Below are 70,639 nucleotides of genomic sequence, written 5' to 3' on the forward strand. Positions count from 1 at the left end.
GGGAGCTGGGGGAGCCGGCCCTTCTCCCTCACCTCTATCTCCTGCCGAGACACAGTCCGAGCCTCTCCATCCAGCCGCGGACCGCTCACCTGCAGGAGGGGCCACGGCTCAGACGAGGCCGTCCCCACCAGTGACAGCGCGAACGCTGCGCCGGGCCATGGTGACCCACCTGCAGCCAGGCACGGGGGACACTCGGTGGGAAGCCGGTGCTCCCACATTTCAAGTGGGATCCACTTACAAGATGCTGCTGCGAAGGGCGCGGCGGTGTGGGGGCACAAGGCGGGGCGCAGAGGGCGCACAGCACTGGGCACGCAGCCCTGGAAAGCAAACTATGGGGGCGCCTGGGGGGCTCAGTCAGTGAAGCGACTGCCTTCGGCTCAGGTCATGATCCCAGGGTCCTGGATCGAGCCCCACATCGGGCTCTCTGCTCAGCGGGAAGCCTGCTTCTCCCTCTGCCTGCCACTCCCCCTGCTTGTGCTCTCTCTCAAATACATAAACCAAGAAAGAAGGAAAGAAAGAGAGGGAGGGAGGCAGGCAGGCAAACCATGAAAGCTTACTCGGGCAAAAACTGCTAGGAATAACCTCTTATCTGAATAACTTAATTTACAACGAAGAACGTTCCCCACCCCCCCACACACACACGACTCCAGGCTGCGACTTCTGCAGTCAGTTCGTGTAAGGGAGAAATAATAGCAACTTTACAAAAAGTCTTCCAGAATACTGAAAAAGCTTCCAAACTCATCCCATGAGCCCGCATTACACGAATGCCAAAACCAGGCAATGGTCCAGGAACACAAGGTACAGGCTAAGATCTCTCATAAATACAGACACCAAAATCCTCAACAGAGCAATACCAAATCAAGCCCAGCAACATAAAAATTAGTGCACGGACAGAACAGGGTTTATCCCCAAAATGCATGGTTGGTTTAGCGTCCTATAAATCCATCGATAGAAAGCATCGTATCAGCAAACTACGAAAAAAAAATCATAGATTACCGCAGTAAGCACACAAAGACAGCACTGAGAGAAAATCCCCACATCCGTTCCTGACGAAAACCCTTCAACAACCGAAGCGGAATTCCGCCGACGGAGCGAGCGCACGCGTAAGCCCTGCCGCCGCGGCAGCTCGTGGCACAGCCGAGTGTCTTCTCGTCCGCACAACACGCGGCGGGGGGTCCGCCAGCATCTCCGACCCCGCGCTGGGCTCCAGCCGACGCGGCAAGACAAGACGAGGGAGCGACGGGGCCGCTCTGCAGACAATTCAAGGGAATCTATTTTAAAATCTGTTATTTAAAAAAAAACAGGAGAATTCGGAAAACTTCAGGCCGCAGGACGAGTGTACAACCCCCCTTGCACACTTCGGGAGCAGAAAGGCTGTCTTTGTCCGTCAATCCGAGACCGGGCTCCGTCCCCTCCAGCCGTCCCCGCCCCTGCGGTGCGCGTGGCTCCTCTGCCCAGCTGCGCCCGCTTCGGCTCGGCTCTGCTCTTTGTCCTCCGTGTCCTCCAGACTCTGCCTTATTGTAACTTGAGTTCACGAAGCTGGTCTCGGTGCCGCGGTCGGTGACCCGTCGTCACATACAGCACCCGGCACGTCTGCCTCCTCTCTCCGGACCCATATTTAAGTCACCCGTACACCCCGCGGGGGCTGGAGCTCTCACCGGACACCCACCCCAGAGCCGGGCGGGGGCCACGCCCTGCACTTCCACCGCGCGCCAAGGGCTGCACTTCTGGGCACTCGCTCACTTGATCTGGGGCTCGGATTGTGTCATTACTTTGGGAAGATTCTCAACTCTAATTGCAAGCCTTTCCCCTGCTCCCTTCCCCCCGCTCCCACGGCCCCAGCCCGTTCTGCAGCCGCCCCACACTCCGGGGCGCTCTGCTCTGCTTCTTTCACCCTTCCTTCCCTGCGCTTTTCTGCCTGATACGTTTCCACCGACGTACCCGAGAGCTGTCTCGAGGGTTTCATTCCCAGCCAGGTGGAGCCTGTCGAAGCCATTCACACTGTGAGCGTTTTCCTCCAGGATTTCTCTAGACGCTCTGCGCCCGTTTCCCATCTGTCCCTCCAGGGCGTCCACCTTTCCCACAGCACCTCTGGCATGTTACCCACAGCTGCCTCCTGCCACATCCCAGTCTGCTGTGACTCACACTGGCCTGTCCGTGTTCAGGGAGCCGTGCCCTCCAAGGACTTCTCAGGCCCCTTCCCCTTGCTAGGGACAGGGCACGGCTCTGGCGAGGCCCTTCCCTTGGTGAGGAAGTGTCTGTGGTGTCAGACCGCAGGTGGCAGCTATCCTCCCCGCCTCCCCGACCAGACATGAGGGGATCTCATCCATCTCCACCATAGGAACCCAGGAGGGCCCGCGGCCTGCGCTCCGGGGGCTTCAGCCCTCCCGCATGCCCATCCTCAGGTCCCCGACCGGCTCCCGTGCCACACACCTCTGCCTCTCGCGCTGGGTGACCGTTCACCTCTGCCTGAGTCTCTGGCCCTCCCCTCTCTCGAGTGCATCTAAGAAGAGTCACTGACTTCAGTCTGTCCACCTTTGCTCTCGGTGTGAAGGAAGAAGAGAACTTCCGAGGTCTTCCGAGTGTCAGAGCCGAAGCCAGGAGTCTGCAGGAGGATCCCCGTGGGAACTGCACGGCAGTCTCTGACAAAGAAAAACATTCCCTCCACGCGGCCGCGTGAGCCTGCCCGGTGCAGACGACGGAGTCCGTGCAGACGGGACCAGCACGCCAGTGTCCAACCAGCCTCATCCGTGATAGCCAGAAACTGAGAACAAGCAAGTCTCCACCAGCAGGGACGCGGAGAAATGTGACACGTCCACACGCTGAGACACTCGCCATGAAAAGGACTAAGCCACGTAAGAACACGACTCAACCTCAAACAGTTTTGGGGGAAGACCAAAACCAGCACTACTACCGAAGTGAGTTTATGTAAGATTGTAGGAAACACACACTCACCTTAGTGACAGAAAGCAGCCTGGCGGTCAGGGACGGTGGGGCTCACGGGGGCGGGAGGGGACAGCTGCAGAGAGGCCTGGGCCGACGGGTGACCGGCACATTATCCTGACTGTGGTGATGACTTCCTGGACAAATGCGCCAAAACTTACCTCACTTCTCACGGTACACGTTTGGGGTAGATAGTGTCAGTTATAGCACCAGAAAGCTGCCTCTAGTTTCATGTGACATTGAGGGACTGATCACAGAAAATACACAGTTACTTCTGTCACGGCAAGAAAAATGACGTTTACAGCAGGATATTTAATTGTTTTTTTTAAATCATTTATTTATTTATGTAGGCGGTTGGGAGCCTGAGCTGAGTGGGGAGCCCAGGGCTCCATCTCACAACCAACCCCAAGACCACACCCTGAGCTGAAACCAAGAGTCGGCGCTCACTGGACGGAGCCACACAGCTGTCCCGGTGCTATTATTTACTGAGAACTAATTCAGAGCTGGGAAACGTCTGTAATGCACATGCACTGTTAAAGATGATTATATTTTTAAACAAATATACCAAAACTGATCCACCAAATAAATGCTTTCCGCAAAATAGACGGTGGGAGTAAACGTTCTTCCTCTGGTATGTGGCCATTACACAGCACAATTTTTGGACCGTCTCCTGGATCTGAAATTACTTCAGTCCCCGTTTCTGAGCAGCACAAGAAAGCTCCTTTTATTGTTTTATGATCACACCTGGTAAATGAAACCCTTATTACATTTCCCACTTTAAAGCTAGGATTTCCAAGATGTATTTGAAAACAACACAATTTTGACACAGTGTAACACAGCCTTTTTACAATTTCCTTAGCGAGTTATTTTTTCAAGAACATTATCTTGGAACAAAATTGGCTTTGTCTTTCCTCCCATGGCACATACCCACTGAAAAATCGGTCATTGCAGAGTAATAAAACTACATGCTGGCCAGTGGAAAGAGAGCTAATATCTGAAGTGAGTAAGAAGCCTGACCTTGACACGGGCAAAAATATTCATATCCCCTCCGTCATCACCACGCCATCGCCACCTCTGCAACGCACGCACCTTCTCTGTACTGTTCCTTTATTATTATGTAACCAGACAAGGCACACTAACCAAACTGCCGTAAAGCCCCGCGGTTCCGAAGTGCAGATGCTCGAACGGACGGGCACCCACCGCGGCCCTCGGGAGCCGGCCAGCACTCAGTCTGCCCTCGTCCCGGCCCTGCCCTCACCTCCCACCCCGCACTCCGCGCCTGGCCCAGAGACCACCACGTGGAGTTGGGAGCCTTCACTCCCAAGGTCCAAAATACATGACTAACCGTGTACAGGGATGCTTGCCCGTGCTCTGTGCAAGTGGTGTTTCACTCAACACTACGTTCCCAAGATCCACACTCGCACACAGTCCTGTCTGGTGCACTCATTGGCTGTATTTCATGGGACAGGTGCGCCACCATTTAGGCCACAGCCTGTTGGTGTTCAGTGGTTTCTCGTGTGCCCCAGGACACGTCCTGACACCCTGCAGCTCTCAAACTGGGCAGCAGAACCACACACGGGCTGGCTCCAAATGCAGACTCGCGTGTCCCACCCGACCCTCAGTCAGCGGCCGGAAGTCTTCATTGCAACAGACATGCGTGGCCTCCTCACATCGCACTTAGAAAACCATGTTCCACACAGTCCCCTCATGATCGCTGGGACAAGGGGGCACTCGTGCATTCAGATCACAAGGTCGCACTTGCCCATTTGCTGTGTTATTTTAGATCCACACCAACAGCACATGTGAGCTCCACCAGTAAGCGCTTCACAGAGCTTCCCAAATCGAACAGTTGTGAAATGGTATTTCATTTTGGCTTTTTTTTTTTTTTTTTTTTTAATTTCCACTTTTACCTCTTTGTTGACTATTCAAGTTTCCCTTCTGTGACACACCTACTCATGTCTGCTGCTAATTTCCGGCTCTGCTTTGGCAACGCGGACTTCACTTCTGCTATCCCGGACATCAGTGCTCGGGAGGCTGTGCGGGCTGCAACTGTCACCTGTGCCCTGTCACTTTGTCTCTTCAGAGCCGTCCCACACGGCTACAAAGCTTCATCTTTAACCTGGTTGAACGTATCAATCTTTTCTAGTACGGTTAATGCGTTTTCGGAGAGCTGTTTAATAAACAGGAAATCATATAAATATTTTCTTAATTTTTAAGAGTTACCGTTTGTCCTTTCATATATGAGGCTGAATTGTCTCTGGTGTGAGGTAGGGACCAGACTCGTCGTCTTGTTCCATATGAGTAACCAGTAACAGTGGAACCATTAATTACACAGGCCACTTTCTTCCCAGACTCATGGCTCTCTGAGCTGAAATACTTCACGTTTCTACAGATGCTTGAATCAACCTGATCTCTAACCTCAGGGGTCAATTCCTCCAACCTGGTGCCAGTCCCACATTCTACCTGCTACAGCCCTGCCGGGCTTAAGGGAAACCCTGCTTTCTTCTCCCTTCCCTCCTCCTGTTTTCTCAGTGCCTCATCAACCCTGGGCTTTGCCGCAAATAAATTTAAGAATCAGATGTCCAAGTCCACAAAAAACTCTGGGGTGATTTGCACTGGAATAGCAACAAATCTACTTCAATATGGGAAAAACTGACACTCTTACAATACTGCCTCTTCCTATTAACACATGATGGTCTCTCATTTTGTCTTTTTTAATGTCTTTGTTCAAGTTTTAAGTACTTCCATGGATGATTTCAAGTCCCTTTATTTTCGTCAGATTTTCCCCACTATGTGCCTTTTATGTTTCTGTTGTTTGCATAAAGTGGGAATCTTTCAAATACTGGGTGATCTAATTGGATGGTTCTAAAATTTTAAACCTACAGAACAAAACACTAAAAAATTACCTGCTCCAGTTACCACACTTCCCAACTAGCACAGTAACCACTTTTAATCACTTTTTCTATCTTTTCTAAGTTTTTTTTTTTTTCCCCTTTGTGGTCACCCTTGAAATTTTACTCTATTTAATACAGACAAAAAGTTAAAATCGTAATTCCCCGGCCAGACGAAAATATAAATTTAAAACACTACCTCCAGACGTTGCTATACCGGTATTTTGCTATATGCCAGTATTTTGCCCATTTCGAAAGCACTCCTCTGGCTTTTTCTTCCCACAGCATCTCAGGAAGGTAGGTTAGAGAAGGAGTCCTGGTGAAAACCATCCTCCTTTATCATCCTCATCAATATGAGCTCATCAATCTGGTTTCTTCCTCTCAGCACTCAAGCTCAGCAAAGCGATTAGAGAGATACAAACTTTGTTCTGGTTCCAAAACTTTCAAGGGAGGGTTTGGTGGAGCAGGAAAAGGCCGCTGGCCTGCGGGGACGCAGTGCCAGGTGTTGGAGGAGCTCTCTTTGTTTCCTGACACCTCCGTCAACCTTCGGCCTGGTCAAGCCTCCCCTTCCACAGGGCGCCTCCCGGGCCCACAAAGCCCGCATCATCACCTGGGCCTCACAGGGCTCACAGAGCTTGAGAGCTGCCTAATCTTGGCTTCATTCAGACCAAAGGCTGCTTAAAAATGTTTTCATAAAATTAGTTGGTTTTTTTTGTTTGTTTGTTTATTTGACAGAGAGAGATCACAAGTAGGCAGAGAGGCAGGCAGAGAGAGAGGAGGAAGCAGGCTCCCTGCTGAGCAGAGAGCCCGATGCGGGACTCGATCCCAGGACCCTGAGATCACGACCCGAGCCGAAGGCAGAGGCTTAACCCACTGAGCCACCCAGGCACCCCTCATAAAATTAGTTTTAAATACTCAGCACTTCCATGGTTTTCATTCCCAGCTTCTTCCCACCATCACACAGACCACACATCCCACGATGCATGTAACAATGGAGGTGTTCCCAATTACTGAAGTGATCTAACTACTGCTTGATTAAGGGAAACCAGAAAATCTAAGCCATAGTAAGCGAGACACATTTTGGTGGCGTTCTGATGAAATTATACCAAAGTTTTGCCTTTGTGATTTTTTTTTTTTAATATTTACTTAAGAAATCTCTACATCCAACATGGGCTCAAACTCATGACCCTGAGACCAAAAGCCACACGGTCTTCCAACGGAGCCAGCCAGGAGCCCTGCCTCCATGATTCTTTATACTAACAGATGAACTTCTAAATGTAACTGAAAATGTCATTGTGAAATTTGGACAATAATCACGTTTCTAAAGACCAAGGTAAGAAAGATAGTATCAGTGAATGTCTGCCTTCTGGAGACTGAACAAAGCTCTACCAGTCTGCAGCGGGGACTCCGGCAAGCCGTGTGAGAACACCTCCTGAGGTCCCCAGCGCCCGGCACGGCACTCCGCTCACCGTCCCCGGGTGAGAACGAATGAGCAAGCAGCCACCGACTATCCAGATTCTCCCACAGGGGATGGACGGGGCCTACTTGCTGCAACTGTAATTTTTTTAAAACGTTCAGACAAGCTTAACTGTGGTAAGGACAGGACACGCATCTCAGGAAACTCGGAGGAACCTGGACGAGCACTTGCATTCTATCAAATTGCTAACTCCCTCCAGAAACCGTCCGGGCGGAGATGCTGCAACGGAGAAGCATAGTTACATGTTGCCTCACGTCAGCCTAAGAGACGGACAGGAAATAGAACACAACCGATCTGTTAAGTCCAAAGTTATAAGTTTTTCAAGTGGGCGGTACTATGATACGATTTCTACATTCCTATGGTGTTTAGCAGCCGTTAATGTTATTCCATCAAAGCAAAACATTTTAAAAAGTAAGTAAAATAATAAAGAAAACAGAGTCCTAATAAAATAAAACTTTTACAATAGTGATTACAGAATGTGGATTTTTAATGAATTTCATACTGGCAATGAAGACAGTCAACACTTAAAAACAATTACATGAACACAATAAAAAAACACTTGCTTCTACACATCACACTTATAAATGCATACTTTTCCCCCCAAAGAAATTCGGTTTTCACAGATTTAAAAGCAACAAATGATGTACATAGGATTCTTCAAATTCCAAAATATGTACAGAATTTTTGTCTCTCCAGAAACCGATGTGCAGTGGTTGAGAAAGAGTGCTGTTTTGTCCAACAATATAGATCTTACGAAACTCTCTATCAATACACATTTTCCAATAACCACACATTTCCTTCCTTTATTAAATGAAATCCTGGACGTGTGAGCACACAGGACAAAACCACTCTCATTCCCAAACACACTGCAGATGAGATCAGGTGTGGCGACCACACGACTTAGTTCAGCCACACAGGTGCGTACATGCAGACTCACACATTCACACCCACGCACACGCACTCATGCACACACGTGCACTCCCTATCCCAAATCTCCATGACTCCTGAAAGCACCACCACCGAGTCCCCAGCAGCAGCTGAAGGGAACTGCGTCCGAGGACAACACGGCAGGTGGCGGGAGGACGTCCTACTCCGGAGAGCTCACGCCAACAGCAAGGGCCTGTGCCCTCGTGGAGCCTGGTGAGGGGCAGCGACGGCCCCTCCTGCCCGTGAGAAGGTGAGCAGCTCCTGGGCGTGGGGGGCACTCGTCCGTGGAGAACTAAACGGCCACCAGAGATGTTGAATTAAAAGCTCCAAACTTTTTAGTCTGGCAGAGATCTGGTTCTTAAGTTTGATTTCGCTGTGTCTGTACATATTTTTCAATGTTCCTAACAACGATTCTAAAACACCCAGACATTCAAATTAAAATACAACAGGAGCCCAAGAGTGTGGACGCACAGCTTAGCATCCCAAGGTCCACAGCACTCTGCCGCCAGGGGCGTGGCGTGCTCGGGTCGGCAGGGGCTGGATGCGGACGCTCCGGCCCACGTTCTCCGGTGTGGTGCGGGGAGGTGCCAGGCTCTGGGAAGAAAGCCGTCCTGAAGCACCGGTCGTTTGTCCTGCAGTCGGCAGCCTCGGCTCTGACTACGTCCTGACGGGTTTCCCCTGGCCCCTCCTCCCTTCCAGACAGAAGTCACTTCGGAATCGTTCCAGGTCATTAGGGCTGAAGCTCCTAAGATGAGCCACCGCACATGGGACCTGAGCCAAAGGAGCCTCAAGAGAGACGTGTTCACGCAGGACCGAGGGTGGCCCGCACGCTCTGCTGATACCCCTCGCCAAACGGCACTCCACCGTGGTCACCACTGGGAGGCAGGGGACACACGTGATCATTGTCATCGTTACCCTCTGTGCCTCTCCAAGTGGACACATTCAAAGTATCAAAAAGGAGGGCAGTACACGGAGATGGCTCTTATCAGAACTGTAACTGAGCAGGAAACATGAACTCACAGACACGAGACAACAGCAACTCCTAAGAAGGCAAGAGTGACAGGCTCGCCCAGGCGGTGGGAGGACTGGCGCTGAGAGGGGTCCCAGCTGCCGAAACAGGAGCATCTGGTACCCCGTGCAACCTGGTTTCCACTACCACCTTGTCGGCTAATGGGAGAGCTTCCGTCCTCAGGATACATTTGCTGTGACTGTCTTTCTTGCCCTCTGGACTGAATGCGGCGTTCCAGCTGTACGGGAAGAGTGCTGTAGCTGGGCAACAGCGAGACCCCCACGTTTTCCAGATACACGGATTCTGAGGTAGTACTCCTTTATTCGCATTGTCGGCTCTCAAACACCACTGAGGAGTGAACCATTTAGAAATGCGCAAACCAAAGTGTAGAAAATAAATAAGGTCTTGTTTTCAGGCAGCAGGCAGGGCCTTCTTTAGAAGCTCAAGTCACAGTCACTGGATAAGTCATCTGAAACTTCTAAAACTGTTTATAACCATAGGTATAAACTAAAGTGCTTTAAATTTTGCTTAATACCTGAAATCAGTGATTAGAATCATCCTATTTTTGAATCTGCTAATATGAGACCTCAGGAGATTGAAATGATTTTCTATAAAAAGAGCAGAAACTTTTTGTTTTCAAAAAAAAACTTTCCAAATGTTACAAAATCGGCATTCTATTTTTGTTAACTTCTCAATTCCAGGTTAATTTTACACAACTATACCAGAATACAGAGTTGAACTGAGTTACAGCGCAGCACGCTAAACCCTCAGACAGAAGTAAACGGGAAATCCCCCATCACGCCTGCCAATCGCCAGGCGGCGCAGATGTCGCTCCGTGACCTTCACGGTACAAGGTAGATGTGTACGATGACTCCAGCAACGCCACAGACTGCCTACGCCTCACAGTAAGTACACGGGTTCACACTGAACTCACGCAAACGTAATGCCCTCCTGTCATCTGTCAAGCGCCAGGAACTCACAACACACGACGTGCTACAGGGAAGGGGGCTTCATGTCACTGACCAGAGGGTGCCAACACACACACAAGACGAAAATAAGACATGTGACCACACATTTCGCTGTACATTTCATGCAAGCTCGGTACAATGAGAAAAGAACGTACGAACCACCCTTTCCAGGGTGCAACTCTCACAAAAAGGGCTTGATGAGTATGAGAAAAGCGGCACCAGTCCACAGGTCCACGGTGAACGACGCAGCCAAGGACGCCAGCGACCTTATTTCTCTTGCAACAGCGCCGGGATGTTGATGTTCCAGCCGATGGCCTGCCGGTCAAACCCGCAGGTGAACAGATTGCACAGGGGGTGGTCCTCGCTCCACGCCGAGCAGCACACCATTCTTCGGTGGCCCTATTTCCAATCACACAAACCAGAATTAGTGTATTACTCCCGAGGCACACGGGCTATCAACCCTCAGCCAGATTCACCACCGCACCACTCAACGTGACTGAACTGGAAGAAAAAACTCAACAGGCAGCATCAGACAGAATGAGCCAGAAACACTGCGCATGTGCCACTGGGGAACGGGGACAGGGGGTGACGTCAGAACACGACGGAGTCAGAGAGACTCAGACCTAAAGCGTGCTGGGATTCCTTACATGACAGAGACTCCGCTCAGGAGAACAAAGGACAAACGATGCACCTGAAGTGTCTTAACGGGGCCGGAGGAAACCTGGGAGCGCATTAAAGGCCTCAAAGGCCATTTAACAAACAGCTGCTTCAGGTATGAGGGACCCGGGAAGATACACTTGGTACCAATGAAACACACAACGACACAAAGTTCCCTCCGCGAAACCTTCACGTGTGAATAGCGCTACCCACCACGCGAGACACACGACAGGCCCCCGAGTAAAGGCACCGCAGGCGCAAGCGCACACGACAAAGGGCTCCATCCCCCATCTTCGTGAAGAGCCGGAGGAGAAGGGCTCGCTCGCACCCGTTAAGCGGCAGTAACCCCAGAGTCCGCACAGGAGCCAGCGGACGATGCTCCGTCAGCTCGAGGCATTTGCGCAGAAAGCCTGAGAGCAGGTGCTTAGCGAGGGGGCGCGGGGACCAGACCCCGCGGTGCCCAGAACAACGGTGTGCACGAGCCACTCGCCCACAACGGGGTCGGAAGCCAACTCGGGTTTAGAGCCCGGCCTCCCGTCCCCCACAGGACATCTGAGCGCACACGGACACGCGCGGGGCACGCGTCCCCAGAGGGTCTGTGGGCACGTGTGTTCTGGAAACGCCCCGCGCCCGCCCAGCGTCACAGTTCGGTGCTGCACGCCCATTCCAGGACGCCGTGTCCTCACCGTGAGCCCCGCACGCCGCACACGGAGCCCCCGCTTGGGCCGCCCAGCGCTCCTGCACTCGCCTCGCCAGAACCGCTCTTGCGGGAAACGCCCCACACGCTCTGCCGAAAGTAAGACAAGTCTACGCCGCTGGCCACCTTCCCTCTCGCTCCAGGTCCCAGTAAGGGCTGCTGTTTCCTCTTCATAGAATTCATCAGCTGAAGGAGGCCGGGAGTGCGAGCCCGGGGCTCTCCGCTGGGAAAGCGCATTCGGTATCCGAAGAGGCCTGTACGGCTCGGAGTGACCGGAAATGTCACTAGCTAATCTTAAAAAACAGCTCCGTTTAACACACCACTTGAAAAGGGAATAAATCCAAGCACAGACAATTCTACGGCCAAAACCACCTCCACAGAATTAGCGCCCGAGCACCTCCGAGAACTCCTGCTTCCCTGCGAGGACCTCGCCGGACAGTGAAGTCACACGCTCACAGCACCGTGCTGTGTTTCTGGGACAGCCCTCGCGGGCTGCACAGCGACGGGGACACACGGGCACGGCAGGAGGAGAAGCCACCGCGCGAGCGACACTGCGTGGGCAGCACCAGGAACCCTCTGCAGGCACCACACATGAAAGACGCCCTTTGTGAGTGGGTGTGAAGGTCTTATCAGGTCCTCTAATTCCTGAGCACTTTTCGATCACGTGTACTCTGAAGTTCGATAACCCACTTCAACGATCCGCGTCCCAGCCCTGGAGCGGGGAGCAGACCAAACGGTCCTGTCTTCAGGGCACAAGCCTCCCAAGAAGCTGGCGCCACTCAGAGAGAAGGTGCTGCCCCGCTGACAGGAGAGCCCCCCACGGTCGTCCCGAGAGCACCGTCACTCAAGCGCTCCTGAAGCCTCACCCCGCGCACAGCCGGCCTAAGGGTCACAAACCATCCGTGAGGCCGTGCACCGAGAGGAGATGTGCATCTGCTCTAAGGTGGGCAGAGCCGCAGCTGTCGGGCAGCAAGGGTGGCGGGCGCCGGGGGGACAGACACGCCAACTGCAGGCTCAGGGGATGCACGAAGGTCCTGGCTCGCCCACCCAGCCGTGTGTCACAATGACACACAGAAAACATGAGAGGAAGAAAGGAGAGGGGCCGGGGGTGGGGTCACTTAAGCCCTGAGCCTGCAAAGACACTGCTCAGTTGGGGGTTGGGGGGAGTGACCTCCACTCCCCACGGAAGGAGCCCGTCACGTCACACACTCTCAGCCTCTCCCCTCACTTCCAACTGCCCAGGAACTGTCTATGCACAGAGGCCCAGGGGGCCCTCAGAGACCCCCCACCAGCAGGAGCATGCGGGCCGGGGCTACGGGCGCCAGCCAGTTCTCAGCACACGGAGACGCCACTCCGTGCTCCTCGTCTAACACCTTCCTGGCCGCACACGTTCACCTGCCAAGATCCGAGTCTGCTTCCCAACGTGGAAACCACTACCACACGTGCCAGCAGCTCCACGAACCAGAGCGTGAGGCGCGGAGTGCACGACCTCATGGACGTTTGTGGAACACCTGACTCTCTCAGCTGAGGTCTCGGGAAACAGTTTCAACTTCAAATTTCATGAGCTCTAAACACAGACCAAGTATTTCCAGCGAAAACCTAGCACGCGAAGACAACAGGAAAACAAGAATGCAAAACCTCTAATACTGTTATCCTGATTATAATTAAAATTGTATTATCTCGATCACATATGCGTAAATTAAATATACTCTCAGATGAGTTTCTCCTGTTTTAGACAGCTGAACGATGTGGGGCTCACAGCCTATTCCTGTCAGTGGTGACCTGGGACGCAGACTCCAAGTTGTCCCTACAGCTGTGTGTCTGCTGCGGAGCAGGAGCGCGGTTACCTGCCGGCTGCTCCGGGGGAGCCGCGCGAGCCTCACGCCTGACATGTCGAACAGCCTCACTTGCCGGTTGTCATGGGGGAGGGCGATGATTTTCTGGCCGACGCACACATTGATCCTGCAAAGAAGAGATAAAAGTGCGTTACGGGCGAAGCGGTGACAGCACGCGAGTGTGAGTCCACAGGGCATCACACAGTAGGAGCCTCCACACCATTCCCGTTTCCCAGCAAAACACGCGAGCAAACCGCAGGTGTCGGCCGTCAGCAGCGTCAGGCAGCGACCACGTCGCTCACGCATAACGTGCGCACGCTCACAGCGACGCAAACGCTGCCCCGCGGGCGGCCCACTCCTAGCCCATGAGGCTCACTGCACAGCCTGATTTTATACGTAAGTTTCAGCAAAAAGGAGAAACTAAATGTGCAACGGAGGATCGATAAAAAATCTTACCCCCCAAAACTCACTCCCCCAGAAGCCTCCGCTGCTTTTCCAAGATCTACTAAACGCTGACTTTACGTGCACAAGACACCGCACTATAATTCACCCTTTCAGGACACACAAACAGCTCTCTTCACCTGTTGATGGCAGAGTCTGTGCGAATTGTCGCAATGGGAGACCTCATATTCCTCAAATCCCAGACCTTCACGGTGCGGTCATCACTGCCCGAAACGACATTATCTCCCACGGTGAACACGGCAGAGGTCACAGTGCTGCAAGTCAAGAGCACAGGTTCAGAAAATCTCGGGAGGTCCGGAGTACAGACACTAGTCCTCTCCACCTGCGGAATGAGCACAGGTCCCGCTGCCTGAGAGCCCGGCCAGGCAAGAGGGCAGGAGCCTGCACACGCGGAAGCGGACAGTGGTCTCTGCTAACTGCTCCTCCCGCTGAAAGCCCTCGGTTAGTGTGCACGTGCGCACACCCCACTTCTCAGCAGACAAGGAAACTAGTCCGTGGCATTCTGTTCCGCCTTCTCAGGCAATGGAGCGAAGAGAAGCTACCGGAAGACACGGATTACACAGATCCTGCCAGACGTCTATACATGCTCATGCCGATGCCAGAAAATTCAGGAAAAAATTCACGCCAACTTTGTTTAACCAGAACACTGGAGAAAACCCTACTCCTTTAACTCAACCACCACCACCACCGGCTTAAAGGTGAGCCAAGAGGGCCCTTGGTGGCTCAGCTAGTTGAGTGTCCAACTCATGATCTCAGGTCAGGTCGTGATCCTGGGGTGGTGGGATCCGGCCCACATCATGCTCTGTGTGAGAGTCTTTCTCTCCCTCTGCTCCTCCCCCACTTACACACGTGCCCTCTCTCCAAAATGAATAAATAAATCCTCAAAAAAAAAAAATAAGTGTGAAGAACTTAAATAGACCTTTCTCCAAAGAACGTTTATGAATGCCCAAAAAACCCATGAAAAGACACTCAACGTTACTAATCAACAAGCAAATGCAAACCTAAAGCTCTGGATCCCACCGCACACCCATGCGAAGGCCTGTCACCCACGGAAAAACGAGAACCAGGGCGCCCCGGTGGCTCCATCGTTGGACTCCGGCCTTTAGCTGGGGTCAGAATCCCCTCAATCCTGGGATCGAGCCCTGCGCCGGCCCCTGCCTGGCAGGGAGTGTGCTTCTCCTTCTCTCATTCCCTCTGCCTGTGTCCCCTTTCTCACTGTCAAATAAATACATAAAATCTTAAAAAAAATCAAAAACACAAGCATTGGTGAGGTCGTGGAGAAAGGGGAGCCTCCTGCACTGCTGCTGGGAATGCAAGCTGGGGCCGCCCCTCTGGAAACCAGTACGGAGGGTCCTCAGAAGGGTGAAACCAGAGCCGCCCTACGGCCCAGCGATCGCACGATGGGGCGCACATCCCACAGAAGGGACGTCGGCACCTGGAAGGCTCTCTGTGTGCCCGTGCTCACTGCGGCTCTGCTCACAGGAGCCCAGACCAAGGACCACCCCGGCGGCCGTCCGCGGATGCAGACACGACTTATACACAAACAAGGGGATTTTATTTAGCCACAAAAAAGGAAGAAATCCTGCCATTTGTCACAATAGGGACAAATGTGAAGGACGCAGAGACCCGAGGAGGACCCATGGGTGACGCACAGAGAACAGGGAGAGGAGGGGAAGCCGGGTAAACTTCGACGGGACCACCCCCCCGCCAAATCCCCGGCTCCAAAGGCCGAGAGCGGCGTCAGGGCCGGCCTGGAGATGGGCGCAGAGGCCACCACAAGGCCGAGGACTTCAGCTACAGACAGGGCCGTGCGGACGCCCGGGCCTTCCCCGCAGACTCGCGTCCTCAGGGGCTTGTGAACTATCTGCTGAACTAATGAGAAAAGTCTCCACGACAGACCGCCTCACCTTATGTTAACAAAGTGCTGAAAGACATTAGGTTTTCAATAAATCGCGGTCCTGACAGGTATTGTAGGGCATCAAAGGGAGACGCTGGCGAGGGGCAATCGCTCCGAAGGCGCCCTCAGACTCGGGTCCCACGGGGAGGCGGCTGCGCCACGGCCGCTCACCGGAAAGCCTCAGACTCTGCCCGACCGCGGCCGACTCATCCATCTTGTCGCCCAGCGCAGCCGAGCGTGTGCTTCCAGCTGACGGCGCGGCACCTTCTCGCCGCACACCACCGCCCAATCTGGAACATTCCGCTCCCTCCACGGGCCTCCACCAACGGAGAGACGGTAACGCCGGCCTCCTCATTAGGACGAACAGCTGTCTTCCCAGTCATGCAGAGACTCGAAACTGCTTTGCATAACGATCTGCCGGAATCTCACAGCTCAGGAGAAACCGGATGGGGAGATGCCCAAGCAGGGCACTTTCTGGGCCCCGCGGCAGGGACGGCCGCAGAGCTCCCCGGTCCTCAGTTTCCAGATGTCGGTCCCCATGAACAAGCCCTGCGTTCGCACCCGAAGAACAGAGCGGCGGAGCAAGCCCTCCGGACAGAGTCGACCGGGCATCAGCCTCCCCCCACCGCCCCACCGCCACACACACACCCCAGGCCCTCGGAAAACCGCATCCAGGGAGAGGTCAGCGTGGCCCGTCGATCCGGCAAGTACACGGCCACATTCACAGAGAAGGCCACGTTCAGTACGTCTGTGGCCCACCCCTGCCGGCGCAACACGCGGACCGGGGCTCTCGGACCAGCAGGCCAGGCTCGTGCACATGCCTGCACGGAAGACACGGGAGGGGACCGCATCAGGGCACGACGCGGTCACAGGGCCCACTCCTCTCTGGCCACCACTCCCCAGTGCGCGTCATCAGCTACACTAATAACTGGTGAGACGCGTCTCCAGGCAGCCGCACACACACGGAGGGTCCCGGAGCGCACACTCGCCCCGGCCCTGCTGCCCTGTGTGGCTCCCAGGGCGCGGACAGCACACGGGAGCCTGCGTCTTCAGATCCCGGGTGCCGAGAGGAGAAAACAAAAACTTCCCCAAACGAAACACGTTTCTGAATACTGCTCAACGGCTACTCTCACGGAAGCAGGCTGTAAGATGAAAACATTCAAACAAGTCACACAGGGTTCCCGTCCCCTACAACGGGCAGGGCCTGCTCCCTGTGAGCACGCACCACCACGAAGGTGGTCCAGGGCAGACATCCCGGTGGGGCGGCAATGCTCGTGCAGTTCTCAGCAGCAGTGCACGTGACGGGCTGCTAAAACGTGCTGCGGGAAAGACCTGTGCGGAGGCTCCGGAGAACCTTCTGCCATTACCAAGGTCACCACACCCCCGAGACAGCTCCACATGGCTTCAGGAACGTGTCAAACAGCACTTAGTTAACCTGGCTCCATCCTTCTTCTTGGTATTTTATTAACCGAATTAAGAGGGTCATTCAAAAAAGGACAGTTCCACGTGACCTGATTTAAAAGCGAGACAGAAGAGTTAAACTTAGTAAGATTCACAGGGTAACTTCATGCTCATAGTATCAAGGGTCAAAGCTCTGAGTTCCCTTTTGTGAAGTCTGGTCCTGTTTCACTCTTCCTCCTTTTTTTCTTCCCTTTCCCTCAAAGACTTTGTTCATTCATTTGACTGAGAGAGAACAAGCAGGCAGACGCAGAGGGAGAGGGAGAAGCAGGCTCCCCACGGAGCAGAGAGCCCGATGCGGGGCTCCATCCCAGGACCCTGAGATCATGACCTGAGCCGAAGGCAGAGGCTTTAACCCACTGAGCCCCCCCAGGTGCCCCTCTTTCACTCTTCTTAAACAGTGCTAACAGCCAGCCATAAGTAAGTTTCGAATATTTGTAATTATATCAACAACTGTGGCAAAATTTAACTTAGGTAAAGAATGAGTTCCCCCAGGTTTTAAAGGCTGACTGTTCATTCCCTTGGCTTCTGGATGTAACTTCACTGGTCACGTGCTAATCAATTCACAGCCAATGCCCCAATATCACTGTCACGTGACTCTGTGTATAAAAACTAGGAAATGAATAATTTAAAAGGATTCATTTATTTTAAATCTTCCAAAAGGAAAAATTTGGCATTAGCTTTGAAAGTAACAGGATATACAGAAACCCTATTCACCAGAATAATCAGGAAAATTAAAGTCTGAAATGTATTAGGAGCCATAAGATTTTTACTCTCAAACACACGACCTTAGCCAAAAACCGCAACATCAAAGAAAGATCCCCGGTGCTTTCCTGAAGACACCCCAGAGCACAGTGAGCCCAACCGTGGGTCTGCGGCGACCACACGCATGGGAAGGCCCCTCTTCTTCACCAGTTACAGGAGAGGTTGGCCTGATGTCCCTCCCACCAGCATGGGGGTAATGTCCCCTAAACACTGGACTGCCGGTGCCCAAGGGCCCTTGTGGCCCAAGGACTGCACACAAGTGTGCTTCTGATCTGGAGTGTGAGCACGCTGGCCGAAGTGGTGCGGGTTACGTGGAGGGTGACGTGTGGGACATGCAGGTATGTGCACAGGGACGTGCACACGGATGTGCCAGCACTCACGGACGCTGGCTGCACGGGACATGTGTGCCCATGTGTGTGAAACAGCCAGGACCACACTCACGCCAACACAGAAGGGGCTGCTACCCCAGCCTCTCTGACAAACAGGTGTCCTCTAATCAGACTTCTGACTTAGGCACTGAAGGAACCCGAAGGGGCAGGAAACACGGCACCAGGGAGCACCCATAGCTCCCACACCCAAGCACGGACTCCGAGGGGAAACCCCGGCCACGCTAAAAGGCCAGAGTCAGCCACTATCACAAGCTCCCAACTCCCTGCACCTCCTTAGTCACGTGGGAGAGACCAAGCGCCGGCACCTCCCGTACCTGGTCACCTGAGGACTGACTCGCAGGGTCCCAGTGCTACGGGCCCCACAGGACAGACGCTGCCTTGGACCAGGGTCGCAGCCACCTTTCTCTGTGGGACGCGTTGTGGGATGTGACAGTCATGGGGCTGTTACAGTCACGGGGCTGGGGGGCTGCCACACGTGCAACAGGAAAGCATGTCTGTTCTTTCGGTTTACTAGACTCCCTTGAGCAAAGGTTCAGACCTTGTGGGCACAGCCAGGGCTAGCAGCTGTCCAGGACCGCAAGTCCCAGTGCCCTGTCCTGTGCGTAAGGCAAGGAGCCCAGGAGACCAATGGTTGGGGGGGGCAGGGGTGAGGGGGAGGAGATGATCGCCATTGTGGGCACCACTTCCACAGCGCTAGGTCTCACGGCCAGCCTGTCCCCACACACGGAATTCCACGGGCGACCATCACAATAACGCCCCGGATGGTGTTCAATTTATATCCAAGTCTGCGCGCTCCACACTGGCCCCTGGGCAGCTGACCCCGGCCACACTGACAGCAACCCCTCCCCCATGTGGCCTGTGTCAGTCACGCCCACTGGTCCAGGCAGTCGGCATGTGCTGCTCCCCAGCCCTCTACGCAGGGACGCGTCATCAGACAGGGTTGGAAACAGCGCGGAGTCTATACTCTCCGGGTTAAGTACCCGCTCTCCGCTCCACGGGCTCTGCAACGAGAACGGACACGCAGCCCCGTAGTGCCTGGACCGAGCACCAGCGTGCGGCTCGGTGTGGGGCTCTAACAGCGCGCAGGAGGCTGCTGAGAGTATCCAAAGTCCCTCTCGGTACACACATGCCCCAAAAATAGTCTTTTTGAAAAGTTCTGGTCCTTGAGGGATTTTGGAGAGCGCCCTCAGTGGAACCTCTGAGGCCCGACGGCAAATGGAGCGTCCCTCCGCTCCAGCAGCAGCACCTGCCCCCCGTGGCTCCCACAGCACGGCCAGGCGCTGGCAGGTGCAGCTGCTGAGTGGCCGCCGTGAGGCCCACCCAGGCCAGGCGTGTGCAGCCAGGGGGTCGCGCACGGGCCATGAGCACCGCCTCTTCCAGAAGCAAGCTCTGCCTCCCTGCCCAGGCCACTCGCTGCACACCGCACCGGGGCCTTCCGCCGACCCCGGCAGGCGGGTCCGTCTAGCAAGCGGGCACTAGCGCGGGGAAGAGGCGTTCACGCCGTGTGAACAGCCGGACGGTTCTTCAGGTCCCCTCGGTGCGCTCATCTCCTGAAGTCCGTACTTTTATTAGTTCCCGTTAGCCCTTCTGAAATGGGAAAGTTTGAAAGAATAAATATTAAGTCCCCTCTTACTTTTAAAAACTATATGCTGCATCGGAAGCAAGTTTCAAATGTATCACGAGGGGCCTATTAAGTGGACTCCCGAGTCCACAGACCCCGGGCTAGAGGCCGGAGGGGCAGGGGCCGACCCAGGGCAGCCGCGGGATCTCTGCGAGGACTCGGCGACTCCCGGGAGATGGCCGCAGTTCCAGGAAAACCACAGCCTGGGCTGCGAACGGGAGGTGCGGAGCCGCCCCCAGCAAGTCCAGCTGCCAGCCACGCCCAGCTCTCCTCGCGCACTCCCACGGCACCACGACGAAGCAGGCGCTAAAACACAAAGGACACGTCCAAAAACACGACTGAACACGGCCACTGGGTCAGCAAGTACTGGGGGTATCCTTAGTCTCTCCCGAACTCGGCTTCACGTAACCTTACTATCAACCAACCAGGAGTTACAGGACTCGCTCATCTTCTCAAAATCATTTCCAAACCGTCTTAAGTAAAAAAAAGGCAATTCCAGGCTCTCAGGCACCTGGCAGGGAGGGTAAACGTGAAAGGAGGTTAAAGCTCGATGAGCATCTAGCTGCTGTGGGCCACGACAGGCCCCCTTCTTCCTCAACGGTCACTCCTACCCCAGGGGCCCTTCCGAAGCTGTCCCGTCCCGGGAAGAAACCGCGTGGTGCAACACACCTCCTCCTCGTCCTCACAGACAAGGGCTCCCAGGCCATCGCCAAGAAGAACAGACTTACCAACCAAACACAGTCCGCCAAAACCCAGCGCCCCGGTGGCGGCTCCAGCAGCAGACAGCCCCGGACACCCGCACCGAGGGCCTGCACAGCACCTGAGTCTCTGACCGAGCACAGAACTCGACGCTTGCGAGCCAAGCGCGCAGCTAAGGAGTCGTGCTGCTGAAATGCTTTCTCTCCTAAAGCATGAAGACGACTGTTAATCGCACGACGCAAGAGCTGTTTTCACCTCATGCATACGTGGCCTAGAATTTGGTATTCGGTACGAAAGATCTTCCCCGGGATTTGGAAACAAAAGCATCCGAAAATGTTTTAGCTTTAAAGCAATCATTATCATTTTTCATGTGACTTTTTTTTTATTTTGTTTGTTAGATGTGGTATTTTATTTTCTTTAGAAGAAGACACTACAGTTCACATTTGGAGGATAAAGTTATAATCACGTGGGAAGATTAAAGCAAAACAGGAAAAAAACAACTTCGTGTTCTCAGATATTTTGCCCATGTTGAGCCGATTTCCCAGTTTCTTCACTGCCAGAGCTTATCTGCACTTACAGATCCTGTCAGCTGGGCACAGACTGAAGTCATTGGCCACCCACAGAGGAAGCTTAATGACCAGTGACTGCCTCAACTGTCAGTCCCTTTTTATAGCATTTGGAACAAAACAAAACAAAAACTAAGAAGGGGGCCTCCGCCAAGACGCACAGAGCAGCGGTGGTGCCGGGAGGGAGGAGGCCGGGGCCTCTGGTCAGAGGACGCTCCCAACAGGCAGCATCCACGCCCCTTTCAAAGGACAGTTAGCGGCGGAACCTTCAGGTGAGCTCCAGCACCAGCCACGCCGCCTGCAGAACGTCCGTGCGCGCACGGCCCACAGGCCAGAGTCCGGCCGCGGTCGGCAGGACGCCCCACCCCGCAGAGCACACGCCAGCGGACGAGGAGGGGAGGGCCAGCTGGCACTCACGGCGCGAGACTGAATTGTACTGTCGGGGGACACACACAAACATGGAAGGGTTTAGCTGATTTCAGATGAAAAGCCCTGGATTTCAGTTCCAGCTCGTGACAAAGACGACAGAAACACATAAAAACACACGGCCAGGGGTTTAAATTCCTGACATCCCAAAACACTTCAGTTAACCATTTCTGTTCTTTCCAAGAGCAGTGCACGCAACAATGTCTCGTTCCTGCTATTGGGAAGACCACCTGTGACATAAAAAGCATCTAAAATCCACCGTCGCGGGACTCGGAGCACCCTCCAGCGGCGAGGCCCCGAGTCCCAGCCACGGCCGCCCCAAGCAGATCCCATCCCGGTGACCTCCGCACTGTGACGAAGAGCTTTCCCAGTACAGAGTGAACCCTAATGGCACACATCAAGGAGGAAAAAACAATTATTTGTGCTCCCGAGTGTTTCCAACGAGAACTTTAAACAGAGCTTATGTCAAGCAGAAATCACAGCCGCACAAACTTCAAGGGGCCCCCCACGGCTACAGGCGCTACCCCACCGGGAGGCGCTACATCCCAAACCCCCTCTTGCTAGAAAGCACAGAATCCACAGGGCAGCAAGGGCGTAACAGACAAGAGGAACAGGAGAAAGTCTCCCTCCCAGAGCCCGGAGAGATCAAATTATAAAGCTAAGCCAATAATCTTGAAACCTGTAACATCACATCCCGCCTTGAGAACCCAACACACCAGCGCACCTCGGCTCAGCCGGTGAAGCATCTGCCCTCGGCTACGTCGCGGTACCAGGGTCCCGGACGGAGCCCTGCATCCGGCTCCCTGCTCAGCCCCTCCCCTCTCCTGCACTCTCTTCTTTCAAATAAATCTTTAAAAAAAAAAAAAAGAAAACAAAAGAAAACCCAACATACAGAAATTCAAAACTGGACAAATAAGTGAATTACATTATAAAACAACAGACTCTAACGGAACTTTACTTAAGAATACGCGATGAGTTCCTATAGCCCAAAACATGCCCTAAGATAGTAAGTTCTGCACAGTGTGTCCCACATCACATCAAAACCAAACAAACATGTGGTCACGTAGTTTGAAGAAACGCTGCCTCAGCTACAGCCATGACCCACGAAAGGACCACTGCGCCTACAACTCTTCAGGTGACACCAGGTAAGGAGCAGAAACGCCCTCATCGGAGCTGTGCTTCTCATGTTCGGGAAAGAAACGGGCCAAAACAATTCAAGAAAAGCAGCCTGGAAAACCAAGAGTTACCTCCCAGACCAGGAGACTGCTCCGGAGAGAACCGTGTGACTTATTTCCTAGGGTGGTGGGCACTGCCGGATGCCAGGAAGGCGGCCTTGGGTCCATGACGGCAGCTGTGGCCAGTGGGAAGGAACGGGAGCAGCGGGGACATCCGTCAGAGGGACCGAAGGTTTGAGGGGAGGCAGGAGACCCCCAGTGTGTTCGAGAAGCTGTACTCAGAACATCCCAGGTGAGCGGCTACACTGAACACACAGTCAAAATCAGCCGCTCCTATGCGCGTAGCCGGGACCCGGGCTCCCGTGTTCAGGTGACAGCACGCCCCTGTGTGGGCACACGCTGGTATCCCCTGCACCGGTACCGTATTCCATAGGATTTATGGGCTCAAACCAAGAGAACCCACGCCAGAGACAAGAAAGCCACAGGTACTAAGAAGAGGCTCACCTAGAAACCCCATCCATGTCTCACCTCCTGCTTTTCCAAACTGCGACAATCTGCAGACACTGAGGGCATCGAACACAGGAAGGCGTCCAGCGGGGCTCACCCGGGCTGCAGCCCCGCCTGCTGACTGCGCAGTGTGGGGTCTCACCAGGCAGGGGCCTCTCCACACCGCAGTAGCAGACGCTCCCACCTGCACGTGCTCACGACCGAGGGAACAGAGCAGAGGCTCAGCCGCACGCACGGCCCATGAGCCCCCCAAGCCAGGCCAATTCCCAAAGGCTTAAGAGAAGGTAAAACCTCCCCTTCTCCGACCCTTACCACAGGAAATCACCAAAGGGAGAACGTTTTCTTATCCCTGTAACTCCAAGTCAACGATGTGTTCGTTCGTGCTCACTCGGGTAGAAGGGCGAGAGCAGCACTCGTATCCATCTTCTCTGCTGCTCAAGAGCCCACATGTCCTCAGCTACGCGGAATGGAAGCACCAACTCCTAACCTGGGGGACGCGGGTGCGAGGCCCAGGGACAGACACAGGTCCACCCCGATCCCGTGAGAAGAACAAGCCTTCACAACCAACTACGTTCCTTGCAAGTACCCCTCTCCAAAACAGCCACTACTTCACAGACCCACCAGCTGCAAAACCACACCCCAAATCACACAGACATGCCAAGCAGGACACCTGCTGCCCTACTCCCTTCAATCTCACGCTTGAAACTCTTCCAGATAAAGCCCCAGGGAAAAGAGAAGCCCAGGCTCAGAACAGGGCCGTGCGTGCAGGGGGCCCGGCTCACCGTGCACACTAGTGCCAGCACAGGGCTCCTCCTGTCCCCCAGGCCCAGAGCAACCACATCCTACATGCAGGCGAAGGGCAGCTGCTCCTGGCACCCCCGATCCCACTGCTGCCCACTCCATGTCATCCCGGCGAGGCTGACTGGAAGCTGTCCCCTCCATGGTCCAGAGCAGAGCCCACGGGACCAAGACCCGCGACAGCAGGGGCACGGCAAGAGCTGGCCTGCGCCCAGGCGGCAGCACCACCCTAGATAAACCAGGGAGAGCCAGCCACCTTCCGTCCCAGGGCTACGGTAACTCCAGCTGGTGGCCACAACTCCCACTCCATTACCTGCGGCAGCTCTCAGAACACAGGCGTGTCACCCACCGACACTGCCACGCACCTCAGGTGCAAGACACCACTTCCTCTCCAGTCTCGAGCTTCTTAAAAATCTCTGTCCACATTTCCTTGTGAACATTTCAGAAATTCTGAACATTAAACCGTAGTATTCTAATGTTAACACGTAAAACACACTTATTTACTGCATCGTACGAAAGAATGAAGAAAATCCGTATTCTCAAGCAGCCAAATAAGCAAGTGTTCGTTAAAAAGTGTTCACGGAGCACGCGGGAGCTTTTCTGGACATGCAGAAGCTCCAGCTGGACACACACGGCCAGAGAGGAACAGGCACGGTCCGTCCAGGGGACAGCGTGCAGGGGCCGCGGTGGCATGGGGCGCAGGTGACAAGACACAGTCAGGAGTCCTGCTCGTGGAGTGGATGGGGCACAGCGGGGAACTGGGGACATCTGAGGGACGAGTAACTGGAAGGAGTTCACATAATTTACCAGGGATGGTCAGACCAGGAGAAAGGTTTCTGGAAGGAAGGAAGAACTCTGTTAACACATGGTTACGCCTGAGCTGCCCGACAGATGCCAAGCAGGGGGGGCACTGCAAGAGGAGGGCCAGCACGTGGGCATGCGTGTGAGAGTGAGTGTGGGGGGGTGCGTGTGTGTGCGTGTGAGAGTGAATGTGTGAGAGCATATGCACGTGAGTGTGTGTGTGTGAGAGGTTACTGTGTGAGTGGGTGTGCACGTGTGTGCTGTGAGTGTGCATGTGTGAGTTAAAGTATGTGAGAGCCGTGTGGGTGTGAGTTAGTGTGTGGTGTGTGTGCATGTGTTCCTGTGAGTGTGTGTGTGTGTGAGCGTGTGCATTTGTGTCTATGGCTGTGTGTGTGTGTGTGTGTGTACATGCACACGCGTGCATGTCTCTTCCCTAGCTCTGGTCGGGCCCTCTCCGCAGAGGATGTGAGTGCCACCAACCCTAGAGTATTTCCCGATCTCCCCCCTGCCCCATTCTACCCGCATCCAATTCTTTGTGGGAATTCCAGTGACTCTGTCTTCTAAATTCTTACAAATATACAAATGGAGCTAAGTGTTTAGGGAAAGGGTAGCCATTTTGGAAGACAGTGGAGCTGTAAATTAAGATAAGAATTAAGTTTTAACATCCACCCCCAAAACCTTTTCCACGAATAAAGAAAGATCTCTGAATGACTGTGACTCACTCCGTATGGCCCTGGAAGACATTCACGGAGTGGATTGAAGGGTCCCTGAAATCCCAAAGACGGAAAGTCGTGTCCCGGGAGGAGGTCACCACAAGCCGCTGGGTGGGGTGTGTGCAACAGTGCGTTAGCTCCTGGTCATGCCCTACAACCAAAGACGACAAAAATGCAAGATCATCCACCTGCAGGCACAGTTAGAGTGACGCTGTCTTAACACAAGAATCAAGTCTTTACGGTCTCTACTGCTAATGCTCACTATAAAAGTGAATACAGGAAGCAAAAGTAAGAAATCATTTAAAAATAGCACAAAAGCTCATGATGGGACTGGTTTTCCCTCAGGCGCTGCAAGTCCTCTCCTTCATGCGTTTACAGGGATCAGGAAAAGGAGTGTGAGTGTAACCCGTGTCCTGATCCTGACGGTTAGACGGTCTGGCAAATCTCCTCAGCAGGCTGAGGACGTGAACAGATGGTCTTAATTCTTCACTTCCAGAGTAACTTCTAATAATATGGTATGGGGAGCCCTTAGTAAAATACAATCTTTAACACTCAATGAGGAAATTCATTTACTGACAAATTTGCAAAAACATCTGAGGTGGGCATAATTCTAAGATGTCCTGGTGACCCCCATCCCTGGTGTACACACCCTGCATACCTTCCCTTGAGTTTGGGCAGAACCTGCAAATGTGACAAGATATCACTCGGGTGAGCTCGGTACATCGAGAGGCAAAACAGATTTTGCAGATGTAACCTAGACCTCCAAATCAGGTGCCTCTAAGTTCATCAAAAGAAACTGTCCTGGTGGCCTGACATAATCAGGCAGGCCCTTTAGAAGAGATGCTCTCCAGTAAGCTGGAGAGAGAGCAAACAGCTGTGTTGGGAAATACCTCTAGAGGGGCAGTGAGGGACCTGAGGGCACCCCCTGCATGCTAAGAGCGGTCCCCAGCTGACAGGTAGCAAGAAAATAAGGACCTCAGCCATATGGGGACCTCAGCCATGGGCCACACCAAAATGAATCCTTCCAACAACAGTAAGTAAGAGAACAGACCCTGACCCTCAGATGAGATCACAGCCCCAGGCAACAAACACCACTTCACCCACAAGGGCCAGAGAGCACACGCCCAGAACTCCTATGTAGGAAAACCATGAAATTATAAGTTCCTGTTATGTCAAGACACGAATTTTCTGGAAATCTGCTACAAAGCAATAGTGAGCTAACAGGCCAACTTTTTTTCAAATATCTGGATATCATGTGCTACAATTAAATCCCCTACAGATAAGATGAACTTAACAAACAGTTCTATGATTCAGAAAGGATCCCTGAAAAATCATAACCTGAGCACCATGAGAACTACAAAGCATTCTGGACAAGAAGTCATTCGCAAGGTAAGACACAAACGCAGGCACGTCGTTCAAACACACGTGGCTGGAAGCGCTGGCGCCGGAAGTACCTGTCAGAGCGTGAACGAGCTCCGCCGTCTCCACGTCGAACAGGTTCGCCGTTCTGTCCCAGGAGGCCGTCACCGCCTGCTTCCCCCCAACCAGCCAGTCAGCGGCTATGACCACTCCCTGGTGGCTCTTAAGAGACGTCAGCGGCACTCGGATGGTAGGACAGTCACTGGACACGTCCGCGTCCACGTCTGGCTCGTCTTTATCAGAGCACTCCACTTCGTCTTCGCCACAGACCTGCTGCTGATGGTGAGAGCAGAGAAGAACTCCCTGGGAATCTTGTCTTTTCTGACACGGCTACATAATCACACTGCTGTCATTCGTCCTTCTGGACTCGGCCCTCACCATGACTAGGACCGGCACATACCTGGTGTGTAACTGGAGCTCACTCCTTATCAACTGTACAATTAATTATCTCCTTGGCTAAAACCCTTGACCAAGTATAAGAAGAAAAAACTAAGGTCACTATGACATCAAAAGAGCTACAGTTCATTCCACTAACCAATAAAATGGCAAATAAAATGATTTTAAGTTTTCACCGTGTATTAGTAGGAATGTAATATAATGTAATTGAAAGTCAATAACTTACTGCAATCAGAAAAGAAACACTTGAATTCTTAGGGGCTACAAAGAATTCTGTTGCAATAGGAAGAGATACAAGAGTTCGCTTTATTTTCCTACAACGTCAGTGAGTTCTTTTGTCAAAAGCTAATGAAAGTATGAAAGGCTTGAGCTCTTTAAGAAAAGATTTACTCATTAAGTATTTATCCGGCACGTACACACTGCCAGGCCACACGCCGGGCTCCCAGCAGAGGACAGAGAGGACCACTGTCTGACACGGACATCCAGAACAACGGACACGCTGGGTGCGGAGAGCACCGGAGCCACAGAGACCGGCAATGTCCTCCTATCACAGAGCTTACACACTAGCGAGGAAGACCGACCACACACACGGGCATGCACGTGCGCGTACACACACACTAGTATAGCAGTAGATACCATGTAATCACACACACTAGTGTGCTCATGTACGTCACAGGAAAGACACAGAGCATAGGTAACTATGTCCCATGTACACACACACAGTACAGAGATACACATCACATGTACACATCATACAGGAACATAGGTCACGTGTATGTACACACAGTGTAAGGATATGTCATGCACACATAATAGGGACAGAGGTCACAAACACACACACACAAGTTCAGGCAGGAATAAGCATTAACAAGGAAAACAAAACAGAAGATGGGACAGACAGGCATAAAGGCTGCTACTTTACACGAAATTATCAGAGGACTGCTAAAGTGAAATCTGAGTTGGGACATGAAAAAAGCAAGGGAGCAAGGTACACCAACATCGAGGGAACAGCATCCCCAGACGAGGGGACAGCAGGTGCAAAAGCCGTAAGAGGGAGCAGACAGGGGTCTCCACAAACAACAAGGTCATGGCGGCAGAGGCGCGAGAGGTGAGTTACAGACGTTCGCACGGGTCATGTGGGGTCAGAGGTGACCCAGCCAGTAAGACTCAAGAGAAAGCAAGTGAGAGAAACACAGAGGTTGACAGAGGGTCACACTGTCAGACATGAGTAAGGAGTCCAAGGACTGATTGCGTTGGGCAGCGTGGAGGGGACGCCAACGAGCAGCAGGGACACCCCGCTGAGCCCACAGGAATGTGCCGAGAACAGGTAGTGTGCAAGGTGTGTGCAGGAAAACCAGGGCTAAGGGCGGACGCCTCTGCACCACGTCTGAGTACTGCCCGGAAGGATCTAGATGAGAGGCCGGCAGGGAGGTGGAAATCCTGGAGGAGTGTGGCCATGGCCAACTCGGGCAGCGGGCTGGGGGTGCCCCGCTCAAGGCACTCACAGGTCAGGAGCAGCGACCGAGAAAAGCCTTGCGGAGCCACAGGTGGGATTTCTCCAGGGAGACAGGGACCCACAGTCTCGCAGGAAAGTCAGACGTATGTCATCACGCAGAGTTACCGATTTCAAAGCGCACCACAGGCTAGGAAGCAAAAGGGGAGGCCGCCGAAGCAGGCGGGTGGGGAGCGCAGCAGGAGCTACGGCGCGGAGAGCACGGGGGTAAGCCGAGAGCACCCAGGAGAAGGGCGGAGCGGACCCGCAGAGGCAGGCCCAGCAAGAGCATCCAGTCAGGGCTGGAGCCAGGCAGAGTCACAAACCAAGGCCAGGGACTGGCAAAGGACTCATCCAGGTGACAAGGGCCAGTCCCGACAGATTGCTCCTGACATCGCGCAGAGAGAAGACAACGGGAGCAGCCAGGCCTGAGACAGGATGGGGACCAGAGATGAAGACCGATGGGGGCTCAGAGCACCCGGCCCTCAGCGTGCAGACAGGTCCCAGGAGTGTAACCTGCTGAAGGTGAAAGGACCCGGACTGGCAACCGCACCAAGACAGGAGGAGCAACACGGTCACTACAAACCCTGCATGGGGACGCCCCGACTCGGGGCTTCCCATCAGGCAACACCAGCTCCTGGGCCACGAGGCTTCTGAGCTCCCGCGGCCACTCTGGAGGAGCTTTCCGACCCTCCCTGCCCCCAGCAGGCAGGGGTGGCCTGGGCGGCGCCTCGCGCAGGTGCAGAAGAGGGGTCCTGGGTAGGGCCCCGGCTCCAGAGAGATCTTCGGGCCGGTGTTACGGAAGGGGTAGCCTGCAGACGGAGGGAGTGCATCCAAGACCCGTGTGAGAAACAGAAGCAGTAGGATGTCACAGGTTCAGGGAAACCACGGAAGAGGAAGACAGGGAGGGAAGAAGAGACGCGTCAAAGACAACCCCAAATGTCCTGACGGTTTGGTGCAGTTACCCAGACCTGCAGCGGTGCACCCACTGGGCTATTCCCCGAGTATCTGGAAGGAAAAGCGACCAGTAAGCGTGAACACAGGGATGTCCTCAGCACAAGTCCAGGGAAGAGACTGCAGATCTCAGAAGAGTGGCCTAGAGGTCCCGCTTCAGAAAGCTCTAGCCAGCAAGATCCATGCTGGAAAAATCATGGTCAGAACCTCGACAGAAGTCATTTTCCCAAACTACACAAAGAACTAAGAGATTTTAAAATGCAAATGTGCTAAACCCTATTCATGAGTAATCGTAAGATCTTTAACACTAACGTGGCCAGAGGCAGGGATGGAAGCTGAGAACTATGTGATTTCTGCCGATGTCTTGGGGATGACGTGTAACTCACTGAGCCGCTTTCACGGCCAGCAGCCTTGGGACAGGATGTCCGGCACTGTCACAGCACACAAAATCATCTCCTGAGCACCAGCAGCTCCAGAACCAAGAGATCCCTGACTCACTCACTAAATCAGGGCTTCTGGGCAGGAACGGCTCCTGGAAGCCACTTACATAACGTGCCTCAATTTTCACTCCCGAAGAGGAAAATTAAGCCACTCACCAGGTTAAATCAGCATCACACAACCAGTGCCACACAGTGATTAAAAGGTCATCTAAAACCGCTTCCACTACACCACCCCAATATCTCTCTATCAATGTGGTGGATGCCAAGCGAAACTCGCCAGTCCAAATTAAAAAGAGAAAACATATGGGGCACCTGGCAGTGGGGGGGCTCAGTGGGATAAGCATCTGCCTTTGGCTCAAGTCATGATCCCAGAGTCCTGGGACTGAATCCCACATCAGCCTCCACACTCGGCAGGGAGTCTGCTTCTCCCTCTCCCTCAGCCCTTCCCCGCTCCCGTGCACACACGTGCACGCTCTCTCAAATCAGTAAAGGAATATTTAAAAAACAAAATAAGACTAGAAAGGAGTGTTCAATGGTGGAAGCGCCCCAAGCGCAGGGTGCCCGCCATCCCCCCGACAGCTACAGCTCTGCTGCGCTCGGTGGCCCAACGCAACTCCACCCGCGTGCGCGCCCCCGGGACAGGCTAACGACGCGTGAAGACCGGACGGCAGAGCCCTGCCCTGCAGAGGAAACTAGGGAGGTGGTCTCCGCGGGACGACACACACAGGGTGCTGGGCTGAGGGGAACGGCTGCACCCGACTGGACAAAGGTCATCGAAGGCTTCATGGTTTAAACCCACTCATCCTTCCTCTCCCTGCCACCTCTCGTTACCTGCGTTAAAACCCCACGCACGGGATGATGACACGCACTGTTCACCTTACACGAAAGACAAGCGAGTTGTCCAAGATACATGACGTATTTAGAAACAGGATGTAACCCTACAAATCTTAAACATTTATGGCCAGGGAAAGGGCAGCGAGTACAACACACACATAAAGGCGGGCACGTCATGTTCGACCCTGTCTCAGTCTGTCCCGCCTGCAGAGCAAAACACAGAGACGGGGCGGCCACGCCCAAAGAGCGGCCAATCCGGTTTCGGGCCAGGACTTCCCAGCTCGTCACGCCACCCCCCACGGCCTCTCCTGGGCACGTGCAGGGAGAGGAAACACACAGAGCTCGGTGGTGTCTGTAAGGACACCAATCCTCTGGGATCAGAGCCCGGCCTCAGGACCTTATTACTTCTGTAGAGGCCCATCTCCAAATACAGCCACGCTGGGGGATGAGGGCTTCAAACTACGGGAGGGGGGGAAAAGGGGAAGGACCACACACATCCAGTTTGTAAGACATTATAAATTTATCCTAAACTTCGCACATGTCCAGAACCCTACTGACATACCCCATGTCCTGCTTTCAGGGTAAGTAAAGGTGCTGCTTACAGTAGTGTCGGCAACGGGCTGGGGTGTCGGCAGCTGGACAGCGTAACTCCAGATGTGGGCAGTCTGGTCTCCAGAGGCTGAAGACAGAAATTAGAGGACAATTACCCACAGTGCACAGCAGGTGTGAAACGTGCTTTCTGCTAGGCTGTCAATCAGCGATCCCAAAGCTACTTCGGAGACTACGTGATACCACTGCCAAGAGACTAAAGGTATCAAATTAAGACAGTAATTGAAATACGGCTTTCATTTTAGGGTAAAAAGCTGTGAAGGTTCAGGCAAAATGTACAAACAGATTTTATTCTCCATTTACCCAACCTAAGTCAACTGGAACCCAACTACACTTCAACTCTCGACCCTGGCAGTTCCGAGGCCCTTCAGAAAAGCAAGTCCCATGTGAAAGTGTGCTCCCCTCCACTCCGCACTGACAGGCTCACAGCCGGCCGGGCCCCTGTGAGTGCTCAACCCTCACTGTCACCAGCCAAGCGGGCGAGGTGCCGCTCGGACTGGGGACCAGAGAGAGAACGGTGAAGGGCGCACTCAGGCCCACAGACGTGCCAGGTGGGCACCTGCACTCGCCCTCACAGAGCGCCTTCCTGAATCCCACTTCTCTCTGTGGCTGCAGAAGGTCCCCCAAAGTGGCCGTGTGTGGACAGTAGCACATTTCTCACCGGATCAAACAAGCTCACGGCCAGAGCCTCGAGCCCTCCTAGCGTCGCCCCGCGCGCCCCTCTCCAGTGCACTACGTGCTCTGCTTCAGCTTCCGTCAGCCCTTCAGAGAATGTCTTCGTCTCCTGCGCACCCCACCTCTGCTCATCACTGGTCTCCCCCACCCGCCCTCTTCACAGTCACACACCAAACCACTGCCGAAGGTGGCAAGTCCTCCCCGTTGTTTACTCAGGCATCAGCGGGCTGCTGTGGGAGCCCGTCGGTTCACAGAGCGCTGTCGAACGGACTTTCCCAACGCATCCTGCTCACTTTCGTCCTCTATCCCAGGGTTAGCGAAATCTGGCCCATGGGCCAAAGTCAAGCAGCAGCCCACTGTGAGAAAAAGGCTTACTGCCCACAGCCACAGACCGTGAGAGCATAGACATCTGGTCCTTTACCAAAAAAAAAAAGCTCACTGACCTCCACTTGCTAAACATCTATCCTTCAAGATTACTGTCAGGGTCCCCCAAAATCGCAGAAGTCTACAGGTGCCGGACAATTTTATAGGAAGACTCCTCAGTCCAACAGAAAAGTATGGCAAACCCACACCCCCAGGGCCAAGGAGTGCTACCCAGAAAGGCCTGAAAACACTGGCCGTGCAGAGAGCCATGACCGGGGCTACTACTTTCCCGTCGGTTTCAGGTGCACGCCGGCTGAGGAGCTCAGCAGCGATGACAGGGCCGGAGAGAAGCAAGGTCAGTCTGCTGAGAAACGCCTGTGTGAGAGAGAAGGCTGGCGACCACCATGTGCTCTGTACGGCGACCTCACGGTGGGTCACCTGCAATCTCACGGGACAGTCAAGCTCATCTAACCGACAGTCCATTATGGGTGAAAAAGGTCTACCAGATGTGTTTTTCCTTCCCCATTCCTCAAGTATTACATAAAATGGCTACCAGTGACCATCTGACTTTGGTACGAGGCACAGACGAGAAAAGGATGACCACAGCTATTTCAAGATTATCAATAACTTTGCTCAATAAAGAAAAAAAAATCAACATACCAGTAAGAGCCAACTGCTCTGATGGATGAAACTTTATAGAATTTACTGCAAAATAAAAATATTACAAAAGGTTTAAAATAAAAACATATCAATATTTATCACACCTAAATATTTATTACAAAGTAACTTCAAAAATTAAAAGAACTATAAAGGTTCAATATTAGATCCTCCCATTTAATTAAGGTATGAATAAATGCATAGGAGACTAGAGAAAAATGAAAACACAACTGTGTTATCAACTATCACACTGCCAAAGTGTAATACACACAGAAGAACGTTATGAACAATCTACCAGTTTTTATAGATAAGGACGCCACCTAGAGTTAAAAATAAATCGGGATGATAAGAAAAACATGACAACAGACAGAAACAGAACATAGTAGGGACATGGCTGAGGGCCCATTGGGCCCAAGGCCACCCTCCCCCCTGTCCCGTTCCAGGAAGCCCCAGAAACAGAGAAGATAAGGCCATGCCAGCTCGGGGAGGGTCAGAGCAATGTGGACAGTTTCCTTCTCCGGGTATGGGAATCCACCCAAGGTCTCCCCGGTGGTGCTCCTTTATGGGATGGGACACCAGAGTAGAGGGAAGGGCAGCCCTCCCCTCGTCCCAAAAGCGTGGCAGCGCGACAGCAGCTGGCGCGTGCAGAGGCTGAGCCTGGCTGCTGGGACCTCGCTGCCTGCCACCGAGCTCTCCCGGGGAGAATGACAACAGCAGCTCCCAGGCGCCCCAACACAGAGCTGACCTGAGTCAGGGCACGCAGGGCAGCCGGCCCTCACACCCACACATGGGAGACACACAGCGTACACCGAACACACAGAAGTTTTAGCCAACTTCAGCAAGTGCTTTCAGGATGATTCCGTCAGCTAAGCCCCTGGAATTCTACATTTCTGAGGAACTGGAAAATGCTAGAAGATGCGTTCACTATTGACTCTAAACGACAGGTAAACATGGGAAGAGCTCATGGCAACTGCAAGGAGGGCATGTATGTGGGCAGCCGTGTCGCCACACTTAGATCTGAGTAAGAACTGCGCCACAGCTGCGTGCTGAGGACAAGAGTGCACAGTCACGTTACGTGGCAAGGGAGTGGGTCCTCACTGCCTCAGCAAGAGCCCCTTGTCTAAAACTCAACAACTCAAATAATACGACAAGCTATCGAGAAAAAAGGAAGAAAAAAGCAGAACACGTAAAGCTGTGGGAGAAGTGAAAAGGAGTAAGAAGGGGTTCCTATCTTATACAGGCCGCCTAGCACCTACTCCATTTCTAGGCAGCGTGCAGGTGTCTGACCAAGGAACAAAGGCTACAGCACACGCTCACTTGAGAACGTCTGCGCGGCCCGGGCACTGCCCTGTGGAGACAGAAGATGCAGGCTGCGGGGAAGACACTCACGTGCGGAGGGGCAGGACGAGGCAGTGGGGACACCCGAGGGAAGGAGACCCCGAGAGAGGTTAAGACTGTGGGTCACAGCCCAGCCAGGACCACAAAAAGGCCCCCACTGGCCAGCAGGGCTTGACCCAAGTCTGCAGCTGGAGCGCACCTGGCCACGGGCATGGAAGGCAGGTGCCATCGGCACGTGTCCATGAGGGGAGGGCAGTGGCAGCGGCTGGTGAGAGGACAGGGAGACGGGAGGCGGCCTGATGGGGGGGAGGGGCCAGGCCAGGAAGAAGGAACCCCGAAGGGCACCCAGAGGGAGGTGGGCAAGATGCGGTCAGAACAGCAGGGGCGCCTGGGTGGCTCAGTGGGTTGAACCTCTGCCTTCGGCTCAGGTCATGATCTCAGGGTCCTGGGATCGAGCCCCACATTGGACTCTGCTCAGCAGGGCGCCTGCTCCCCCCGCCCACCGCCTGCCTCTCTGCCTGCTTGTGATTTCCGTCTGTCAAATAAATAAAATCTTAAAAAAAAAAAACAAAACAGGAGCCGGTAGAGCGGGTGCAGCTCAGGGGCAGGGTGGAGCTGCTGAGGTCGCCGGGCCATCACCGCAAGCAGAAGCCCAGGGACGGACGGCAGCCCTCCCGGGCCCTACTGCACACAAAGCACAGGAAGCAGCTCCCTGAAAGGGAACCTCTGAAAGGCACACACGGTCTCTGACCAAGGCACGCACGTCAGCTCCAGATCCGCGGACACGCGGCTGTCTAGGCAACGGTAACAAAGACGCAGACGACTCCCACACGCACGCTGTCCCCCAACGAGGCCCCAACCGCCCACAAGCGCACACGGCCCGCAGGCAGGTCAGCGCAGCGCCCCTCAGGAGACACCGCCCCCCCCGTGCTGCTCACCTGACCCCACGTGGCCCGAGTACTTGACGAGGCACCTCCCTGTCTCTATGCTCCACAGCAGAGCCGTGTGATCTGCAAAATCCAAAAACACCAGAGTAACCGACCCAGCTCCACTTTTACGGTCTTTTCAATAAAAGTGAGAGATTATGCCATCACTAGTATCTCCTGCAACTCCATCCTGGTCTGTAGTTCAACTGATGAAAGAAAACATTTCCAAGAAGACAGAAGCTGGTGACCTGTCCGAGGTCAGGGAAGTGGCAAACGGAAACCCAGGGACTTGGACCCCAGGGGGCTGTGACAGGGATGGCATCTCGCCGGAGTCCTCAGGTAAAAGGTCCACTGTTCTGTTGAATCAAAATTTTCGAGGGCATCACGGGCACTGAAATGCAAATCCAAATCCAGTTACAAGTATCTGAGATATAAATATTCCTTTGGACCTTCCCTCTTACATACCACAGAAATCTGGAAAAGAAGTGCCAGTGATCCAAACAAGATTTTTGGGACCAGAAAAGGACCCTTTCTTCCTTTTTCATTGTAATTTCCAGAACATGCTGGGGTGCTCACGTGGGAACATAATTTTAAACAAGAAAGAGAACTTTCTTCATGGGTCTAACTACTGCAACATCTTCTACTTCTACTTTAAAAAGCAGAACCTAGTAAGGAACTTCTCACAAGCCGGTAGTCATTTTCAACAAGTGAGCACCATTTTTAACTTCAGCAATTTTTATCTCAAAGGGTATCAGGTTATGCACCTTGGACAGCTTTCAAAAAATATTCTTCCTTTAATGAGATAAAAGGGCTCTCAGATGCCCGCCCCCCACAGACAAACTGGGCTGCCAGCGGTCCAGCTTCTGCCTGAATCCTAGAACGAGCCCCCTGTACCTCACAATTGAAGCAGATGTGCACTCAACTGTGAGTAACACAAAAGCCAATTAAAAAATACCTAGTCTGTGTAAAAGACATGCTGCCTTACACTGCTGTGAACAGCGACTCCTGGCGCGGCTGCGGATCCCAGAGCCAGCGTCCGCTCACCCGGCCAGCAGACTCACGTCCCAGCAGCAAGGCCCAACAGGGCACGGAGGGGCCTAGTGCTTCCGTGTCAGCGACGGCTTGGCCTCCTGTCCACTGCCAGGGCCAACTCGGCCACCAACAATGGCGGGTCCCTGGTCTGCTCCGGCCGCCACACCCAGCAAGTAGAGGGACTCACTGCAGACTCACCAGCAGACGCGGTGCCCAGCACCACAGGCTGTGTCCTTGCCACGCTGACGTCCCAGATGCCATCCCTGTGGCCAATGTATTCCTTCACGAGCTGGCACACGGCCCTCGACGTGGTGGTCTTGAAGCTGGAAACAATCTAAAACCATGATGGAAAGGAGTATTATAGACAACTTAGTGACTGAATGATTTTAAGTTTAAAAAAGGTACAACAGAGAAAGAGGCCTTGAATGGCATAAGTCCCGGAACAGGGTGTTTAAAGCACTAAGGGAACACGATGTAAGCACAAACGGCAGCATCCTTCCAGCTGGGGTCACACGGTAGAATGAAGGCCGGCCTAAGGCCTCGGAAGGACCCCACACTCCCACAAAGCATGTTGCGTCCTCCCGCAGAAGGGAGAGAAGGGTCTGTTTATGCACTGCAAGTCTCTTCCACAAATCCAACCCATCAGCCAAATTTCCAAATTCTTTGAAAAACAAAAAACAAAAAAGAACTATCAGGACATGAAAGACAAGAGAGTATACCTGCATCCTTAAAACCACTTTTATTTTGGGGGAAACCTTCATTTTTTTCCCCATTTCTAGTAATTTACACCAACCACGTATTATCAGGAGGCAAGAGCCCAGGTGGGGAGGAGTCCAAGGACGACACTGCCCCCAGACGCCGTCTGCCCAGCACTGCTGACCGAGCGCGTGCGCAGTGCCCGCGCCACACAAGAGACACACACAGCGCGCCAGCAGGCCCCGGGCGGCTCATGGTCTACAGGACAGACCATGGAAACACAGGAGTGCCCATGAGGGCGAGGCACGGGCCCGCACGATACACACAGCTGACAGATCCCACCTCCTCGTACCAGGGAAACACCAAGGGCTGAGAAAGAGACTAACTAAATACAGCTCTTCAGAGTTTGGTTTATAAACTATTCCTGGATAAAATGGCTTTTCAGCTTTTAAGCAAACCAGAATAATGAAGATTAATCAGAATAACGAAACCAAAAAATCAAGTGAAAAAGAGAACGGGATTAAACAGCTTTTTTGAACACTGATTTAGCGAAGCCCTGAAAATCAATCTAAGTTCATTCTTAGAACAAAGACATTACAACACGAGCCACTGGTACATCGATTTAGGGGTGAACACTGAAACCGTCCTCGGACGCCAGGAACGACTACAACAATGTGTTTAACAAACATGGACTCTTTCGGCAGAAATACATCGAACTGGGTTTGAATTTTACAAGACGATTTGCTCAAATGCAAGCCCATCGTCTTCTTTCACCCTTCTGCAAGCGGCTATCCCACCCCAACTAGCGAAGCCGTCCCTCCACGCCAAGGAAAAGTGCTCTGGCTGGCGTGAGGTGCCAATCGGATGTCCAGCAATGGAACCCGCAGGACGGAACGCAGTTGGAGAACGTGCACAGCCTGGGCCACGGTACGTGGGGAGCCTCCTGCCGTCTCTCACCCAGACGTTACTGTCCAGAGACGAGCGCTCCCGGAGCCCCGCTCCTCACCAGACTCAAGCACGGAAGAACCGAAGGTCCCTGCTCAAGACACACGGACCCCGACTCCTTCTGGTCGATTTCGGACACGGACAAATGCAGCCCATGAACACCGTGACAAGTCATCCCATGTGCTGCTTCCAAATGCCCACCGCGCTCTGAACACCTATCGGTTCTTTGTTCTTAAAAATCCTAACCCTGTCATGACAGGGAAGAGGCCCCACAAAAGACCGGGTCATGCAGTGAACATTCCTGAGAGAGAAGCAGATTGAAGTGATGCTTACACCTGTCATCCTAATTACCGTTTTAATTAAGATACAATCTAAAGTACTTCAACAAAACCGGAAAGGGGTTGTTCACGATGAGAGAGTTAACCTTTATAAAAACACAAGCTTCTCACAGTGACTGCCTTGGACGGGCACCCCCCGCCCCGCCCCGAGACAGACACGCGCCATCCATCCTCAGGCACCCAGGAAGGGAAGCTCTCTTCTGGTCCGCTGAGCGCACGTGGGGGCACCGAGCGCACTGCCGGCCGGCAGCGCTGAGCGAGGAGGCGAGCGATGCTGCTTCCGGCTCGCCACCTCCTCGCCGCACACACGCGCCGCGCCCCCACGAGAACACACGCGCAGCACGGACCAGAACACACGTTGCTATCTTGGTCTTTCTTCAGTTTTCGGATGACATCTTTCAGTATTATTCTTTAATGCACTCGATAAAGATCATCAATTACATGTTTCTTAATAGGACACAGGTATGGATTTGTAGGATCTAAAGTGATGGGGGCTTTAAATACATTTAAATACGTTTTTCTTTAAGCAGAATATTATAATAATACATAGCCTTCCCCTGGCCCAAATCTCGTTTCTCACTATCGCTAGCAAGGGACAACTTTATACACTCCTTTCATCTTCTACTTCAGAAATGCTCTGAAGGTTTCCGAATCCTAAGACAGCGTGTTGTGTACATAAGCTGTCCCACTGGAATAAACAACGTTAAGTCGAGATAATACAACAAGCAGTTAGATGAGGAAGAACATAATCTTACAACACATTTTGAAAAACAGTTTAACGTTAATTTATTTAAAAACTGAAAAACTACTAAGTATAAGCTAAATAATACATGACAAAAAATTTTTTGATTCACCACTTAAACTCTAGAGTTATCAAAGGAAACAGAAGAAAATGTAATCAATATTCCTATTTTTTACAATGAAGAAGTACTAAAAATTTTCAAATAAGCAGAAGCAGCCACAAGACTGCATCGGGTCCGTTAACTGCGGTGAGTCTCCTGTGGAGGGCGCGCTCAGTGACTTAAGCTCAACGGAACAAACTGGAAACACAGGAAGTTAACAAGAACTCTTCATGCGACCACAGCACACCACAAACTTCAGCTTTTCCCTCAGGTTTAGCAGGAAGAATGTCCAGTTATTACGGTTACGTGATTAATTTATCTTTTGTATGTCCAGAATGCTCCCAAAATAAAGATGCACACAAAATTACTTCACAATATCCCCTGACAGCAGTCCTCCCTCCCAGATAAACTTATTTCCACATGATTCAATCTTTGCCACTTTAAGACGGTCCGAACAAGGTAACTTTAAGAAAAGCAAACCACCCCACCTGTCCCTACATGCCCTGCAGACAGACCTTCACTTCTGGATGATTCTTAGAAAATGAGAGAGAAGGCGAGGCTAACGGGGCAACGGGACTCATGAAAATATTCACTGCTTCCCACTGTCCCGGTCTCCAAATTTAGAGCCTCTGCATCAAGCCACAGAACGACACAAAATGTCTCCTTCCTGAAAAAGACAATCTATTTACTTACACGCAACATTTGACTCTCAGGAAGGACCTGGGCAGAGCAGAGTCCAGGTGCCCAGAGGCCGTGGCCACTTAACACACTTATGATATTCCCTGCAAAATCCAATTTCTCTAAACAGCAGAAGTTCCTCCTTGTCTGTTACACATTCCTGACGAAAATATGTAGCTTCAGGTACACGTCTGCACACCTCAAATACCACAGGAGCGGCCAGAGGGCCAGCGCCCGGCGTACCTTGCTAGTGGAGGCCTTGTACGTGGTCTTCAGCTTCTGCGACAACTGGCTGGTGCTGTGGCTGGCTGCAGACGCAGAGAAGCAACAGTCAGGGACGTCGTACAAGCACAGGGCCCCAGAGTGTCAGAGCAGGGACAGACTAGGGACAGCAAACACCATCTGTGGTTCCACACAGGAAGACAGTGACCACCCCACCCCCAAGGGTCCATCCATGCTGGCGTCAGGGCCAGGCCACGGCCACAACAGGAAGCCCGGCCTCCTGGCGCCCCCTCCCCTCCTCCACACCCATGCTGACCGCAGGGCCCGAGTCCCGCCCACTGCACATCGCCCATCAGTCTGAGTCCCTTGTTAATGTCCACACTTCCCCTACACGGAACGTGTAGGACAATCCTTTTTTTTTTTTTTTTTTAAGAACAGCTAAATAAACTCATTTGTTTAATTTTGAAAATATCACTTTCTATCTTAAGACTCAGTTTGACCCACATGCTTTGAAATGTCTCCCTCCTCTATAGTTTTATAATTTCTTCTATTTTATTAGGTAGCACCTTGAATATTGAAGAATTTGAAAAAAGAAAGCTAATGTGGTCTTCGGAGGTTATGCCACAGTATTTGTCGTTGCCACTGAGGACCCATTACACAGGTACACTCGCACACACAAAGTCACTCAAGAATATCGTGACCGACATGGAAATACCACTCGGATATACTCTGTGGGACAAGCTTCGTGAGCGCACCCTTACCTTTCGTCTTGAGCTGGCCCTTACTCAGTTCCGCCCCATCGACTGCTTGTCCATCACCGGCTAAGCGTTCATTAAGAGTCTCGATCTCCCTACGCACTGGGAATAAAGAAGTGTATTTCAAGAAGGTAAGACATGCACTTCCAAACTTAGTATGTAACAACATTAACACAGAAGTACTGTCTAAACGCAGACAAGATCCCAGTTCCTACAGGTCTCACAAACCTCACGACACCCTGCGAAGACGACGAACTCCAGCACTGGGAAGATGCTGCGCCATCAGGGCTCACGGGCAGGACTCCGGGACCTGGGCCTCAGGTCGTCCCCTTTCTACTCTCTTCTGTACACTTAAAAACATTTTTCTGATACTGTCCAAAATTCAGCGAAATGTTTAGTCTAGCTGAGAACACGGAAACTGGGGGAAAACACAGGCCATAACAACATGCAGCCTTCGCTGTTGAGGCGCCAGATACGGAGGACATGTAACCAAGATGAACAATTCAGGGGGAATTCACACCCACGACTACAAGTGCAGAACCCCAGGGAAGGCAGGCACAGGGAGGACGTGAGTCATCGAGGGGATGATCAGCAGACACGCTCATACCAGTGCCCTTCTCAGCACCGAGCCCTCTGGAACAGGACTGTGAGACCGCGGGATGAGGAGTGACATCTGGGGAAGGGACTCGGCCAAGGACACGAGCCACTGCAGCAAGGCAGCAGGGCCGTGACCTGGTCATGCACCTGCCACTATGTCAAGCCACCTCCCAGCATGCTCCACTGTCTACGCGACCTCCAGTGAGACCAAGGGGCTGGGTCAGGCGACAGGGAGGCTGAGGGCAAAGGCTCAGAGCAAATCCACTGAACGCTGACTGTCGTCAGATCACAGGAAGCCATCCAGACAGTCAGCACGAGACCGTAGACACTCCAAGTTCCTCCGGCATTAGTCACTGATAACCCTGTAGTTTTTTTTTGGTTTTTGTTTATTTTTTTTTTCAGTAGGCTCCACGGAGACCAACAAAGGGCTTGAATTTATGATCCTGAGCTGAGATCAAAAGTCGGACACAACCGACTGAGCCACCCAGGCACCCCTGTAATTCTATTGTTTTTCTTGAACAAACTGCATGAATTCATAAAACATAAGGCCTTAGATCACAAAAGAAACTCAATAGCACTTGGGTCATTACAACTGATACTTTAAAAAAAAAAAGAAAAGCCCTAAGATCAAAAGCAGTACACAGTACCTAAGTTTTACTTTATAAAAACTTCGAATAGGGGCGCCTGGGTGGCTCAGTGGGTTAAAGCCTCTGCCTTCGGCTCAGGTCATGATCCCAGGGTCCTGGGATCGAGCCCCGCATCGGGCTCTCTGCTCAGCGGGGAGCCTGCTTCCTCCTCTCTCTCTCTGCCTGCTTCTCTGCCTACTTGTGATCTCTGTCAAATAAATAAATAAAATCTTAAGGAAAAAAAAAAACTTTAAAAAGGAAAATTATTAAAAAAAAAAAAAAAAACTTCGAATAATTTCTCTCTCTGTAAATTTCCAAGATGGACTTATAAGGAGAATTCAAAAACAGAACATTAAATGGTCCACTAGAAAAGTTTAAATGACACAGGATTACATTCTTTTCATTATTTACTCAACACCACTCAGTTCGAGTAAAAGATATTTTAATAACACATTATATATTAATAGAGAAAAGAATTTTAATAGAAATGCTGTTTGTTGGTCAATTTCTGAAATCACAGCATAAAGTATGAAGACCAGATAGTAGTTACATGCGCATAACACAGGTTTTATCAACACAAACTCTATGGAAAGAACAGACACTGCAAAGTAACGGAGAGACAAGTGGGTAAGGGACAGGCTTATTTCCTGACGTTTCACAGGGAAGCATGAGTGCACGTGGCCTAAAGTGGACTAGCCAAAAGTAAAAGTGGACTAAGTTTACAGAAATAAAGAACTAAAAGCAAAAAATGCAGAAAATGTTTTCCTTTGCAGAACAGAATAGGTCAACAGGCAAGGGTAATAGTAGTTATCTTTATATACTGGGGTTTTTTTTGTTTTGTTTTGTTTTGTTTTTTTTGTTTTAACAACCTCTACCCAATGTGGGGCTCAAACTCATGACCCCAATATCAAGAGCCAGACGCTCCATTAAAGGAGCCAGCCAGGAGCCCCAATGCTGCTTGATTCTTTAAGTAATGGAAGGCATTCCTTCTAAAATAAACTTAAAAGGAGAAACTAAGCTAATTCTTTTTTGAAGATTTTACTTATTTAGTTGACAGGGAGAACACAGCAAGAGAAGGAGCACAAGCAGGGGAAGTGGGAGGGAGAAGCAGGCTTCCCACCGAGCAGGGAGCCCGATGCGGGGCTCAATCTGGGGACCCCAGGATCATGACCTGAGCCGAAGGCAGATGCTTAACAACTGAGCCACACAGGTGCCCCTAAAGCTAAGCTAATTTAAAAATTCTTTTGATTTACCTTTAGTAAGTCAAACAGCTAATACATTTTAGGAAGTTCTCAAAATACAGTCTATTTTAAAGAGACACACGAATCAACATTTTCTCAATTTACGATAAACTCTCTGTAGAAGTGTTTATAAGATGCATTTATTTTTCATAAAATCAGTTTGAATGGGCAAGTCAGCAGAATACGACCCGTCCCAAAAGCAACCTGTGAGCATGTGGCCTCCATGGCAAAAGGGGCCTTGCAGGTGTGACTAAAGTAAGGGATCTTTGATGAGGATGTCACCCTGCATGACCCGATGACCCATCCTTCCCTCATGTCCTTAGAAATGGCTCAGGGATGCACTAGGAGGACTCTGCCCGCTGCTGATGGCTTTGGAGGCAGGAGCGGAAGGGCTTCAAGGTGAAGAGTGAGGCAGGCTCTAGACACTGGGAATGCCAACAGGAAGATGGCGACCTCTGTCCTCACACTGCCGAGGACCGAAATCTGCCACAATGAAACAAGCGGAGGACAGACTTCCCTCTCACACCTTCAGAGGGGCACAGTCCTTCCGACACCATGATTTGAGCCTGGTGACACAGCCACAGACTTCTGACTAGGGAGTTGTAATGTCATAAATTTGCATTATCCTAAGGGACCGCAAGTGGCAAGAGGAGGAGGAAACAGACACAGTGACGAATGTCTACCCAGACATCTCACAGAAGTTTATGAAGACAGCAGATACTCACGTTCTAAGTTCTCAATATAAAGGTTCTCAAACTCTCTCTCTATTTGACCAAACAGTTCCAGAAGTGTACTGCGAACCGAGGAAGGCAGCTTAGAATCCTGAAAAAAAGGAAGATTCTGTTTAAAATGAGTAAGAAACTCTTTTCCAAAGTGAAGGTCTTAAATTCTTATTTCTTACACAAAAAATGCTTAAGAACTTAGTTTCACATCTACACAGACTACAGACGAAAACTACAACCCAATGATAAAAATGGTCACCCAGCCCAATATGGAATTCAAAAAAAACATTTCTTCAAAACATTTTTCCTTTAACAAGGGAGGGAATAAGCCTACCTCATTCGCAAACTTCCAGATCTGTAGAGAAGGAAGACAGTTCCCATAAACGAGGTTTTATTACACATAGTCTCTTAAGTTCCACCATACAATACTGTAAGTTAATTTTAATAAGCTATATTCTAGAGGCGCCCGGGTGGCTCAGTGGGGTAAGCCTCTGCCTTCGGCTCAGGTCATGATCTCAGGGTCCTGGGATCGAGCCCCACATCGGGCTCTCTGCTCAGCGGGGAGCCTGTTTCCTCCTCTTTCTCTGCCTGACTCTCTGCCTACTTGTGATCTCTCTCTGTCAAATAAATAAATAAAATCTTAGGGGAAAAAAAAGGAAAAGGAAAATAAACCATCACAATGAACATCTACCACACTATCCACCTTGCTTCATGACCTTCGCATATTCTCTTCCCTCTCTGTGCCATGTTCCTCCTGCATCCTGGTCCAGCCAGTCCCCCTTGCACGGGGCACTTGGGGAGAAGCCTTCGTGCGTCCTCCAGGGAGGCCAAACCCCTCTTACTGCATCCATGCCTACTGACCTGCACCCACAGTGCTTCCGGATCCTGACTACTCAGTAACTGAAAGAGCACATTTACTGAAGCAGTAAATGCAGGATGTCACGGGAACTGGAGACAAAACTGGGACGTCGGCAAGAGCCTCACTTGACAATCAGGAAGCAAAATGTGCGGTGAAACGAGACCTTCTCCCCCAGGAAGGTGGAGGGAGCCACATGGGAGCACTCTGGGCCGGGCTCCGGGGACCGTCCCGGTTCACAGACCCTGGCGCAGCGGTGCTGAGCTCTGGGTACCACTTCAGAAAGCTCAGGACAGAAAAGCCAGGATTTCAGCAAAGCTTTAAAACCCACGTGCGCTCCGTCCCATCAGCACGTCCCAGGCGCGGCAGGCCGGTCAGCGCCTGGTGCGCACACAGATGCGGCCGGGCTCCGGCAGGTCTCGCGTCCCTGCGCCAAGCATCCCCTTCCTCGACGCCACAGTCCTGAGTCTGAGCCGGGGGCAGTGACCACCACTGCTCGTTCACACCACCTGCGTGTGGCAGGACACTGCTCCCCAGCAAATTACCGTCACCTTGTCTGGAAAGCGAGTCCACTGGGAGCCGGCCACGTGGACTCTCAGATCCCTCCACCCCCACCTACCATGTGAGCGGCTCGCACCGCACACCACTGCTGCGGTCTTCCTGAGGCTGAACCAGCCGGAGCACCTCACACCCGCCATCCAGGGACGCCTCTCGGCAAGGAGGCTAGAAAATGCTAAGTACAAAGACGAGGGCCCTCGGGGCAGCGTGGTGGCCAGGCCGTTGAGCCTGCAGGCCTCTGAGTGACCCTGAGGAAGGGTTACCCCGAGACACGCTCACCTACTTGTCCTACATCACAATGGAGGAGGGGCGTTCAGAAGGCCAAGCAAAGGACAAGTTGACCTCAAATGGGAGTCAACTCCAGCAGATGCTAGCAAAGGAGAGTGTGGGACTTCCACTAGAAATGTAAATAAATCTAATAAAAAAACGTGTCCTAGACTGTTTGCCTGCACTGTCCCATTCGGTAGCCAGTAGCCACATGTAGCTATTTAAATTTAAATGTAAATTAATTAAAATTTAAAAAATTCCTTAGTCACACTAGCCAGCCACGCGTCTCTGTGTAGGCATTACATGTGACAGTCGTTTTAATCGGTTGTTAAGGGAAGAAGGGGCTGGTCTGGTTATGTTTAGTCTCAGTAACCCACTCTTCTTCTCCACTTTGGAGACCTGCGTGTATGTGGCGACTTCTGGAACGTTACAAACACAGTCAACACGAGCTCACCTGTCCTTCTAGCATCTCTCTCGGCAGACCCGTCCTCTCCTGCTCCGAGCTGTTGGTCCTTCGTATGGAAAGGCTGTGAGATTTGCGTTTCTGTTTTGCTTGGCGAGCAGTAGAGCAACTCCCGCTTTCTGTGGGCATTACTTCTAGAAGGTGATTTCCCGGTCGTTCCTGCAGTAAGCTAAACAAAAGCAGGGAAACTTAATTTCTGATCTGGCAAACTGAAATGAAGGAAAAGCAGACGACAATTACTTTCAATTCCAAACTTCTTCACTATGGCAGTATTTACTATTTAATTTAGAAAGTGACAAATTAACCTTTCTTAAGAGAAACACCCCAGCCTTCATCAAACAGGTAACTTTTTATCAAATTTGATTAACAAGTTTTGAAAAACCAAATGGCAAAGCCAGGCTTAAAGAACAAGTCTCCCTTAAACAACTTTCCCCAGCCTCAGTCTACTCCCCCGAGAACCAATTCTAAGCACACATTCTAGATCACAGATCCTGGAACAATGCTGTCCCAAGAGAAACACAATGCAAGCCACACACAACATGGCAAATTTTCTAGAGCCACGTTAAAAAAAAAAAAAAGTTAAACAGGTAAAATCACTTTTAGTGATTTATTTAGCTCACTGTGTCTAAAATACTATAACTTTAGGCAACACGGAAAACACTAATCGCCAAACCCTTCTCCACAACAGCTGTAACGTCTTCTGTTCCCATCAGCGACGGGATTCTGCTCTCCACCGACTCATAGGGAGCGTTCCCTGTGCTCAGTTCCAGCGGCCCTGACCGACATGCAGTATCTTGTTACAGTCTTTGCACACACTTCTCTGGTGGCTGGTGACCCTGCACATCTTCCCGTGTACTGTCAGGAAAACGTCTCCTCGCATCTTCTGTCCAGCTTCTGACAGGACTCTGGGTTTTTACTGCTGAGATCTGGAAGTTCTCCGTACAGCCTTCACGAGGTACATGTCAGCTGAGTGGGTTACCAAGTTTCCCCCAGTCTTTTATCCTAACAGGGTTTTTCACAAAACAACTTTTAAAATTTTAATGAAATCCCACTGATCGATTATCTTTCTCCTACAGATCATACTTTCAGAGTCATGTCTAAGAACTTTTTATCAATTCTAGCTCCTAAAAATGTTGTTTTCTTTTAAAATTGTAGTTTTATACATTATATTTAAATTTATGAGCTCCTTTCGGTTGGTGTTTGTATTAAGGCGTGAAGTTTAGATCCCAGGGTATTTTTGTTTGGGGTTTTCTTGTTTCATTCTTTGCTGAGGATATCCGATTATTGCAGCATCACATGTTGAAAGCTACCCATCCCACGCTGAGTTGAGAAAGTTTGGCATCTTGGTCAAAAATCCACTGGCTATATTTAGGTGAGATTATTTCTTGGTTCTCTCTTCTGTTCACCTGATCTATGTATCTCTCTCTCTCTCCAAACAATACAGTATTTTTTTTTTCAGTTTTAGTTAAGTAATCTCTATAATGAACGTGGGGCTTGAACTCATGCCCCCAAGATCAAGAGCCGGATGCTCTTCCAACTGAGCCGGCCAGGTGCCCTGCCAATGAAACAGTCTGGACTACCGTGTGGTCTTGAAATCATGAGCGATTCCTATCACTGAAATCTTTTTTAAAATTGTCTTAACTATTCTAGTTCCTTTGCCTATCCACATAAATTTGGAATAATCTTTCCCATACCTACAAAAATAAAAATCTTCATGAAATTTTAAAGGAATTGTGTGTAATCCGTTCATCGATTTGGAGAGAAGTGGCACCCTTATCATGCTGAGCGTTCCAACCTATGAATACAGCGTACGTCTCAGTTTATTTAGATCATTTCTTCTTCCCTCAGTTCTGTAGATTTCCACGAAGAAGTCCTACATGTGACTTTTCGATTCACACGGAAACTTGTGCTGTTACTTTCTGAGTGATGTTAAACAATATTGTATTTTTATTACCATTTTGTGTTAATTGCTAGTATCCCACACTGTTGTTGAAGTCATTTATTAGTTCTAGATTTTTATTCATTTTTTGGCATTTTTTATGTAGACTAATGTCATCAAAAAAAAAAAGTTTCATTTCTTCCTTTCTGATCTGTACGCCTTTATTTCCTTTCCTTCTGGCTTAGAAATTCTAGTATTGTGTTGTAAATAGTGACAATAAACATCCCTGTTTTGTTTTGATCTCTAGGTTAAAAAAACGGTTTCTGACCGTTAACTATGAGGCTAGCTGTAGGTCAACTGCTGCGATGAGAAGACTCCCCACTCCTGAGAGTCTCACTAATGTGCTGAATTTTGTCAAGTTTTTTTCTGCATCACTTAACGGTGCGGCTTTTCTTTACCCTGTTAACACACCAATTACACAGATGATTTTCGAACAACATTCCAAATTTGCATGCACAAGTAAACCCCACTTGTTCCTAGTATACAAGTCAACCTCTGTTCCCTCATTTTGTTTTTTGTTTTGTTTCTGCCTTCCTGCGGGTTACTTCAACAGGTCTCGGCATTCCATTCTGACGTATGGTGTCGTTTCTGAGGTCACCTCTTCTGTACGACTTTCAGTGACTGTTGCAGGCATTAGGTTTTCACAGCTATCGGTCCGATGATCAACACTGCACGAGTTCACGGTAACGAACAGAAACCTGCCCTCCCGTCTCCTTACACCCCCACTCGTAATGGTCACGTGAGACACTTCCTCCACACACCCCAAGAGAACGTCCAGAGCTTCAACCCTCAGCCGTGAGGGGAACCTGCCGTGTGCACCGGCAAGTCTGCTCTCGCCGCCGTCCGTGCTTCCTTCCCGCTGTGCCCGCGTGGCTTCCCGCGTTCCCGGGGTGTCGAGCAACCTTCCTCCAGCTGTTCTCTTTGGGCAGATCTGGGGCCGCCGAGAGATCACGTGAAGGATGTTTGCACTTGATACAGAACCCTGAGCTGGCAGGTCTTTTCCTCTTGCACTTGAAAAATATGCCACGTCCTAGTGGCCTCTATGGTCACTGATGGCAAATCCACTGTCAACTCGTCTGTCCACTCCCGGAAAAGTAGCACTTCTCTCTCATTGCTGTTTCTTTAGTTCTCAGAAGTTTGACTGCGATGTGTCTTAGCATGGATTTCTAGGAGTTTCTCTCGTCTGAGTTTCATAAAGCTTCTTGATTCTGCTAAGTTTATAGCTTCCCAAATTTAGGAAATATTCAGCCAGTATTTATTCAAATGTGTTTTCAGACCCACTGTCTTTCTCCCCTTTCTGGGATTGTAACAAGAACAACAGGTTTTTGTCAAAGTCCCACAGGCCCCCGATACTCCGTTCCCTTTCCTCCGGTCTATTTTCTCTCCACTGTTCAAGTTCAGTAATCTCTGCTTCTTCATTCTTTCCTCTGCCCTCTCCATTCTGCTGTCCCACCATCCACTGGGTTTTTTGTTTCAATTACACTCTTCAGCTCTAAATTTCCATGTGTTTCTTTATATCCTGTGTTTTCTCCCTGACATTTTTTTTCTCATTTGTATCAAACATTACTAATGGCTCACTACCACATACTCTCATTCTGGCTGCCTGCAAATCCCTGTCGAATCATTCTAGCATCTGCAACATCTCTGTGCTGCTGTCAGTTGTCTTTTCTCATTCAAACGGAGATTTTCCCACTTCTTCATGACATATAATTTCCAACTGAGCCTCAACATTATGGGTTTCATGTTATCAGGCCAGGATCTGATTTAAGTCTTCTGTTACAGCAGGTCTCTAATGACCATGCCCCAGCAAATTCTTGTTTCTGCCAGGGAGACCGTAAAGGGGGAGAAGGAAGTCCGGGTTCTCAGCTCAGCCTCCCCTGACCCTGGGTGGGGGACTCCTCACTGCTGCTGAGTGGAGCCTCGGCTTAAGCGTTACCTCCTCTAAAGAGCTTCCTCTGACCACTGCGAGTCACAGCACCGCATGGCCCTCAGCACCTGCCCACTTAGGTCTTATCTGTGGTTTACTCAGTTAATGAATGTTTCCCCCACACCACCACCAATGTCCCACCTGGGACATTATCTGGGCTCACTACTGTTCTCGTAGGGCCAACCAGGTGGCCTGACATAAATACATCCCAAAGTATTTGATGGTGTAAGTGAATGAACGGACAAACACATCTAACACCAACCAGCTGTATAACCTCGGCCAAGTCATTTAACCACCTTCCCAAAGCTTAATTTTGTCATCGTTAAAGCAGGGACAGCAACAGCATTCATTTCCTTTTTTAAGTCACGCACCAGTACTCTTCAGTTCATAAACACGTTAGGTACCAGGAATACTGCAGTGAACTAAACAGACTTGGTCCCTACTTTCAGGTTATTTAGAGTTGTGAGACAGACCTTGCATAATATCTCAGAATTTACTACAGAAATTACAAATTATGGTGACTTTTTTTTTTTTTTGGACAGACGGGAGATCACAAGTAGGCAGAGAAACAGGCGGTGGGGGCAGGGGGAAGCAGGCTCCCTGCTGAGCAGAGATCCCGGTGTGGGGCTGGATCCCAGGACCCTGGGATCCTGACCTGAGCCGAAGGCAGCGGCTTAACCCACTGAGCCACCCAGGCGCCCCTATGGTGACTAGTCTTAAAGACATACAAGTATCATGAGAAGGCAAGATACAAACTAAAGAGTTACAAGGTTTTTCCAAAAAACTGACATTTAAACTGAGACTGAAGGACTAGTAGGAGTTAAGCATGCGGAAAGAGAGAGAGGGAGTGGGTATTCCAACAGCAGGAACAGCGTGTGCAAATTCCCTGAGCTGGGAACGAAACTACTTTACCAGAGGTACTAACAAAGAGATAATGTGGCTAAGGCACAACAAACAATGGAGAGAATGGTACAAGTGGGAGAGGTACCTGTCTTTCATGTTTAGATTGTATCCTAAAACAAAAAAGAAGTCCTTTCAAGGTGTTTACATCAATAAGTGACATTAGATTTGCATGAAAAATCACTCGTGCTGCTGTGTAGAAAACACAGGAAAAAGTCACAGTCCTGCGAATGGGAAAGCAAGCTAGGAAGTCACTAGAGCAGTCTAGGCAGTTAACGATGATCCTTAAGATCAGAGGAGTACACGGATGGACTTGGGGTGGGGAGGGCAGGTGGTGCAGAAGAAAGGGGTCAAGAACAGCCCTCACTTCTGGGATAAGAAATAGGTGAAAAAGACATCAAATTACTGAGGTATTGAGATACTGAGGCAGCAGATTTGCAGAAGAAAGCAAGAACTGAATACTGAAGGTAACATGCCTGCAATGCCTCTGCACATCTAAAATCCAGAAGAGGCAGGAGGCATACAGGTCTAGAGAGGAAAAGAGAACTGGGCTAAATTTATAGATCTGGGAGAGGTCTACACCATCATTCCTCCAAATTCTATGACTTACCAAATATTACTCTTCTTAGTAAGATGGAAAAAAAGCTTATATGAACATTACAGGTAGAAATAACACACAATAAAACAAAACATGTAATACAACTCCCTCAAATGACATATGGAAAAATTATTTTTTTAAAGTAGAATCATCTCAATTAACTAAGTCAATCTTAAATCCTGTTTCATTTTCATAGCAAATAGAAAAATTATTTTTTTTTAAGATTTTATTTATTTATTTGACAGAGAGATCACAAGTAGACAGAGAGGCAGGCGGAGAGAGAGGAGGGAGCAGGCTCCCTGCTGAGCAGAGAGCCTGACGCGGGACTCGATCCCAGGGCCCTGAGATCATGACCCCAGCCGAAGGCAGCGGCTTAACCCACTGAGCCACCCAGGCGCCCGAAAAATTATTTTTTTAAAGATTTTTGTTTCTTGGGGCGCCTGGGTGGCTCAGTGGGTTAAGCGTCTGCCTTCGGCTCAGGTCATGATCTCAGGGTCCTGGGATCGAGCCCCACATCGGGCTCTCTGCTCGGCGGGGAGCCTGCTTCCTCCTCTCCTCCTCTCTCTCTGCCTGCCTCTCTGCCGATTTGTGCTCTCTGTCAAATAAATAAATAAAATCTTAAAAAAAAAAAATTTTGTTTCTTCATCTGACAGAGAGAGAGAGAGAGAGCGTGCGCAGGCGCACAAGCAGGGAGAGATGCGGGGCTGGAGGCTCAATCCCCGGACTCTGGGATCACGAACCCTGCGGAAGGCAGATGCCTAACCAATGGAGCCTAACCACCCCCGCACACCAGTGGAAAAAAAAATTTTTTTTTTAAGATTTTTTTTTTATTTATTTGACAGAGAGAGACACAGCAAGAGAGGAAACACAAGCAGGGGAGTGGGAGAGGGAGAAGCAGGCTCCCCGCTGAGCAGGGAGCCCGACGCAGGGCCCAATCCCAGGACCCTGGAATCACGACCCGAGCCGGAGGCAGATGTCCAATGACTGAGCCACCCAGGCACCCCGAAAAATTATTTCTGACTGAAAAATTAAAGAACACATTTTTTAATGACATTTCAGTCTGAAAATTTAGAGCTACAGAAATTAGAGATGACTGAAATAAAGATACAAGCCAAACAATGGCAGAATCTATAATTGGCAGAATTTTATATACACAAAAATTACATTGATATTAACTTTGACAAATTGAATATAACAAAACTACCTTGGTTAAACAATTCATATGATCCCACTTAAGAGTATTTCAATAATTTTTTCTTAATGGAAACATTTAGAACTATTTAATTGTGCCACATAAAAATCTGGCCAAGAAACCAAAATGACTTAATGGAACATTACCCAGAAATTATATTCCTCATAAAAAGGAGGTAGACATAGTAGTTCTTTTTCAGTGATTACACAGATTAAATTAATAACCTCATAAAGCATCTCCATTGCCAAATCATTAACACAATCTACCACAGTTACCTGGCAGTTTGTAAGTCACATTTTGTAAAAAAGGAAAATATCAAAACCTTGTGAAACTGTCCTAATAGAGCCACAGAGAGGAGACTTTACCTGCAGATGTTTCAATCAAGTAAATAAATGAGTAAAGGTCTTTTCTGTCCTCTCTGAAGACTTATGTCAGTGGAAATATTCCGGTAAGTATAAGCTGGAAAGTTAATGTATTTTGAAGATTCCACAAGTTGGTTATATAAAGTGCAAAAACTGCAACACCAACCTTCCTTTTACCTCAAAGTTGTAGGTTTTTCGGTGTTTTGTTTTTTCATTTTTTCAGTAATCTCTGCACCCCGCACAGGGCTCGAACTCACAGCCCCAAGATCAAGAGTCACACACTCCACCAACTGAGCCAACCAGGCACCCCTCAAAGCTGTAGGTTTTGAATCAATGATTTTCTGTCTTAAGTATCGTACCACTGGGTTTCCAGACACTATACCTTAAGAAACAAGCAGTCTTGGGGTGCCTAGGTGACTCAGTCATTAAGCATCTGCCTTCGGCTCAGGTCATGGTCCTAGCTAGGGTCCTGGGATGGAGCCTGCATCAAGCCCCCTGCTCAGCAGGGAGCCTGCTTCTCCCTCTCCCACTCCCCCTGCTTCTGTTCCCTCTCTTACTGTGCCTCTCTGTCAAATAAATAAATAAAATCTTCCCCAAAAAGTAATAAGCAGTCTTCTATACAACTAATTTCAAAAACTGTCACCCTCTGGTGGTGCCTGGCTGGCTCACGTTGGAAGAGTGTGTGACTCTTGATCTCAGGGTCATGAGTTCAAGCCCCATGGTGGGGTGTCAAGATTATTTAAATAAATAAAACTTTTAACAAACAAATCTCCACCCTCTGCCTTTCACTGAGTCTTCAACCTCCCTCCTCCCCACAAACCCCAAATACTGTTGTTCTGAGCTTTGCTTGTTTTCGTCATTTCACCACACAGTACATATACACGTAATCTTTTCATGTTGATTGATTTCCAACCAAATATGTACACTTCACACAATCATAGTTCATAAATCTGGAACAGGTTTTGGTTGTCCAAAACCTCGCATTAAATGGAGATTTTTCACCCTTGGTAATTTTATCCCTTAAGACCTAAGCTCTGTGATGCGCCATTTCAGTGATGGGCTTGTAATGCCTGTGCCATGTGCTGTGTTCTTAATACTTGAAGACGACGCGGCCAACTCAAGTTCTGCCTCTTCCACTCATGTCTTCAGTGATATTCACCATTCTTCCGAAACTAGAGTGGGGGGTTCCTCTACTTTTCCTAGCCTCTTTCCAATTTCTTCTTTTCATTCATTAATCTTTCCAACAAAATTTTCTTCCCGAACCTTCTTTAAAATCTTACTCTTGTCCTCGTCGTTCACATCCTCTCCCTCCTCCAGTAGTCCGCCCTGGTGCCAACACTACTTCCTCCCACACCGGTCCGCCCAGGGTGGACAAGGCCTTGGTTGGCCGGAGAACTGAAGGGTCTACGGTCTTCACCGCCGCAGGGATCAGTATTAGGATAAATCCTATATAAATGTTTGAAAAGTGTAGGGTGTTTTCAGGTTGAAATCACAGAGAGGAACAAGGAAATCGCAGGTGTCTGTAAAAGGAAGACTGAACTGATACGGCAGGGGCTCCGAGCCAGATACGGAGGGAAGAGCGTTAGACAGTGATGCAGCGACAGATGAGCTGGAAGAACGACGACAAAGGTGTGGTGTGAGGTTCACATGCATCAGTAACATCAGCCACTACTGCTCTAACGTCCCTGCTGGAGCTCCAACACGTCCCAAGATCTTCCACAGGCCAAACACTTCAGTCACAGAACTGCAGAGGGGAGGGTCGCCTGGGTGGCTCAGTGGCCGATGTGTCAGTCTTCAGCTCAGGTCATCACGGGGTCCTGCCTCGAGCCCACATCAGGCTCCCTGCTCAGCAAGGAGCCTAGTTCTCCCTCTCCCACTGCCACTGCTCCTCCTACTTGTGCTTGCTCTCTCTGTCAAATAAGTAAATAAAATCTCAAAAAAAAAAAAAAAAAGACTGTAAAGGGAAGAAAAAAAGGGGGGACCCTGAAGGGGCAGGGAGCAGGAAAAAAAAAAAAAAGAACAGAACTGTAAAGTGGAAAAAAGTCTTTACTCTAAAAGTAATCTACTGTAATCAATGTTAAAAGCTGTGCCATTTTACCTAAATACAATCAAAAACAAATACCTGAAATTCCAAAAAATAATTACATTTCTTAAAAATATTCATACTAACCCACTATTACAGGGCAGATCCCATTAAACAGGTTCATGAAAAAAAAAAAAACCCTACTGCTTTTTAAAAACATTATTTTCAAGGAATTACAAACAGTTCCCTCCAAAAGCCCAACCCCTCATCCCACATTCGCAGGAGGAGCTTTAATGCGAAGTACCCCGCACAACTCCTGTGCCGCGCGTGCCCCCATATACAAACATTACTCACAATCTCACACCAGCGGGCCTCTGAAACATTTTTTTAGCAAGAACAGAACACTTGACCCCGTAATCTCACGAGCGTTAAGCAGACGCACACAATGACCACGCAGTGGAATCCGTCCGGGCCCGTCACGGTGTCCAAGGTGACTGCCCAGCCGCCGGTCCGCGCAGCCCCTCGGACGCGCTGTCTTCCCGCGCGGCGCTGCGAATGGCCGGCCGCGGCGACAGCAAGGCCAGCGGCCCCGCAGCACCGGGGAGAGGGCGCCGGCAGGCTCGCGCCGCCGGTCTGCGCCGCGGGCGGAGTCCACCCGAAGGGACGGGCAGCGCGGCGGGAAGAGGACCACCCGGACTCCCCGGGTGCAAGTGAGAGGCCAGCCGTCAGCCGGCTGGGGGCTGGGACGAGAGGAAGGCAGCGCCCCCCGCCCCGAGCGGCCCCGGGCCGAGGGCTTCGCAGGGACGCGGGGCGCACACAGCCCAGCGCGACCTTCTCGGGGTCCGCACGCGCTCGGAGAAGTCGCGCAGCCGCTGTGCGGTGCGGCCGGGGTCCGCCGCTCTCCCCGCCGGCCGGGCTCACGCACGACTGCCGGGGGCCCCGCCGCGCAAGCCACGCGGACCCCCAGCCCGGGAGCCGAGCGTGCGGGGAGAGGCACTCCGGAGGCACCGGCCGCCCCCGAGGCGCACGGCTCGGAGGACACGTGTAAGGTCACGCCGTGGAGGCCCCGTCCTGCCCTGACGGAGCGCCCGCCCGCGCGGAGACGAGACCTGCCGACGCCCCCGGGAGGCTCGTCGGCTTCCACGGACCCACCGGCACGGCAGCCCCGGCCCAGCACGTAGCCTGGGGCTCCGCACGAGGCGCCGCCCCCCGCCCCCGGCCGACCGCAGCCCTGCACCCGCCGCAAAGACCCCGGCACGCCGGGTCGGGGTGGGGGGCGGGGCACGCCCCCAGCCCCTCTCGGAGCCGCAGTCCCCAGCCCTCGGGCTGTCCCGCCGAGGAGGAAGAGGACCGCCGGGCACTCACCTGTCCTGCCGCCGCCGTGCCCGCCGACCCCTCAAGCCAACCGGGCCCTGCGCCGCAGACCGCCCGTTCCCAACCACGCGGCGCCCGCACGGACCGGGACACGCAGGACACCGACTCTCCGCCCGGACGCGGCCCCTCGACCCGGCAGCCCTACGCCCCGCACTTCCGGAGCTGCCGGAAGCTCCGGCCTCGCTTCGCGCCTAGGCCGCCGGAAGTCCCGCCACGACCTCCGCCCCGCGCCGGAAGTTCCGTTCTCAGCCTCCGTCTCCGCCGCGACGGCGGAAGTCCCTCCCCCGCCCTGTGCCCCGGCCGGAAGTCCCGTGTCGCGCTGGCGGGGCCCGAGTGCGCGGGCGGCCCGGGGCTAGGGGGTGCGGCGGCGCTCGTGGGCGCCCGAGACTGCCCGCCCTCGCCCCACGGGGCCGGCGCTTGCCCGAAGGTGAGCCCGGAAGGGCCGATCGGTGGGCTGGGAGGCGCGGGCGCTCGCACGGACCCGCCGGCGCGTCCCCCGGTACTCACTGTGGCGGGCTCGCGCGGGGGTCCTCGACCCCCCCAGGTTCGCGTCCATCGGCTCGGGTCGGGGCCGCCGCTGGCGGGCGTCCGGGCCTGCGAGTCCCCGCGGCCGCACGGTGCGGGCTGCGGCGGAGGCTGCCGGCCGCGCGGCTCCCGGTGGGGGCAGAGCTATTAATACTGGAGCGCGGCGGCGGCGGTGACTCACCCGCCCCGGAGCCTGCGCTCGCCATTGGCTAGAAGAACTCGTGTCAGCTGCTCGCCGCGGAAGGTGGGACTGGCTGATGTCCGCGCGGGCTTGGGGGGACGGGCCGGCCGAGACCTCCGAGAGCCACGGCCGCGCCGCGGACGGCTCTGCGGGCGGGGACTCGAGCTGCGGGGGCCGAGCGGCGGGACGGCTCCGGACGCGCGGGGCTCCTGCCTCCAAGACACAGCCCGCCGTTGGCTCCCAGGACCGTCGCGGCGCGGCCGTGCGGGAAACAAGCGTGGTGGAGCTGGGGACCCGGTAGCCGCGGAACGAGGGGACACGATCCCGAAGTGTTCGCGCGCGGGTGGGGCTCAGCCGGGCAGAGGCGTTCCGGAGGAGACGCGGGGCTCCAGACTCCCGGAGTCGCGGCGGGCACCGGAGCCGCCTCTCCGCTTCGGGGTTCCGGCGGGCGGGCGGTGACAGCGACAGGGGACAGATGCGCAGGAGAGTCACACGCAGTTTCAGTTATGTGAGGAAGGGAGTTCGGCAGACGTCCGAGATTCCGGAGAAAGACAGAAGAGGATCCTCGGTCACCCCGAATCCAGTAGCAGGGCCCGGGACTCCACGGGCAGGAGAGCAACTCGGGGGTGGGGCCGGCCGGCTCCTAAGCCAGCCGGAAGCCACGGGACGCAGAGGGGACTCCAGCGGAGTAGACTGGCCAGCGCCCTCCCTGTCCACCCAGGCCTTGACGGTGTCCCAATGCTTGAAAGACTTTTCCTTTTTTTTTTTTTTTTTAAGATTTTTTATTTATTTATTTGAGGGAAAGAGATGTGGCCTGTGCGTACACAGGCCTGGGGAGCCCCAGGCAGGGGGGAGGAGCTCCCGGGACCCTGGGATCATGACCTGAGCTGAAGGCGGACACTTAACTAGCTGAGCCACCCAGGCGCCACAGGCCTTTCTGATGAAATCAGTCCTAGTGTTAATAAGGTGATTGATACTGAAGAACGACATGTGTCAACATTTGCAAGATTTGCTTAATCCAGTGAACTAGTATTTTCCGAGTGACTCAGTATTGCAATATCAGGCATGAGAAAATAGGCAAAGTTTCGGTCCCAAGCAGTGAGTGTTCCTGTAGCGGCCTAAGATGTTCACTGACGCGGTTTTGATGTAGGAGACATTAAGTTTGAAGCCCACAGCCAAGAAGGAGTTCTCGGGTGGGAAAAGGTGGTTTTCTGAAAGCACAGGGTAGGACCCAGGGGCAGGAAGAGCTGCACCCGGTTCACACACCGCCCGCTGGGGAGGGGCTTACGGATGGGGGTCTCTAAGGAATATGGGAAGCAGGGTTTCCGGGACGTTGAGGGGCTCGCTCTTGCTGGGAAGTGCTACTGCTGTCCAGGGAGATCTCAGCTGTGAGACCGCAGGTGTCCATTGGTGGGCCATACGCCTTGGGGGTGGGGGGAATGGATGGCCAACATGTTTCTTGGTGGAGTCAGGGATGAAGGAAATTTCTAATTTTTATGTGTTAAAGTACTTGCAGGATCCTGGGGGTTGGGCAAAGTCTGACTTTTGCCCTTAGCAAAGTACTCACAGGGAGGCCGCTGAGTCCCTGGGGGAAGGTCACTCTGCCGGTTGGAAGGACTTGGCAGTGGACTGGTTCTTATCAAACAAAAATCAGCTGGGTCATCTGAAAAGGCTGGTAAAACAGTTACTTGCCAATTTTCCAGCATGTGTGTGGGAGGTAAGAGTTTCTTCATAGACTGGGTCCAGTACGACAGGTGACAGCGGCCTTCTCCGCGGACAGAAGCGACGTGTGCAGAACCGAAGCATCTCCTTGAGCCTCTTGTGATGTTTGCAGAGCACGTACTGGTGTTACTTGTACTTACACGCAGCGTGTCTAAGTGAATTCACAAATACCTTAACTTATTATTATTAAAAAAAATTTAATATACTTTATTAGTCTTTTGCCCAATTCATTTTTTTTTTAATTTTTATTTATTTATTTGACAAGACAGATCACAAGTAGGCAGAGAGGCAGGCAGAGACAGAGACGGGGAAGCAGGCTCCCCGCTGAGCAGAGAGCCCGATGCGGGACTCGATCCCAGGACCCTGAGATCATGACCTGAGCTGAAGGCAGAGGCTTTAACCCACTGAGCCGCCCAGGCGCCCCCACATTATTAAAAATTTTTATAAGATTTTATTTATTTGCCAGAGAGACAGCGAGAAAGGGAGCACCAGCAGGGGGAGTGGGGGAGGGGGAGCAGGCCCCCCAGCCGAGCAGGGCGCCAGATGCGGGCTGGATCCCGGGACCCCGGATCCTGAGCCGAGCCAAAGGGAGTCGCCGCCTGTCGCTGCGGCGGGCCGGGACGCGGGACGCAGCCGCGCACTCCGCTGTCGGTCGGGCCTGAGACTCGGGCGTCCGGAGAGCCCGCGCCGCGGAGCCGCGCTCCTCACGGGCGCAGGACGGCGGAGCGTGGCCCGCGTGGACGCGCTAAAACGGACACGTAAAACGGCCCGAAGCCCCCGTGTGCCCTGGAGACACCGCGCGTGCAGCCACAGTCCAGTCAACCTGTCGGAAGACACGGATGACTGTGACCTGAGAACAAATTCAGTGACTTCGGAATTTTAACAGATAAATGAAGTTTCTTAGTGAACACGTGAAAAACACGTAGTACTTAATATTTTGAGTGGGTGTGACGTGCGGGTGTGAGGTGAGGCGGACGTGGGGGCGGGGGCGGCCCGAGCGGGCGTCCGCTTGCCGGGAGAGCGGCGCGGGCGTGCGTCCGCGGCCTCCGGAGCGAGGGCACGCTTGGCGCGGCCCCAGCGGTGCTCGTCCCGCCCGCCGCGCGGAGGGCACCCGAGCTCGGACCCATCCCCCCACCCCTGCCCGGAGGCTAACTGCGCAGAGGGCCCCGCGCACACACGTCACGACCTGTCAGAACTCGAGCGCCCGAGGACCCGGAAGTGCGCGGGCACGCTGCCCGGCGCCTCCGGCGCGCGGAAGGGTGGGTATGGTCCGAGCCGCGTGCCTCCCCTCTGTCGCCGGGCTCCCTCCTTAAAAGCGCTCCGCGGGGCTCCGCGCTAACCACAGCGCGGCTCAGAGGGCACCGGGAGCCCCCGAACCTCGGCGTCGGGACCCTGCCCACGCCCTCGCGCTATCGTGACGTCCGCGCGGCCGGCGCGCGATTGGCTGGGGAGCATGTGGCGCGCTGTGGCGCGGGCGCTGACGGTTGGGCGCGCGGCCTTGAGGGGCGGCCCCCAGGCCTGGGGGAGGGGCCTGGGGGTAGATCTCGCGGAGGTCGGCCGCCAGAGGTAAGTGGTCCGGGTGGGACGTGGGTCTAGCGCGGGACGTGGGTCGCGTGCGGAGGGGCGCAGAGGCGGAGCGCCCGGGAGCGGGGACCGAGCCGGCGGGCGCTGGTGGCGGGGGAGCCTGTCTCGGGGACCCGCGGTCACGGGCGCGGCGCCGTGTCAGGACCAGGGCCGCGGGCCGGGCGGCCGGGATGCCGGAGATGGACGTGAACAAGCTGGACGCGCAGCAGGCGCAGCTGCTGTCGGAGATGTGCATCCTCGTGGACGCGGACGACCGGCGCGTCGGCGCCGACACCAAACGCAACTGCCACCTGAACGCGAACATAGACCGAGGTGCGGGGCCGGGCGGCGGGAAGGGGGCGGGAGCGGGGCAGGTGCGGGGCCGGGTCGCGGGGGCCCGCTGCGCTGTCGCACGGCGGGGTCGCGTGTGGAGGCCGGCGCCGGGGCGGGGGCTGCCCGCGGCGGAGCCAGCGCGGTGTCCCCCCGCAGGGTTGCTGCACCGCGCCTTCAGCGTGTTCCTGTTCGACGCGGACGACCGGCTCCTGCTGCAGCAGCGCTCGGACGCCAAGATCACGTTTCCCGGTGAGTGCGGACCCCGCGGGGGCGGCCGCGGGCTCGGGGCGGAAGCTCGGAGCGGGCACCGCGCTGGGGCTCCTAGAGCCGAGCCGGAGCGCGTCCGGATACGCCGTGACGACCGGCGGAGAAATTCCGGTTTTCTGATACTTACTAAGATTTTACTTATTTGGCAGCGACAGAGGGAGCAAGGGGTGGGGGGAAGCAGGGCCCCCGCCGAGCAGGGCGCCCGATGCGGGGCTCGATCCTGGACCCTGAGATCATGACCCGAGCCGGAGGCAGAGGCTTAACCCACCGAGCCCCCAGGCGCCCCTTCCTGTTAGTTTTAAAACTTGGAGTTTCTTACGGATCCGCGGAGCGACGGGGAAGGGAAGCTGACGCGTGTCCCCCGCAGGCTGCTTCACCAACTCCTGCTGCAGCCACCCGCTGAGCAACCCGCGCGAGCTGGAGGAGGCCGAGGCCATCGGCGTGCGACGCGCGGCCCAGAGGCGCCTGGAGGCTGAACTAGGGATCCCCATGGAAGCGGTAAGCGCGCGCCCGAATCCCGCTGAGCGACCCAAACGCGCGTAAGGACGCCGCAGTTAGAATTTAGACGTAAGGTACGTCTCTGCTCTGTGACCTCCTGAGGTACCGGCCCCAGGAAGCACCGCCACTAAAGAGTCCTTGAATTTCGGTCTCTTGTGAGAATGTAGCCCAGTGTGGAAGTGGATTGATCCTTAGCCAGTGTATAAAGTGGATTATTTTTGTAGTTGACCAGATGAAAGGCGGTAGCTTTTTCTGTGGAAATCCTTTCAAATCGGAACTGCAGATCTGATTACCCAATCAGACGCACGCGAATGATCTTTTTTTTCCTGCAATTGTTCCCTTTAAATGAGACCCGAGCAAATAAAGTATCTCTCATCTGGTTAAAATGGTAAATACGTTTTCCTCTTGCAAAGTACCATCGAGACGTGAGGACACGCACCTAGTTTGAGCGACTTTTTCTCTTCCAGTCTGTCCGTAAAATCAGCTCTAGTGTTCGTCCCACAGGGAGAAAAGTTTAGGCACTTGACACTATAGTAACACCTTCCCGTGTCCTGTCAGAGACGGCTGGACGCGGTTCCGCAGTCGGGGCGCGCACTGACGGGCGCCCTGCGGACTGACGGCCCTTGTGCTGAAGTCTTTGCTGCTGTTTCATGTCCTCGCAGGTGCCTCCGGAGGAAATGAACTACCTGACGCGAATCCACTACAAGGCTCAGTCAGACGGCGTCTGGGGGGAACATGAAATCGATTACATCCTGTTCATGAGGAAGAATGTGATGTTGAATCCGGACCCCAATGAGATTAAGAGCTACTGTTACGTGACCAAGGAGGAGCTAAGAGGACTTCTGAAGAAGGCGGCCTGTGGTGAAATCAAGCTGACCCCCTGGTTTCAGATTATTGCCGATGCTTTCCTCTTCAAGTGGTGGGATAACTTGAACCACTTGGATCAGTTTGTTGACCATGAGAAAATACACAGAATGTGAATGTGAAAATGAATGGTTAGCGAAATAGTGAAAAATTTCTCCACTTAGGAAACTTAATGTGGTTTTTTAGGAATTGGGTTCCCCATAAGAACTGGTCACTTGAAACCTTGATACTTTACAACCAGTATTAGTTGAAAATACAACCCACTTGTTAACTTCTTGTCACACACCCCTATATACGTGTGCATTGTTGTTCATAGGAGACACCGGTGAGAGGTCACTGTCAACACGGAGGGCAAGGTCGTGTTACCGCCGATTGCACGGTCCTGACGCAGGAACAGCAGGTGAAGCTCTTCGTTTTCAGAGTGTTGAGATGACCCGTCCGCGGGCGTGGAGAGCACCTCACTCTGGCCAAACGCTTTACGAATCACTCCATTCTTAGGACAGCCCAGAAGAACGGGCAGGGGAACCGCTCGCTTAGCTGCTTCAGAGTAGTCCAAGTTAACGTCCGCATGAGCAGCTGGAACTAGTGGAGGAGGTTCAAGGGAAATTAAATGCTGCATGCCCTGATTTCCGTCACTAAATCTTGTGGATAGTCTTCGCCAGGTAGTAAAGCGTGCGCTCTGGTGGACGGTGCACAGGCTGCTTGTCAGGTGGAAATCGAGTCAGCGGGGTGAGGATTTCTTACCTCCACGCTGCTGACATGTGGGTTGGATCATTCCCCATGAGAATTCATCCTGTGTGCTGTGGGATGTCTAGCTGCTGGGTTCTACCCACTCAAAGCCATTAACACCCCTCCCCCTGTGACAGTCACCGTGACACCCGATACCAAGTAACTTCTGGAGGGCAGAGGCACCCCCAGTCAAAAACCACTTCTACAACATCAGGCCATATCGTAGGGGGAAAAATTTCGCAGAAATATGACCGTCCGTGTTACCGATTTGGGTTATGGGATGTGTATATATTCATATTTAAATTACACCTTGACTGAGGTGCCTGGGGTCTCAGTCGTTAGGCGTCTGCCTTCGGCTCAGGTCATGACCCCAGGATCCTGGGATCGAGCTCTGTATCGTATCGGGCTCCCCACTCTGCAGGAAGCCTGCTTCTCCCTCTCCTGCTCCCCCTGCTTGTGCGCGCTCTCTCTCTCTCTCTCTCTATCGCTGTCAAATAAATAAGATCTTTAAAAACATATTGTTAAATTATACCTTGACTAATGCACTTTCCAGAAATCTTGCCATAGATTTCTCAGGTCTGAGATCTTAAGATAGCCTCATTATCCTCGAATGTTGTGTAACAAATAACAAAGAAAAGCATGAGAAATGTTCTAGCAGAGCAAATGTTTTGTAAATTCAATAGAAAAATCCCTTAACAGTTGACTTAAAACTTCAGGCAAGATTGTGTGGCAAATACTAATTTTTCTGAAAAGCAAAAACAATAAAAGAAATACCACGTTTTAATATTGTTGTCTGCTTTGTTAAGACTTTAATCCCATTATTTAACCCTTTAATAAAGTCATGGGATCCATAACCAACAGCACCAGTGGACCACGCACCCCGTCCCACCCAGTAAACCTTCAGTGAGCACTAGATGTTCCCGCTGTCGCGGTATTAGAAGGCCTGTCTGGAACACGGAAGGATGAATGTTCTTTGACCTGATGAACCCCTTAGAACAAAACCATTTTTATCTTAAAATTCATGGTCTTCAAAATCTATAACTCTGACACCTTTAGGGGCCAGAAGTAGTCTTGTATGAAACTGATTACTCCGGGGGCGCCTGGGGGGCTCCGCTGGTGAAGCGTCTTCCTGTTGTGATCCTGGAATCTGAGACAGTTCCACTCCCTGCTCAGCAGGGAGTCCGCTTCTCTCTCTGCCCCTCCCCCTTCCCTCCTACTTGAGCATTCTCTCTCAAAATTTTAAAAATAAAATTGATTATTCTGTCTCCAAGCCTATACTGGCCAGAGAACAAGAATGAAAAAACCAAGACTCTGTAGGGAGGGGGCATGTGTTACTCCCCTGCGTGGCCCCAGCCCCCAGTAGAGGGATGGGCACAGGGACAGAACTCGGAGCCATGTGAGTGGGTCCCCGGGCTGCAAGTCACGTAATTCTCAGAGGTGGTAGAGGTGGTCCTTCCATCTGCTCTCCAGAACACCTGCTTGATGGTTTCATTCCCCCCCACATGGGCGGGCCCATTCAGTGGGCATTCCTAGGGAGGGGGGACCCCACTCTTTTGTAAGTCTGGATGCCCGCCTGCATCCTCAGATCTCTCTCCATCAAATAAGTAACTAAAATCTTGAACAGTGCACGAGGGTCCCGCTTCACACCCTCGCCAGCACGTGTGGTTGCTGGTGCTGCTGATTTCCGCCCTTCCGGGGCGGTATCTCGCTGTGGTCTGGATTTGCATCTCCGACACTCGGGGATGTTGAGCCTCCTTCTGTGGATCTATCGCCGACCTGGATGTCGTCCTTGGAGAAATGTGCTTACAACTCGGCCCATTTTTCCTCAGGTTGTTGGTTTGCTATTGAGTTGTTAGCTGTCATTTCTTTGTGACACAAACTGAGTGTATTTGTCCAATGTTTCTAGGATTTTTACAATAATATGTCTTTTCTCCACTATAGAAAAGCACATAGTCGGTCAAACATGTGTTATTCAATTATCAGCAGTGTTTGTTATCCTCTGGATTTGCACAACTCTGAAAGAAGTGAATTAGGTCTCCCAGCACAGGTCTGAACCTGTTAGCAGTTTCCCACCCACGTCCGGCTCAAGGATATTTCCCACACTCACTAGGAGGTGCATGGGAGGTCAGGCTGGCATGTGTGCTTACTTCTTACTTTTGGTATTAAAGCTCTAATGCTTTTGCGTGATCTTGGAGTGTGTGACTAGTAGGGTGGCTGTTTTCAGAACCTACTGAAATTTTCTTTAGGAAAGTTCCAAGGCAGGGCATAGCACGGAACTCTTGACCTCAGGGTTGTAAGCTCAAGCCCCATGTTGGGCATGGAGTCTATTTAAGACACACATGCGCACACACGCGCACACACACACACACACCCCAAAAAATAACACAAAAGGAAAATTCCAAGGGTTTTGTTATGCTTGGATAACTGTTTACTGGGTTTTCTGTTACTGAGACCTTGACTTTTTCTCTTTGATCTGCTTATTATTTGTGGGATGATCGAACATCCAAAATGATTATGGATTTCTCTAGTTCCCCTGCCAGGACACATTCAAACCATTGTATCACCTATGTTTTAAATTTGCACTGAATTCCTGTTTAATAGAACTTTGTGGTATTTTAGCCAACTGAGTGCTTTTCATTCTTTTATCTGACACCCAGATGGCCACACTTGCTTCGTTGGGGCATCACAGGTGTGGTCTTCTTTCTCACTGACTTTCCGCCTTCATATGGGATTTTTCTCAGTTGTTTTTAAATGTGTCTCTTTTGAGCAGCATGTTCTTTTTAAAAATGCACTGAGCAGGGGCGCTGGGTGGCTCAGTGGGTTAAGCCTCTGCCTTCGGCTCAGGTCATGATTCCAGGGTCCTGGGATGGAGCCCCACATTGGGCTCTCTGCTCAGCGGGGAGCCTGCTTCTCCCTCTCTCTCTGCCTGCCTCTTTGCCTGCTTGTGATCTCTATCAAATAAACAAGTAAAATCTTAAAAAAAAAAAAAAAAAAGGAAAGAAAGAAGGAAAAGAAAAGAAAAGAAAAGTGCACTAAGGGACTCTGTTCCTCGCTGACTTTCTGTAGTATCACACATGGCCCCGGGGCGCAGTGGAAGGCCGGCTGGACTGGAGCAGTAAACACACATCATCTGGCATCAGAGTCCACACCTGTCATTTCTAGTTTAATTTTATGGTGAGCTGTGAGACAACTGTGCATTTCACCATTGTCCTTGGTGGATTAGGTCAGGCCGTGTGTGGTCTGTGTAACCAGTATTTTGGGATTGGAAGCGTTCACTGAGTGAGAGGGCCAGCAGGCAGGGTCACGTCCGCACGCCCACACAGATGTACGGCCGAGCTCTGGGAGCTGCTTGTCTCATCCCCCAGGCTGCAGAGAGGACGCGGGTGCTTCTGGGTATGTCTTGGGATCCTCACTTTGACCCCTGCCTTAGTGATCTCCCAGCCAACTCAGACAAATGCCTTCGGAAAGGGGCAGACGGGGGTGTTTCATTCAGTAATTCCCACATATTTTCTAAAATCCGCCCTGGAGTGGCTCCAGGGTGGCTCAGTCAGTGAAGCCTCTGCCTTCAGCTCAGGTCATGATCTCAGGGTCCTGGGATCAAGTCCCGCATTGGGCTCCCTGCTCAGCAGGGAGCCTGCTTCTCTCTCTGCCTGCTGCTCCCCGTCTGTGTTCTTTCTCTCTATCTCTAAGACATAAATAAATAAAATATTTTTTAAAAATCAAATAAAATCCTTTCTGGAATAAGACAAGCTTAAAATCAAAGAACACCGAACAAAAGGTGCCCCAGACAGTGGTAATAATTCCTAAAGCCTGTTTCATGATCATGCCTACCTTCCGCAGCAAGGACACTACCAGGGATGGCCAAAACCCCGAAGAACAATGAAAATCCGTGTTTCCCATTACAGCCGAGTGCCAGACTGGAACTCAGTGCCCACTCTCCACACCCACACTCAGGCAGGTGATACGGGAGCAGCTGTGCGGACAGCCGCTCCTCGAGGCTTCGGGTGAGGACGAGTCAGCCCACGCACGAGTGGAGGAACGACGCCCAGGACCCGAGGGAACAGCACCCCGCACCTCCACCCAGTGGGGAAGGGACAGCCTAGTGGTTCCCAGCAGTGGGCAGATACTCACAAGTGACCTGTGTGGGTGGAGAGTTAGCCTAGATTTAGGACTGCTTGGTCTCACCCAACTCATCCCGAACCAAGACCTGAAATGCTCGAGCTTCCCAAGCAGTTCACGGCCCCCAGCAACGGTCAAGGGGTAGGTGCACCGAATGCAACATCAAAACCCCCGTCCCGCCCTTCCCCGTCTTTGGGTGATGCCAGTCCACGAGGTAGACATAAACGTCACCGCCATCCTTGACTTCAGAAATCAGTGTGTGCTTTGGCTGACCCCGTCAGCATCCGAGAATGTGCTAGCTCGAGGGACATGCGCACAACCATGGAATGTTCTTCACCGGAAATGGCAGGTTTTCTATGCAGGTTAGCACACGCCCAAAAGAGGATGAGAGACTGAGACCCCGAGAGGGGTTCTGCCAGGAGAGCGCCAACCAGAGAGGGAGTTTCAGGGTGTGCAGGAAGTTATGCTGACATTGTGGAATGAATTAATGAGATCACATTTCTTTTTGACATCTTGGGAGAGGACAAGGGAGAGGTTGGAACAAGGAAGGGAAATCAAGCTAAGTCCAGATTTCCAGGAGAGGACAGTGTCCCCGAGTAGGCAGGCTGCCACCAGCACGGAGCCCGCTCCCAGGGCCCAGGACAGGAGCAGTCACCTGCACGGCGAGGCTCAGGGGCCTGCAGCCAGCCTGGCAGGCCAGACCCAGGGCAGACCTCGCTGCTCTGGCTTCCAGCAATGTGGGGCCCGGTGGGGGTCTGGGCTCAGGGGACGGCTGAGCCCCTCACTGAGGCTGCAGGGCCCACACCCGACGGCCAACTCCTCCCGGGATGAGGTTTTTGACAACCGCTGCCACAGTCAACGGTCCCTGCCCTGGGGCTGTCCCCCAGACCCGGTGCCTCTGCTACGTGTACTCACTATCTCCATCCCCGCGGGCCTGCTCTGCGGGTGCGGCTGCCCTTAGAGCCGGCGTTCGGCTCCGAGCGGGCTCCGGGCGCTGCCGGACGGCGCTCGCGAGCCGCCGCAGCTGGGGGCAGCCACGGGGCCTCCAGAGGTCCCCGCACCGGCCGCCACGCCCTTGATGGCCACAGCTTGGAAGCGCGCTCCGCGACGGGACGTGGGGGTCCTCCGCTGCCCTCTGCCCCTCCGGGCGCGCGGCCGCGCCGCGAAGCCGCCGTGTGGCCCGCAGCCCGGCTCTCCTCCCGCAGAAGCGTGGCCCGGCCGGCGAGGAGGGCTGCGCGGGTGGGCGGGCGGCGGCCGCGCGGACAGCCGGACGCCGCCCGGCCCTGGGGCGCCCGCGGGGCTCGGCGGGGCTCTCCGCGGCCCTCCCGGCGGCGCCGCGCGCTTTTCAGCGTCCACACCCCCGTTAGTTCCCAAATCCTTCCTTCCTTGTCATCCTTTAGAAACGGGACTAGTTCCGCAGTCCTCGGGTCGTTCACGGTCGAGGCCAGAGACGTGAGTGTCCCGTAGCCGGACTCGAGCCCGCAGACCGCGCCGGCTCCTGCTCTCGGGCGTGGGGTCCCGGGGCTCCCGGCGCACACGGCCGCGCGGCCCGCCTCCTGCCCAGGCCTCGCGTGTCGCCGCCCCGGCCGGGACACGGTGCCCTGCAGCAGCGGAGCCCCGCGGGGGGCGGCCGTGGCCGGGTCTCCGAGGACCGACGGGGACGCGGCCGCGCGCCCTCCGGAGCCGCCGTTTACTCCGCCGTGGCTCGGGCTCCGGCTTTGTGCTTCCACCGGAGCGGGTATCGCCCTCGATCAGATGGTCCCCCCGTGTCGCTGAGAGGGTCCCACGGTCCTCGCCGTCGCGGCGCTAACGGGCGCGTCACAGCTGCACGCCGGCCGCCCTGCACTCCCGGAGCCTCCCGCGCTCACGCCGGGCGACCCTCCATCCTGCCCGCTGAGCTTTGCCGGCCTTTCCTTGAGGACTTCGTGTCGATGCTCACCAGGGACCTTGGTCTCCGGTTTTCGTCTGGCCTCGGTGTCCCAGCAATGCTGGCCTCATGGGATGACTTAGGAGGCGCACCTTGTCTTTGTTTCTGGGAACAGTTTAAGGATTGATGTTTTTTAAGTGTTTGGCAGAAATTCACCAGTTAAGCCACTTGGGCTAGGGCTGTTCTTTGCTCAAAGTTTTGTTACACATTCAGTTGCCCACCATAGCCCATCTTTAAGGACACCATCCAGTACCCTTCAGTACACTCACGTGCCTGCGTACGACAGATCTTTACAACTTTTACATTTTGCAAAACTGAAACTCTGTCCCCATGAAACAATCCCTCCCTGTCCCCCAGCTTCCGCCTCTCAACTCCCCGTCTCCGGGATTTTGACGGACTAACTCGAGACCTCAGGTTGAACCACAGGGTGCGGGTCCGTTCGTCAGTGGCTTATCTTCTGTGGCAACGTCCTCACGGTCCATCCACACTCTGACACTTTTTCTTTTCTCAGTGCCTTTCTACTCATCCACCATCCCCGGACTCCTGGGTTGTGCCCTCCTAGAGGCTGTTGTAATTCTGCACCAAGAGTGAGGTGCACACATGTCTTGGAGATCCTACTTTGAATTCTTTTGGGCTTTTTATTTTTAAAAGATTTTATTTATTCGAAGGGCACCTGGGTGGCTCAGTGAGTTAAGCCTCTGCCTTCAGCTCAGGTCATGATCTCAGGGTCCTGGGATCAAGCCCGGCATCGGGCTCCCTGCTCAGTGGGGAACCTGCTTCCCCCACCCCCTGCCTGCCTCTCTGCCTACCTGTGATCTGTCAAATAAATAAAATCTTTTAAAAGACAAGATTTTATTTATTCTAGAGGGAGAGCATGAAAGGGGGAGGGTCAGAGGGAGAAACAGGCTCCCCACTGAGCAGAGACCCCCCCGACATGGGACTCGATCCTGGGACTACGGGATCATGACCTGAGG

At 52.5% G+C, this 70,639-nt stretch overlaps 2 protein-coding genes across 6 annotated transcripts; one reads left to right on the plus strand and one right to left on the minus strand.

Annotated features, from left to right (window-relative positions):
- Positions 1-10,061: 10,061 nt before the first annotated feature.
- On the minus strand, positions 10,062-57,578 carry WDR37 (WD repeat domain 37). 5 transcript variants are annotated; one of them, XM_032881681.1, is made up of 14 exons: positions 57,445-57,578; positions 46,614-46,791; positions 44,482-44,578; positions 41,299-41,394; positions 40,559-40,623; positions 37,015-37,150; positions 35,797-35,868; positions 33,524-33,568; positions 31,819-31,895; positions 27,136-27,376; positions 25,691-25,832; positions 13,986-14,120; positions 13,417-13,531; positions 10,374-10,614 (listed from the first exon to the last, which is right to left on the minus strand). In XM_032881681.1, exons 2-14 carry the CDS (start codon positions 46,749-46,751, stop codon positions 10,483-10,485), a joined length of 1,491 nt encoding a protein of 496 aa, XP_032737572.1. In that variant the 5' UTR covers positions 46,752-46,791; positions 57,445-57,578; the 3' UTR covers positions 10,374-10,482. The 5 variants fall into 5 exon arrangements, with proteins under 5 accessions (XP_032737575.1, XP_032737572.1, XP_032737574.1 ...); XM_032881683.1 differs by lacking the exon at positions 57,445-57,578 and adding an exon at positions 57,023-57,056 and having other exon boundaries at positions 27,136-27,373; XM_032881680.1 differs by lacking the exon at positions 57,445-57,578 and adding an exon at positions 57,023-57,056.
- A 3,523-nt stretch (positions 57,579-61,101) lies between these two features.
- On the plus strand, positions 61,102-63,155 carry IDI1 (isopentenyl-diphosphate delta isomerase 1). The gene is made up of 4 exons (XM_032881595.1): positions 61,102-61,261; positions 61,418-61,510; positions 61,896-62,026; positions 62,689-63,155. Exons 1-4 carry the CDS (start codon positions 61,120-61,122, stop codon positions 63,004-63,006), a joined length of 684 nt encoding a protein of 227 aa, XP_032737486.1. The 5' UTR covers positions 61,102-61,119; the 3' UTR covers positions 63,007-63,155.
- The last annotated feature ends 7,484 nt before the right edge of the window (positions 63,156-70,639 follow it).

This window comes from Lontra canadensis, unplaced genomic scaffold, assembly GCF_010015895.1.
Source record: "Lontra canadensis isolate GAN:19392208 unplaced genomic scaffold, GSC_riverotter_1.0 scaffold76, whole genome shotgun sequence".
Classification (NCBI taxonomy): Eukaryota; Metazoa; Chordata; class Mammalia; order Carnivora; family Mustelidae; genus Lontra; species Lontra canadensis.

What these genes read in the sequence shown, in the direction of transcription:
- WDR37 (XM_032881681.1), bottom strand. Translation starts at nt 46,751, where the DNA reads ATGCCCACAGAAAGCGGGAGTTGCTCTACTGCTCGCCAAGCAAAACAG. An exon ending in GCTCGTTCACGCTCTGACAG is followed by an intron (nt 25,833 to 27,135) that starts GTACTTCCGGCG and finishes CTTTGGTTGTAG; the next exon opens with GGCATGACCAGGAGCTAACG. An exon ending in ACAGACTCTGCCATCAACAG is followed by an intron (nt 13,532 to 13,985) that starts GTGAAGAGAGCT and finishes TCTTCTTTGCAG; the next exon opens with GATCAATGTGTGCGTCGGCC.
- IDI1 (XM_032881595.1), top strand. Translation starts at nt 61,120, where the DNA reads ATGCCGGAGATGGACGTGAACAAGCTGGACGCGCAGCAGGCGCAGCTG. An exon ending in CGCCAAGATCACGTTTCCCG is followed by an intron (nt 61,511 to 61,895) that starts GTGAGTGCGGAC and finishes TGTCCCCCGCAG; the next exon opens with GCTGCTTCACCAACTCCTGC. An exon ending in TAGGGATCCCCATGGAAGCG is followed by an intron (nt 62,027 to 62,688) that starts GTAAGCGCGCGC and finishes ATGTCCTCGCAG; the next exon opens with GTGCCTCCGGAGGAAATGAA.